General features: G+C 40.5%; 7 protein-coding genes across 10 annotated transcripts; 4 read left to right on the top strand and 3 right to left on the bottom strand.

The window, feature by feature from the left end:
• Positions 1-11,694: 11,694 nt before the first annotated feature.
• Positions 11,695-15,159, top strand: LOC146709964 (secretory carrier-associated membrane protein 3-like). Its single transcript, XM_085457970.1, has 4 exons — positions 11,695-11,803; positions 13,838-14,003; positions 14,140-14,241; positions 14,825-15,159. Exons 1-4 carry the CDS (start codon positions 11,695-11,697, stop codon positions 14,949-14,951), a joined length of 504 nt encoding a protein of 167 aa, XP_085314096.1. The 3' UTR covers positions 14,952-15,159.
• Positions 15,160-17,440: 2,281 nt separating this feature from the next.
• LOC146709963 (E3 ubiquitin-protein ligase TRIM39-like) lies at positions 17,441-19,950 on the bottom strand. Its single transcript, XM_085457213.1, has one exon. It carries the CDS (start codon positions 19,740-19,742, stop codon positions 18,339-18,341), a length of 1,404 nt encoding a protein of 467 aa, XP_085313339.1. The 5' UTR covers positions 19,743-19,950; the 3' UTR covers positions 17,441-18,338.
• Positions 19,951-21,740: 1,790 nt separating this feature from the next.
• LOC146709962 (uncharacterized) lies at positions 21,741-22,907 on the top strand. Its single transcript, XM_085457969.1, has one exon. It carries the CDS (start codon positions 21,741-21,743, stop codon positions 22,905-22,907), a length of 1,167 nt encoding a protein of 388 aa, XP_085314095.1.
• A 909-nt stretch (positions 22,908-23,816) lies between these two features.
• LOC146709961 (nuclear factor 7, ovary-like) lies at positions 23,817-26,312 on the bottom strand. The gene has a single exon (XM_085457206.1). The coding sequence runs from the start codon at positions 26,308-26,310 to the stop codon at positions 24,904-24,906; it is 1,407 nt and encodes a 468-aa protein (XP_085313332.1). The 5' UTR covers positions 26,311-26,312; the 3' UTR covers positions 23,817-24,903.
• A 193-nt stretch (positions 26,313-26,505) lies between these two features.
• On the top strand, positions 26,506-41,144 carry LOC146709960 (deoxyribonuclease-1-like). The gene is made up of 10 exons (XM_085457968.1): positions 26,506-26,632; positions 32,683-32,768; positions 33,674-33,762; positions 34,367-34,447; positions 34,773-34,885; positions 36,562-36,674; positions 37,457-37,614; positions 37,870-37,966; positions 39,177-39,249; positions 39,593-41,144. Exons 2-10 carry the CDS (start codon positions 32,688-32,690, stop codon positions 40,207-40,209), a joined length of 1,422 nt encoding a protein of 473 aa, XP_085314094.1. The 5' UTR covers positions 26,506-26,632; positions 32,683-32,687; the 3' UTR covers positions 40,210-41,144.
• Positions 41,145-41,955: 811 nt separating this feature from the next.
• Positions 41,956-45,351, bottom strand: tma7 (translation machinery associated 7 homolog). Its single transcript, XM_085457212.1, has 4 exons — positions 45,234-45,351; positions 44,324-44,379; positions 43,683-43,770; positions 41,956-42,647 (listed from the first exon to the last, which is right to left on the bottom strand). Exons 1-4 carry the CDS (start codon positions 45,247-45,249, stop codon positions 42,613-42,615), a joined length of 195 nt encoding a protein of 64 aa, XP_085313338.1. The 5' UTR covers positions 45,250-45,351; the 3' UTR covers positions 41,956-42,612.
• A 58-nt stretch (positions 45,352-45,409) lies between these two features.
• Positions 45,410-49,093, top strand: ccdc51 (coiled-coil domain containing 51). 4 transcript variants are annotated; one of them, XM_085457211.1, is made up of 7 exons: positions 45,410-45,473; positions 45,962-46,042; positions 46,122-46,323; positions 46,426-46,563; positions 46,680-46,844; positions 47,592-47,798; positions 48,394-49,093. In XM_085457211.1, exons 2-7 carry the CDS (start codon positions 46,038-46,040, stop codon positions 48,955-48,957), a joined length of 1,281 nt encoding a protein of 426 aa, XP_085313337.1. In that variant the 5' UTR covers positions 45,410-45,473; positions 45,962-46,037; the 3' UTR covers positions 48,958-49,093. The 4 variants fall into 4 exon arrangements, with proteins under 4 accessions (XP_085313337.1, XP_085313334.1, XP_085313335.1 ...); XM_085457208.1 differs by having other exon boundaries at positions 46,116-46,323; XM_085457209.1 differs by having other exon boundaries at positions 45,436-45,596; positions 46,116-46,323.
• Positions 49,094-70,082: the final 20,989 nt, after the last annotated feature.

The raw sequence follows: 70,082 nt of genomic DNA, 5'->3' as shown, positions 1-70,082 counted from the left end.
CTGTCTTCCTTCTCTAACCCCAACCGCTCTCAGCAGATGGCCCCGCCCCTCCCTGAGCCTGGTTCTGCCGGAGGTTTCTTCCTGTTAAAAGGGAGTTTTTCCTTTCCTATGTCGCCAAAGTGCTTGCTCATAGGGGGTCATATGACTGTTGGGTTTTCTCTGTATGTATTATTGTAGCATCTACCTTACAATATAAAGCGCCTTGAGGCAACTGATGTTGTGATTTGGCGCTTTATAAACAAAAATGAATTGAATTGAAAATGTGCTCAAATATGCAAATGAAAGGAAGTCATTAGTCTTCAGTATTTGTTTAAAGTATTTCTTATATTTTGAAAGGAAAAATGAAAATGTTTAAAAAGTAACTGAGTAAAGAAGGAAAATATGAAGAACAAAACACAAAAATTCCCAAACAAGATAAACGCTGATTGGATCTATAAAAAAAGTATTTAAAAAAACCCAGATGTGTGGTGCAAAAATAACCACAGAAAACATCAGAGACACTTTTAATGTTTATTCTTAAGCATTTTGAAAAAACTTTTTTCCACACACACACACCTCGATTGTATAACTAATTGTATAACATTCAAAAAGTGCAAATCAAACACCATATATGTAAACTCCCTGTTCTATATATTTTTCTATGTACTTTTTTTTCTATATAATCGGGACTAGTAAAGCGCTATACAAATACAGGCCATTTACCATTTTTCCATTTCTCAGCCAATCACATAACAGCATGACAGCAAGTCAATGCACGTAAGCGTTTTATCATGTTGACACAGGTCAAGCCCACCTTCTGAAGTTCTAGTCAAGCATAAGAATAGGGGGGGGGGGAATGTGATTTAAGGCAGGCTGATGTCAGAAACTGCATATATGCTGGGAGTTTCCCACACAAACATTCCTGATATTTACAGAGAATGGTCCAAAAAAAGAGAAAATGTTCAGTGAGCAGGAGTAAAACTGCCTTGTTGACGTCAGATGTCAAAGGAGAATCGAGAGCAATTTGCATGATGCTGTCACGTTAATATGGACAAAACAAAGTATCAGTAAGATGTACCTATTTAAGTGTCTGTTGACTGTAATAAAATCTCAGTGACAACCAAGGCTTTAAATGAAAATGAAAAAGTCTACAGCCTCCCCATGTGGTCATTTTATGAAATGGCACCAGACAAGCAGGAAACAATGCACTTACTCTATTTAAATAAGTGTATTTAAGCCAACCCATGCTAGTTTTTCAAGCTGACTTGGTTATATTGAGCTATTTTTCAGAACATGTATGATATGTAAAAACAAGCCAGTTATGTTAAAAGTTTAGTCTTTAATTCAGCAGTGTTGTGATTTCTATTTCAGTGTTACATCTCCACAAAGTGGTCTACGGGTGTGAGTGTAGGGACCAGTAACAAATGGGTCCGGGAATGGAATGAAAAGAAAAACAGACAGAGGTGTTCTATAAAAATATAGTTTTATTACGAACAATGTAGTTTTATTACAAATAACCTTAACTTAAAGAGCCGGCAACACCGTTTTACCAATAATGCCAATGAAACAAAGGAAGCAGTTGCAACAGCAAAAGGAAAAACTACCAAACACACTTCTTACTTAACTCCTCACCATGGGGAAACACTTCCAGGGACCACAAGCCCATCTACTTACTACTCAAAGGAGCCTTTCTAAAACCTAGTAAAAAAAACCATGTAGCACCAGAGGGGTATTAAAAATAAAATAAAAAAACCACCTCCCTTGCAGGTCATCCCCAGCTTATATAGCCTCGGAGAGGTGATTGCTGACTGGGTCCTTGGTAAACAAGGCTAATAAAAAGCAGCTGTGTCCCGGGGAGAGAGAAGAGTGAGAGAGAGACAGAGGGGTGGTGCAAGAGAGGAGGAGAAAGAACACCACACCCACACAAGGACAGTTTCAGGAGGCCCTGCTAGGGCTGTAACATTCAGTTTATTAATTTGATCTCCTATAGCAGGGGTGTCGCACTCCAGGCCTCGAGGGCCGTTGTCCTGCAGGGTTTAGATCTCACCCTGGGTCAACACACCTGAATCAAATGATTAGTTCATTACCAGGCTTCTGGAGAAATTCAAGACATGCTGAGGAGGTCATTTAGCCATTTGAATCAGCTGTGTTGGCTCAAGGACACATCTAAAACCTGCAGGACTCCGGCCCTCGAGGCCTGGAGATCGACTCCTGTGTCCTATAGGCTTATTGGTGCAGCCCTCCACAATGTTCTTGTCATGATCTGGGTGAGTCTGAGTAATTTTCCACAGCATTGGCTCTCCTCCCCTGGGTGGAGCCCTCCTCGCTCCTCACCTGTTGGCAATTACTTCAGCAGTATTTATGACCAGTGCTCACATTGAACCTTCGCCAGATTGTCTGCTTACCATAGTCAGTTCCCTGCCTCATATTTTTGTCTTGTGTTCCTCAGCGTGTTTCCACAGTGTGGAAGTCGAAGTAATCGGTACCCTGTACTCTGCAGGTGAAGATGCCTGTGCGTGTGTCAGGATGACCATTTGTGTTGACCACAGCTTTTTGGTAGGTTATTTTCTGATACACAAACACACACATACACAGAGGGAAACTATATACTTGTAATTCTTTTGACCAGTGGTTCTAAAACTTTTCACAATGAGTACCACCTCATAAAATAAAATATATGGCTCTTGAAGTACCACCCTTGTGAGTGACATTAAAGTACAGTAGTATAGGCCTATTTAACACCACATACAGTTTACACAAGTTTACACAGTTTATTTCTTATATGAATGTTATGTATTTTAACTCTCAAAAACAGGATGTGACAACTAATAATAACAATTTATGCGCAAAATGCTGGATAATGATGTGTTGATGCATGCTCAATCAACCAGGTAAGTAAAGTTTGATTCTGTTCATCTGGTGTTTTCAGTGGGAGAAATGTTTTGTCACTCATCCAAGTGACTTCTTCAGTCTCAGCTGACTGCAGGTTTCCCCAATCTTATAAACAGTACATTTGCATAATGACTGAAACTAGCACCACTGAAGGAACAATGGGCTGGGAGGTCAGTTCCTTGATTATTAATATGCAAAGTCTCATGACCATTGATCAACAACCACTGATCAAAGCTCATTGATCAAAGACTACTGATCAATGGCCATGAGTACCATTTACAGAGAGTTGGGGACTGGCTGCAATCACAGCATTGTAAGATGGCGAAAGGAGCAGATCCGACAGAGACGTACAATGCTTCTAGATGACAATACTCTTAAAAAGGTGTTTGAATTCCTTGAGAAGGCTCATCTAGCACAGCATGAGAAGTCTAAGACCAGGTAACAAAGGAAGTTTGACTTCGTCGGAAACCAGCAAGCAAAATAGGGAGAATGTCATCAGTGGCCATGGAGAGAGGATGCCACACCGACAATGTGGACAAGTGGGTGAAGAATTTGTCTGACAGACAGCTCACCCAAGCAGAGAAAAACATCCTTGCTAAAGGGTTGAATTTTGCTGTGATGCCCAGACATATCCTGCTAGTGGAGCTGATCACAGCCACAGAAACAGCAATTCGAAACAACAATATTGCAGACGTGGAAGCAGAGAAACTACGGACGAAGGTTTCAGCCTGTCTCAGCAATGCGAAGCCCCCAGCATCCAACATCAGCATGGAGGAGAGGAGACAATAACATTATCATCCTTCCAGCAGACAAGGGCAGGTACACAGTATTGCTAAACCAGAAAGACTATCATGAGAAAATTTTTGTCACTCCTCAGTAGGGATGGGTACCGGTATGATATGTGGTAGTAACCAGACCGAAAAGCAGCGCACATTTCGGTGCTTTCTTTCGGTGCTTTTTTTCCCTGAGATGTAATAAACTTTGAATTCTAGCCAATCATTTTACCTTTGCAAGCGTAGTAGGCGGGTAGAATTTGAATGAAAACAACGGAATTTGAAGAAAAAAAAAAAAAAGCAGACTTTGAATGAAAACAGCAGACTTTGAATGAAAACAGCAGACTTTGAATGAAAACAGCAGACTTTGAATGAAAACAGCAGACTTTGAATGAAATTGAATTAGAATGAAAACAACAGACTTTGAATGAAAGACAACGGAAGTTGAAAGAAAACAACAGACTTTGAATGACAACAACAAAATTGGAAAACAAGTAGAATAAGGAACAACAGAATTCTCAGTTTGCCCCATACCCAACTCTTGATTGCCAAGTGCCCAGTCAGACTGCATGCCCCTCCTCAGTGCTTCAAACTCTACTTCTGCACACTATAACTAGAATAGAGTTAGTCATTTAGTCCAGCAGTTCCTGCTAGAGTATGCATTTTGGGCAATTTGAATGCGTCAATCCACAGACAACTGGACCCTGCCACACAGAGGAAAGACCGTCTATGCACCATTTTCTAATTTGGGGTTTGTTCACAATTTTCATTTGGGATGACCTATTAGGTGGCCAAAGTCCCTCTAATGTTGTGGGAGTGTTATAAACTTACAAACACTCCTGCTTCAAGCCTGACACCCTGGGGTTTGAAGGGTTAAGACCTAACCCTATGCCAAGCTCCTCTAAAACTCTTCAAAATGTTATTTCTTAGAAGCCACTGACATCAAGACAAGCTAAAAGATTACACACATTCTGACCAGCACCAAAGAAAGTGTTCCAGATACCAAAGATCCCTTTATTAATTCTTTCTCATGAGATCTGACAATGCTTTTTTTTCTTAGGCAACTGTAGTGATTCGCGGCTGCAGGATGGCCAGCCATGTATTCTGCAGCTTTTACTTCTGTTATTTCTTTTCACAGCCAGTCTTTTTCTTTCAATTTAAACTTTTCATTTTCCTTAAAAGGTCTCAAGTGTAATCACTTTTGCCTTCCTTCCTCTTACTTTCCTGTTACGCTTAATGACATTTATTACAACTTTGTTGTTGTTGTTGTTGTTGTTGTTGTTGTTGTTGTTGTTAACATTACACTCTAAACAGTAATTATTTTATTTAAGCTTTCGTTTACTCACTGAATTATATTTTTCTCAACTTTTCTCTATTGTTGTCTTATTTCCCCTGTTCGTATCTTTATAGTTTGTTAAATTATTTTAAATTTACTTGATAACAAGTTTACTTGCCTTATCATTTTCCTCCCAGATGTTTATCTTCTAATATTTTATTCTTAAATTTAGAGCTACTTTCTTCATGTTTCCCTTTCTAAGAGCCACTGTGCTTTTACATTTTTTATTTATAGTTCTCAGTTTTACCCTTTTCAGGTGAGAGATGTTGGACATGAAGCTAACGTCAGGGTAATGGATGGTGTGTTGTTGCTCATGTGAGTTATTTTAGGGCCTGCCAGATCCTCCTCAGTGTTTGCCCACTGATAAATAAGGATGCTGAATAACTCTGTCTTTGTCCTGTCTGTTGTCCTGTCTGACCCTGCAGTGACTCAACACAACAGACACATAGGATACCACACTGGACCTTTACAACCTGGTTCACAATACAACTGACGTGAGCATTATTTGGTTTAACCAGTTTTTTATTGCTGCTTTTGTTACACAGGTCACAGAGACCCAGAGAGCCTGTTTCTCATGCTTCCTGTGTATTTTCTAAGCATCTGGCTTCTGGTTTGCAACCAGTTGGTTGTTGAGTTGGTTCAAATATTTAAGAAAGCATGCTCACACAGATAATCCTGAGCTCTGAGATATTATCTTTAGTAAAGCACAATTGTTCTTGTGAATAAGTGTTAGTTCCAATTCTTTTTGTAAGTTGCTGCAGAGTCATTTTGGTGTCCTCATGCTTTCTGTTTCACTTTTCACTTCACTCTTTTATAGAATTATGATCTTCAACTAAACTATACATCTATAACGATACACAAAATTCACGGTTCGGTTCGATAATTTGGTGTCACAGTTCGATATTTTTTTGATACAAAAAAATGTTCATGCCTTTTTAATTTGTCATTTATTAAAATTATAAATAACTCAAAAGTACAGTTTTTTTTAATTTAATGTTGCTGAAACAACAAATTGAGAAATCACTCATCTTTGGAAAAATTACAGAGAAATGGCTCTTTCCAAAATAAAAGTTATACTCTACGCTTCTTCTGGGCTATATTCTCAGCAGCATATTAAACAGATCAGGTCCCCATAAGGAGAATCATGTGCTAACGGCTGTCTAAATGACTCGGGTAAAGTTTGTAGCATGCGTGCTTGTTGTTTTTATCTGCTTCCACTTGTCTTTGCACTAAGATGATGTCGGCGTAAATGTGCAGCTGTTCTCCACAGAACCAGCCAAGGTGTACTCTCAGTGGCAGGGGAACAATATGGGAACAGCACCACCAAGGCTGGAGACGGAGCAATACTGGAAGAGCATATGGGAGAAGGACGCAACCCATAACGGCAATGCTCAGTGACTAGTGGATCTGAGGGCAGACCACAGCAACCTCCCTGAACAGGGTCCAGTAACCATCACAGTGGCAGACATCCAAGAAAGGGTCACCAGTATGAAGAGTTGGACAGCACCAGGCCCCGACATGGTTCATGCCTACTGCCAAGAGTGAACGAGAAAATGATTCACTGATCCACACCACCAGGATATACAACAATGATATCAGTATGCCAATCGGACTGGAGAAATGTAGTTGGATGATAATAAAGAGAGGGAAAGTAGTCAGAACTGAGGGGATTGAATTATCAGAAGGCAACATTGCGGACATAGAGGACAGCTACAAGTACCTGGGAATCCCACAGGCAAATGGGATCCATGAAGAGGTCACTAGAAAAGCTGCAACCACCAAGTACCTGCAGAAGGTCAGGCAAGTCCTGAGGAGTCAGCTGAATGGTAAGAACAAGATCCGGGCCATCAACACGTACGCCCTGCCCGTGATCAGGTACCCTGCTGGGATAATAAGCTGGCCAAAGGAGGAGATAAAAGCCACTGACATCAAGACAAGGAAGCTCCTTACCATGCATGGAGGGTTTCACCCCAAGTCCAGCACCCTGAGGTTGTATGCTAAGCAGCAGGAAGGAGGCCGGGGACTGGTGAGTGTCAGCACCACGGTCCAGGATGAGACAACAAACATCCACGAATACATCAGTAAGATACATGGAACCCAACCATACATGGAACGTCATAACCAAGTGGCTGGCATAGTATACAGAAACATCTGTGTCGAATACAGCCTGGAAGTCCCGAGGTCAAAATGGGAGACGCCGTCTAGGGTGGTGGAGAATGACCAAGCTAAGGTCCTGTGGGACTTCCAGATACAGATGGACAAAATGGTGATGGATAACCAACTGGACATAGTGGTGGTAGAGAAACAAAAGAACACGGACGTAGTGATAGATGTAGTGGTTCCCAGTGACAGCAACATCTGAAAGAAAGAACACGAGAAGCTCGAGAAATATCAAGGGCTCAAAGAAGAGCTCGAGAAAATGTGGAAGGTGAAGGTAACAGTGGTCCCAGTGGTAGTCTGAGCACTAGGTGCGGGGACTCCCAAACTAGGCGAGTGGTTCCAGCGGATCCCAGGAACAACAACAGAGATCTCTGTCCAGAAGAGCGCAGTCCTGGGAACAGCTAAGATACTGCGCAGGACCCTCAAGCTCCCAGGCCTCTGGTAGAGGACCCGAGCTTGAAGGATAAACCGCCCGCAGGGGCGAGCGGGGAATTTTTATATATACAGTGGGATGCAAAAGTTTAGACAACCTTGTTAATAGTCATTATTTTCCTGTATAAATCGTTGGTTGTTATAATAAAACATTTCAGTTAAATATATCATATAGGAGACACACACAGTGATATTTCTGAAGTGAAATGAAGTTTATTAGATTTACAGAAAGTGTGCAATAATGAGAAGTTGATAGGTCTCGGCCCTGTCAAGCTAAAAGAAACTGTTGAATCTTCAGGATCACCTTTAAGTGTATTTTACCCTGTATGGATAAGAGAAAATCCAAAATAACTAGCGCACCCAATTCTTGTTTTATAGAGTGATTAAATATGTATGCTGTACAGTCATTCCACCCTGGAAAAAGAACAGTTAAAAAAATTAAAAGCCTTTGAATTTCATGAGATTAATGCGCATGATGACTGTGTACTTCTGACCTTAACTGTATACAGCAGTCATCCCAAGGGATTTTATACTGTAAACTAAGGACCCCAGAATATTAGAGAGAGAATCCAAGTGATCGTATAATTCTCTATGCGCACGCATATGGTAACTGTGGGGGGGAAAGGGCTCCTTTAAGAGGAAGGACCAGGACTGGTTCTGCTGGTTAACGGATCTTTGTTAACCAGCAAAATGTAGCATTTGTAGCAGAGCTCACAAGCTGCATACCTTCTCACAACAATATTTACAGTATATTTGTGAATTGCACCATTCTGTAATCCCGTTTTTCCTAAAATGCAGAACAGAGTCCTTTCTAATAGAGAAGCATGGCACTCAGAGAATCCTGAATTGAAATCTGTGGGGGACTTTTGCAACACCTTCACAAGGTAAAAAGGCTTTTAACCCCCAAGCAACCAAGTTGTTCTAGCAATTAAAATATTAGACTCAAGTCATTTATGAGTCAATTATATAATATAGAGTATAATAGCATAATTGTAACATCAATATAGACATAAACTGGTGATTCTGTAGCACTTAAATCAGTAATATTCATTTTTTAAAACTGTACACTGAAAAATGTCAAAATAAGATTCCTAATTATGGAACATTTACAAATAAATTACATTACAATAAAGCCTATATTGTTAAATGGTGGTAAATAACTTTGCATAAGCTTCCATGACTTTGGTGTTACATTTCTCACACAGATGGGCCACTTCCTGCTTACAGTAATGTCACAAATCCACACATATGAATACACTGCTGGGATCTTTTGAAGTCCATTTAAAAACTATTGTGAAGCAAAGTCAGCAGACATTTTAAGCTCTTTTCATCAGATATGGTTTGATTGATTTGTGTGTGGGGGGGATGCCTAGAACTACAGGGGTCCAACATACTGTCCTATATACTTGTACTGTGTTTATAAATATACTGCTGTCAATATAGCATTTATAGAATTATGATCTGAAGTGGCTTAAACCAGAAATCCCAGGCATAGAAGACAGGTAAAACATCGCCTTCTTCATGATACTCCAGGTGGTTAAAGTTTGAGGAAATATGGGCAAAATGAAGAGAATACATCACTTTTTTTTTTTTTTTTCTTGCCTGTCCTGTTTGGCTCTTTTGCCATCAGAATTGTTGTCTAAAGGCAAACAAATATGCCCAACGGATTTACTTTACCAAATTGACCATCCCAGCCTTGCCGTAATGGTCCATTTGATTCACCTTTTATTGTTTATTTTATTTTCACTTACTGAATACAGGACAGACTTGACTGGGGGAAAGAAGGGGAGAAAGAAAGAGGGAAAGAGAAACAGCTGAGAAGAGGGACGGGGGAGAAGGGCAAAAGACAAAAACCAACAGAACGGGCAGAGGAAAAAAAAAATGCATATATCAATCACCTGGATCACCTGCTGAGAAAGAAAAAAGAAAACAAGCAGAAGAGAACAAGAGTAATAGAATAAACAACATCACAATGATATATGGGAATATGACAGTAAATACTAAATATTAAACATTATTGTGCAGCACATAAGATCAACAGAACACAGTGTGCTTTGAGGTAGGAGCCAAAAAGGGTGTAGTTTGTGTGTGTGAGCACCCGTGTGTACACCTGTGAGCATGGACGCGCTTGTTTTTTTTGTTTTTTTTAAAAGGTTCCTTCATGTAATGATCTGCTAGAGGGTGTGGGGGGGGCCACAGCCCCGTCCTCCAGGGCATGAAGCAGGTATGGAGGAGATCAAAACTCCAGACATCCAGAGGCCCTCAGAACACAAGAGACCAAGGAAGACCAACAGAGGGGCAGCTGCGCCACTGTCCCAGAAAGAGCTGAGGAGAGTCCCAGATGAGGGCTCACTCAGCAGCCGTGGAGCAGAAGCCAGGGGGAGTTGCAGTGACGCGCCCGTGAGCTCCGCCGGCAGCCAGCCGTGCCTGAGTGACCGAGCCCCAGGCCGAGAGGCCGGGGGCACCCCACCTCCGAAGTGGCCCGAGCGAGCCCCAGGCTCCAGGCCCCGATAAGCGGCCGCCAAGGAGTGAGCCGGTGTGTACCTGGACGCCCATCCCCGGACACAAAGAACCACCAACGCACCGATGTCTGAGGGAGTCCGCCACTGGCAGGGGAAGTGGTGGTAGGGGGAGATAGGCCTCCAAACCTTGGAGGGCCTGAGATGTCCCCAGAGAGGTGGCGCCTGACACCCAACCTGACATATAGACACAGACATACAGGCACACACAGATACAAACATCCATTCCCACCCTCATGCTCTCATATGCACTTACTCCACACTCAACCAACGTGGAGACAGACATAAAGAGACGCTGTACACACGATCACACTCCCCAAGCGTACTCTACAAACCGGGTCTAGAAATACATCACTTTAAAATGTTACTCCTTACTTAAACCCAGAGTTATTATATTATCATATTAATATCATCCTTTTTTGTTTATTTAGTTATACACGTCTTGTCTGTTAAAATGAATCACCCAAAGTTCTGTTCTGGTACCTTTTGACCTTTTTTCTCCCTAAAATAACAGGAAAAAAATAAATAATGTGCTGCAAAAAATAAATAAATAAATACATTTAAAAACAAAATAAGGGTTTGACTAACTGACTCTAAATAAAGTAAATTTTGAAAGTAAGGGGAGGATGATGATAATGATAATGGCTTAACCCAGTGGGGCATAAAAGTCAAATGAGTGAAGCCACCATGAGTAGAGAAGGTTATTGCTCCACAGGATATAGCTGTGTGTGAGATATGGGATAAAAGGCTTTTCAGAATGAAGAATAAAGAGGTCTGAATGCTGTTCCCTGCAGCTTTGTACTCAGAAAAGATCTAGAAAGATCAGTTCACAAAAAGTAAGATATTACTTGTGGACATAAATGTGTAATTTTACTTTTTTGTGTTGTTTTAAAATGTGTATGATTTGTATATGTATGCTCTTATACATTAATACTTTTAATTAATTAACAATTAATTCTTTAATTCATAATTCTTTCATTCACTAACTAAATCCAAGTGAATTTCTTTGGAATAATTTTTTGGTGACCACATTTTTTGTCAGACTGAAGTATGATGTCGGGTTTTGTTTTTTAACCATGCTACAGCCTCCTCCACCATTCCTCCATCTGCACCTGTGCAGACCCCAAAGAGCATGACAACGCCTACGGAGTCTCACAAATATGGCTCCTACAACTCCTAGGTAAACACTATACAGTAAAGACCCTCTTTACTGTGGTTTATATCAGCTTACCATCTGAACGTTCAGGGGAAGCTGGATCTAGAAAAGCAGGAGTGTTTTCATGGCTATTAAAAGGAAGCGTTGCACTAAATTCTGCTGTGTATATCTGGGTGCTGAATGCTTAAAAAGAAATCCCAGAAATAATCAGCAGGACAGGATTTCATTTGTATGATTTTTTTTAATGCCACCAGCTTTATGGATCCCACCTCAATTTTAAGCAGACCTGCCTGAATGACTCACTTGAACCAGCAATATACCTAAACACAACCATTGGAGCAACTTTGGGACCTATATATGTAATTATGCATAATAACTTTGACATAGAGTTCTAATGCCTAATTCACTCTGTGCTAGCCTGTAGTGAATGCTGCTAAGGCAGAGCTGATGAGGAAGCAGGAGGAGCTGGCAAAGAAACCCCAGGGGCTGGAGAGTATAGAGCGGAAGCTTGTGACACACAACCTCGTAGCAGGAGCAACGGGAGTTAAGTGTAGAAGTCAGAGAATTTGAAACCTTCAGATTTAAAAGACCGTTGTCCAACATTATTTTTTATTTCTTACTGTGTACGTGATTATTGCAATTTTTGAGCACCCACAGCTTCACAAGTAAAAGAAGCCAGCCACATTCTTTTTTTTTTTAGAATCAGCTTTATTGATCAAGTATATGCACAGATACAAAGAATTGGGCTCCAGTTTTTTTTCATTGCTTTGTGTACTCAACAGAGTTTATAAATAGATAATAACAACATGGATATAACACATTTCCAGACTTATATGTGCAACGGAGCAGAGTGCATGATGCTGGATTCATTATGACATGAAGAAGGGTGGATAACTGGTTACTCTATATAAAGTACCTGGCGATAACACCAGCTAACCTAATCTGCTTCATAAAAGCACCTAAGGAGCACCTAAGGCAGCTGATAGTAGCTGAAGTTCCCTCTGCGCATTGAAAAAAGACGCCCTGAGGGGTGACATTGTGCTGGTGTCATGGTTTAAAAAAGGACATTGCAATGCTGGAGCTTACACTACTCTTCAGAAGAAAGAGTACTTCTTGTCACTGATTGCTTTTTTTTTTGTCAAAGAAATGTTCTAATATCCCCAAAAGTTGATTTTGTTCCTCTGGACATAGGGTTTTCAGTGGGAGAAATATAATCATCCATTGAAATTCTTAAATTTACTTATGGCTGTGTTTTCTTACACGACATGTAACATAATAACTGAAACAGTATCAAAAATATTTCTCTATAGATTGGCTCTAACAGATGTGTTCATACATTGTAACACCTGTTAAACGAATAGGAAATGAACTGATGACATCCCAGTGACACCAAAGTGTTTTTTGACTTTATTCTTCTTCAGCCTGGGAGAATAACTGCCCCCCCCCCCTCCCCCCCCTCCCCCCCCTCCCCCCCCTCCAAGACTTAAGACTTCCTAGTTGGAGACAGTAAACTGATTCGTGCATGCGTAACTTCTCCTACATTGTCTGGCACAAGAGCTTGAATGTTTGTACAAAGACTCGCGCTTCACTGTTAGATCAAAGACTTGGGGACACTGACATGGGGCATCTGCAAAACAACCAATCCAGCTGGTTAAGCTTGCAGAAGTTCTCCTTGAGTCCTTCAAAGAGAAATTGTAGAATTTCTCCACACCTTGTCTCTTAGATTAGGCCAGGTAAAAAAATGTAAGAGGAGCCTTTAATATTTCCTTGATACTGACACTTGACACGGATTTTGAAAGTGAGAGAGAAAGTAAATGTTGCTAAATAGAAGGGAAACAAAACAGAAACAAGTTCTAGTTTTGTTCTTTTACAGTTTTAAATGGATAAAGCAGAGATGTCAAACATAAGGCCTGGAGGCCAGAATTGGCCTTGCAAAAATTCCAATTTGGACCACTGAATGGCTTTGGAAAACATGATGGAGGGCATAAATATTGAACTTCTAACTGCATTTTGTGAAGTTTCAGAGAGGGGATTTTAGAGGGGACTGTTTGCTTTAAGACCTGCAGGATATACTGCCTGGTATCAGATGCCAAAGGACAGCACCAAAAGTACCATATTTGGCATATTCCTGCCATCTGTCCATACAGATGGACAGATGGCATCAAATTGCATCTTTTCTTAAGAGCTGATGCAATTCAGCTGACTGAGCTGTCACAGGGTGTATCCAGTAAAAACAGCCTGTAACTGCTTGTGTCATTAATAATTATAATTTAGATTTTTGCAGAATTATCAGATTTTGAGGACACCTGGAAAACCGTGAAAGTGTTATTAAGATTACATTATGCAGTTTCTGTGTGAAAATGCAAAGAACAAGAGATTTAAAAACAGTGTGGAGCTTTTTTAATAACGGCCTGTCACACTCTGAAATCTTGACCAGGCAGCAGACGACAACAGTACCTGTGAAAAATGGCATCATATTGCATCAGCCAGAGTCAAAAGGGAGAAGGATTGTTTGGTTTTGATCCCTAAAGTCAGGCTGCAGTTCTTTTCCTTTTTATTCATAGTCTCTTTGTTGTTTATCTATGTCAAGTCTGCACAGGCAAGCTGTTCTTCAACCTGACCTCTTCCCTGGCCCTGTTCTGCATCACCTCGTCCAGTGATGCTCGCTCTGGTCTGTGCCTTGCCGCCCTGTGGGTCGTACTTTTCACTCCCTGCTCCTTTATCTGCTGGTATCGACCTGTGTACAAAGCCTTCAGGTGTGTACCTCCTTCTTGGTGAAGAAGTTCAGAGTTGTTTTCCTTTTTGGTTTTTGCTCAGTACACTCACAAAAAATTGTCTGAGTTGTTAGTTACTGTGCAGACAGCTCAGTAATTATATTGTTCCCTCTTCTAGGAATGACAGCTCCTTCAACTTCTTTGCCTTCTTCTTCATTTTCTTTGCCCAAGTGGTTGTCTTTGTCATCATGACCATCGGCATCCCTGGTTGGGGGTTCAGGTAAGGTACCTAAACAAACATCTCTTTGTTATCCCAGCTAAAAACTAGCTGGCGAGTGGTTGCTGGCAGTCAGTAGGTCAAACTGATAGAAAAGCAACTATTGCATTAAAACCCAAAAGTATATGGCTCAGTTAAAGTCTAAACAATACTAGAAATCCTGCTCATTTGGAAGTATTAAGACTTGGATCTTATTTTTAACTATAGAGAAAGGTAGTCCAATCATATTGGCTAATGAACTAATACAAAATTCTTTCTGAATCTTTTGAGCAATGTGATTCCTACATTTGTTGTTCTTGCCCATGCACTTTGTTCATTCTAGGTGCATTGCTTGTTCTCTGTATCATGCATGTATAGTTGTTGTAAGCCATAAAAATGAATCGAATGAGTTGAAAAAAGGCTTATTTTCTTCAAAAGTCTTTAATTTGGTGATGATAATAAGTGCATATTTAATACCTGCTTTACATATTGTTTTATCAATACCTATTCAATTTTAGGGACAAATGAGGATACTATTTTAAACCTCTATTTTCACAGTATGTGTTCTTGTATGTTTGATCTTTGTGTGTTTCTCTCTGTCCTTCAGTGGTTGGATTGTGAGCCTTTCAGCTCTGAGCTTCAGTTGCATTGCCGGTGCGATCATGATGATCAATGCCACTCTTTTTACTGCAGAAACCGTCATGTCGTGTTCAACTCAGGTTGATGTCACTTAGATAACTTAGAAATGTTCATGTTTGGTTTATCTTAGTGTTTGGCTGAGATTAAAGTTAAGCTCTTCATAACTGAACCGTTTTATTTCAGTTTAGAGTCTTACTTGGAGAGCTGTCAGTATATTTTAAACTGAATATTTCACCTGTCATATCCCCTCATGTAATATGTGCTGTTCTTATTTAAACAGCTGACTTTGAATTAAATCTAACATTAAAAATATTTAAATTCAGGAGGAAATTCAGGAGGTAATAAAGATCCTGAAGCCTGCTCCAAAAATAAAAGAGTTCTAACATCTCATCTGTTTGTTTTTATTCAGGCATACATGTATACTACTTTTATTAATAGCGAGAATAAGCGTGTGTTTCAGTCATAATAATTGTGTTTAACTGTATGAAGCTTATTAGACATTATGAAAAAGATGATATGTAAAAGCAAATTTTGCCAACGCGCTTGATACTTTTTAAATTACCTTTGTTTTCTTAAAAAAAATAGACAGGTAGATAAATAGATTCAACAAGAATTAATTTCCAGATGAGTCCTATTCATGATGGTATGGATGACACTGGCTCTCTTATAAAGTGTAGTTTTGAGACTGACTGCATCAGTAAGAGTTAACGATATGCAGTTGAATGAAAGGAAGCGATTAGCATTTAAAGTATTTCTTATATTTTGAAAGGAAAAAGGGAAATGTTTGAAAAGTAAAGAAGGAAAATATGAAGAACAAAACACAAAAATTCACAAACCCGATAAATGCTGATCGGATGTATAAAAAAAAGTATTTAAAAAACAGATATGTGGTGCAAAAATAACTACAGAAAACAACAAAGACACCTTTAATGTTTATTCTTAAGCATTTTGAAAAAAAACTTTTTTTCACACACACCCACCAATTGCGTAACATTCAAAAAGTGCAAATCAAACGCCGCACATGTAAACTCACTTTTCTGTACATTTTCCCATTTCTTGTTAAAGTTAAAATTAGCCAATCACATGACAGCAAGTCAAAACATGTAATCGTTTTATCATGTAGACACAGGTCAAGACTACCTTCTGAAGTTCAAGTCAAGCGTCAGAATACCCTCTAGCAGATCGTTACGTGGAGAAACAAGTGTGCTGATCCACACTGGTGTTCACTGTTCACAGACACAAACTACACCTTTCTTGGCTGCTGTTTCAAAAGCACATTGTGCGCAGTCGGTCCTGCGTGCAGCACAACATTGTTCAATATTTAGTATTTACTGTTATTTGCTGTTAGCTATTAATGCGATGGTGTTGTGTTTATTATGCCGCTCTCTTCTTTTTTGCTTGTTTTCTCTTTTTTCCTTTTTTTTCTCTCAACGGTTAATTGAGGAGATTTATATATTTTTAAGTGTCCTTTCTCACTGTCCCTCTTCCCCTCTGGTTTTCTTTTCCTTCATTCTTCTTTCTCCCTTTCCTATCCCCCAGCCATGTCTGTCCCATCTGTGAGAACTGAAAAAAAAAGCATCAAAATAGGAAACAAAGGTGATTTAAGGCAGGCTAATTTCAGAAACTGCATATATGCTGGGAATTTCCCACACAACCATCCCTGATATTTACAGAGAATGGTCCAAAAAAAGAGAAAATGTCCAGTGAGCAGGAGTAAAACTGCCTCGTCGATGTCAGAGGTCAAAGGAGAACCAAGAGCAATTTGCATGATGCTGTCACATTAATATGAACAAAACAAAGTATCAGTAAGATGTACCTATTTAAGTGTCTGTTGACTGCAATAAAGTCTCAGTGACAACCAAGGCTTTAAATGAAAATGAAAAAGTCTACAGCCTCCCCATGTGGTCATTTTATGAAATGGCACCAGACAAGCAGGAAACACTGCACTTACTCTATAAGTGTATTTACCAAACCCATGCTAGTTTTTCAAGCTGACTTGGTTATATTGAGCTATTTTTCAGAACATGTATGTAAAAAGAAGCCAGTTATGTTAAAATGTTATTCTTTCGGATGTGCAGAATGCATAGACTGTACCAACTAGCAATAAAATAAACAAAGGCATCACATGTAATCCACCGGGCATGGGCTCTTTTTCCAGGAAGCAGCTCAAAGACTGTTCAACATTTTCCAAACACCAGGAAAATGTTCCAAGTTTTGCAAACTCATACGCTGATTTGGATCAGATTAAAACAAACTAAAAGACTCCAAGACTTCTGCAGTGATCAGTGACTACCAGTCAAAGTTCATGTTACATTTTATCATTCAAATGTTAATGAAACCAGTGTTACTGTAAATACAGCAAATTAGGCATAGGATAGAAACAGAGGAGATCTGTCACATAATTGATACACACATTTGTGCTGTGTATGGGGCACACAGATGAGACAACAGTGAGTTCTGGGTGTTTTAACATGTTGTATAGTTTCTACAAGTACAAACAACTTGTGTATGGTGCACATCATTAAAAAGTGTATTCTAATTATCTGAACTAAAGTAATAAAAAGTGCATTTAACTTTAAGTAGTTTTACTTCAGTATGCTACATTATTGCCTCTTTTCAGCTTAATTGTTAACACTGTTGTTGAAACCGTGCTGTAGTAAATGATGTCTTTATATCTATGTGTCTCTATCACCCTAACATGGACCTTATATAGAACTTTTATATTCTAGCTAAGCACCCAAAGTACCGTACACAACATGCCCCATTTACCCATTCTTGGGTAGCATCCATACAGTTTAGAATAACCAGGGATTGAACCACTAACCTTGAAACTAGTCGTTAACCGGCGCTACCTCCTGAGCTACAGCCACCCGACATCACAAGAGAAACTGAGCTGATAATGTTAACTTGAAAATGACAAACCTTAAGCAACCGTTACTTTTTCTGAAATGTGGGTTGTAGAGAGATGATCAGAACCGAGTTATAAAAACAAGAAAAAGTGCATATGTCTACATTAGCATAATGTTAGCCTTGCATTTGAATTCGCATTTTTCTTCTTTTCAATACTGTTATTGGATGTACTAGTTTTCCAATATACCATGGTTTACACTTCATTAATTCAAAACAAACCTGACATAATTGTTCATGGCAATACACCCCATTCATTTATTGCTGTAGGATAAATCAGCTATTATCCTTCTTAAGTAGGTAAATAAGTACTTTGAACATGATTGAAACGCAGGCAGAATTTCCCACTTCTTGATTTCTGGGGGGTCAAGTCTACAGATTTTACAGCATGCAAACATTAGTAACATTAAAACCACTTACGGGGGGTGAGAAAACCATTAATCTTCTCATTTCGTTGCAGTTTTCTGCTGAGAAACCTTAGGTTCTGGGTCATGTGTGTGATACTTTGACACATTACCTTGGTGTCTGTCCACGCACAGAAGGACAATGCATCTGCTTATCAAATACACCAAACTTTAACTGAGATAATCTCTTGTTACAGAAATTTTGTCTGGTAATATCTTCAGTGGCATGTCGTTTAAAGTACCTATGCATGGAAACAGCTTGTCAGTGCAAGAGTGTGTGAAACTCTGTAAGTGTGAGCCAGTATCAGGATCAAAGAATGACAGCTTTCCTCTGTTCCAGTCCAGATGAACTCTGATCCTCTGCAGCTTCTTTTTTACTCGGAGAGCAGACGGTGGGGCTCCCAGTATGCGTGTGCTGTATTTACCATTATAGAACTCGATTTGCCAGAATCCTGATTTTACCCGCTCCCTTTTCTGAATGGATTCGGCTGCCACTCCAACAAACCAGGCTGTGTTGTCTCCCACTTCAACATCCCAGCTGTGGGTCCCTGAGTTAAAGCCCTCCCAGCCATGGACAGAACGATGATAATCAGTCCTCTCTGGGTTTTCGGGAAGCTTCTGTCGCTCTCCGTGACTTACACTTGTCAAATCTTCAGAGAGGATAAATTCTGGGTTGGCAGTGTTTGGATCCAGAATCACAGGAAAGTAGGAGACCATTTTCTTCATTTTGTTCCAGATGTTGAAGGTCAGGTTGCCCAGGTGTTTAGCCACATCTATCAGAGCTCCTGTGGCCAGCTCTGGATCATCCAGTAGGGGCTGCTGTTGGACTAACTTCACTGCATCGTTGTAGTTCTGCAGGAATGAGACGTCTTCGGCTTTCAGCTCCTCCTCCGTGGCTCTAATCGTTTCTGAAAGAGCTGCTATCTCTCTGATCAGACTTTCAATCTTCTCCTGTATTGTCTTAAACTTCTGCTCCTCTTCCTCCCTCAGTGCAGTGATCCTGGCCTCCTCTTCCTCTTGTAGAAACTGGTGCATCCTCTTAAAATGCTCTTTAATCTGTCTCTCTGTGTGGCGAGCCTGGACCTTAATGTGTTCTGCTGTTTTATCACACTTTTCTTTAATTTGTTCAAATACTTTCAGTTTCTCATGTAAAGGCTTCAAGGATTTCTGGAGCCCCTTTTTTTGCTCCTGTGCAAATTCTTGGATGGGTCTAAACCTGTGGTTGGTATGCATTTTTGAGTCTCTGCAGATAAGACACACCAGCAGCTGATGGTCCAGACAAAAGAGTTTGAATTTTTCTGAGTGCAGGCAACAGAGAGCCTCTGACTCCACAGAAACCCTCTGATCTCTCTCCATTTGAAATGCCTTACACGCCTTTGCTAATGCCAGGTTTCGAGGTGGGTCACTCCTCGATGATTTCCTTTTACAAAGAGGGCACTCATGTACTGTTTTATCACCCCACCATGTCTGCAGACAGCTTTTACAGAAGCTGTGGCTACAGGAGAGGACAACAGGATCTTTAAAAATATCCAAGCAGACAGTACAGGAGAGGTCCTCCTCAGACTGGAAAGCCATTATCTCACTGAAGCTGAAAACACGGCAGGCAGAAAGCACAATGCGACAGCAGTCATTCGTGGCTAATCTCACTCCTCCAGAAAGTTCCCGGAAGATCCCAGTCTCTTGTTTTTCCTTCTTAGAATCACAGATGGGATAGCAATTTAAAGTTGCAGTACTCACAGTATTTGCTGCTGTTGCTTTCCCCCCTCAGGAAGTCGTGTGTCTGATCTGAATGAGATAATCGTTCTCTCCCTCTCAGGGCGTGTCTCTTTCTCCCTACTGGATGAGCAACAACCGTTTCCAGGTATTTCTTAGGTGACGTTTTTCCAGGTAATGTGTGTCAGACATTAAGCCACTATGTCAGGGCACAGCACCTTAAATATAGTTTCTGTATTAGACAAGACCAACAAAAGAAGCTCCTCCCCTTTTTGGTAACAACTAAAATAGAAGTAGGTTAGGCACTTATTTCTGCTGCATTCAGGTAAGGTATGAAATGTAGCACCAACTTATAGTTTTATGCAATTCCAGGGACATTTGAAGAGAAAGACAAAGTATTTTTAAATGATAATAGGAGAATTCTGCAAACATGCTGTAGAAGTATAACTGCCAAAAAAAGAAGAGAAAATGAGCTGAGGCCTGTGCTTTGAAGCAGGATTCCTTGTTAGTCTTAACCCTGGCTTTTCTGTACTATGATGGTGGTTCACTTCTTACCATTGTCGAACACCACTGTAACTTGTGCTGTTGCTCTGGACCAGATTAGGTTTCACATTAGAGGTCAGCAGATATGAAATCACTGCGTATTTACCAATCAATTCTCCAGAAAATAGTGTCACCCTTCCTGAAGTTCCTTCAGACTTTTGTGGGGAGGGTAAGAGGGTTTAAAGTTTTTGCATTTCCCTGATAGGTATCAGTAATGAAGATAGATTCTTAAATCAAGGAATAAATTTGCATCTATTTTTTTTTGTTGGCAGCAAACAATTTTACAACAGTTTTATTTTTCTGTAAACATTAGTCTAATAGGCTATATGATCCTAAAACAGGACACATATGCTGTATTTCCTGGCCTCATATCAAATTTGCAAACAGATTAAGCCTATGTTTGAATTCAGTTACATATTTACTGTCAAACCTTAAACTGCAATGAGTCTGCAGCTGAGAGAATAAAACATGCTAGTTTAAGACTAGCTCCTCTTCTAGCGCTCTGCTTCACTGGGTTTATGATTCGTGGAGTACTACCAGACTCCATGCTGTGTATTTTACTTGTACCAGTTATGAAGGATAAAGCTGCAAAAGTGAGCCGTCTGGATAATTATAGGCCGATTGCACTAGCCAGTATTTTATCTAATGTGCTAGAAAGAATCTTGTTTGACAGAGATAGTGTGTTCATCTCTTCCCTGGATAATCAGTTTGTCTCCAAAAGCACTGCACTGGGATGTGCATATATGCACTCAAAGAATAGGGCAAAAAATTAATCTGTCCTCATGTGTTTCATTGATGCCTCCAAAGCTTTTGATCGAGCGAACCACAGAAAACTTCTTGATAAATTGAAGCAACGGGGAGTTCCTCGATACATTGTGAGGATTCTGTCTTGCTGGTACACTCATTAGAAGATGCAGGTTAAATGGGGAATTTGGTGTTAGCAATGGTGTCAGACAGGGTGGGATTTTATCTCCAATTTTATTTAATTTATATGTTGATGATTTGTCCATACAGCTGAGAATGATGAATGATGATGATGACATATACAGACAATGTTGTAAGCTCTATGTGCAGGCAAATATTATTGCACGCAAATTCAGCTTTTGTTCACTTCCAGTTAAAGTGGCTTTGTTTAAAGCATATTGCACACTGCTATATACTTCCCCCTTGTGGTCATCCTACAAACAATGTAGCATGCAGAACCCGCATGCAGCAACTTCACACCTGATCAGATTTGCACACTGTTAGACCTCTGCTTTACCACCACATATTTCAAATACAACGAGGGTTTCTACAGACAAAAAACATGGCTGTGCCATGGGCTCCCCTGTGTCACCTGTTGTAGCCAACCTTTACATGGAAGAAGTGGAAAGAAAGGCTCTTAGCTCTTTTAAAGGGGGTGCACCCAGCCACTGGTACAGATATGTAGACAACACCTGGGTCAAAATCAAAACACAAGAAGTGGAATCCTTCACTGCGCACATTAACGCCGTGGATAAAAACATCAAGTTCACCAGGAAAGACACAAAGGACAACTGTTTGCCTTTCCTGGACTGCGCTGTGCACATTGAAGAGAACGGCAAACTCAACATCGAAGTTTACCGGAAGCCCACACACACGGACCAGTACCTCCGCTTTGACTCCCATCACCCTCTGGAACACAAACTTGGAGTAATTAGGACCCTACACCACCGGGCAGAACATGTTCCCTCTAAGCCTGAAGGTAAAAAGAAGGAACACACACGTGTAAAGGAAGCACTCAAAACGTGCGGCTATCCTAATTGGGCGTTTATAAAGTCAGCAAAGATGCACAGAAAAGAAGATCAGACACCAGCGAGGGAGGATAAGAAAGACAGACGCAACAACATTGTCATCCCTCATGTAGCCGGTGTATCAGGCTACATAAAACTCAGGAGAGTTTTCTCCAAGCACGACATCCCAGTGCATTTCAAATCCAGCAACACACTCAGACAGAAACGGGTTCATCCCAAAGACAAAACTCCTAAACACAAACTTAACAATATAGTGTATGCTGTACAGTGCAGCGAGGAATGCCCAGACCTCTACATTGGAGAGACCAAACAGCCACTTCACAAGCGCATGGCACAACATAGAAGAGCCACCTCCACAGGACAAGACTCGGCTGTCCATCTACATCAAAAAGACAAAGGTCACTCTTTTGAGGATGCCAATGTTCACATTTTGGACAGAGAGGACAGATGGTTTGAAAGAGGAGTGAAAGAAGCCATTTATGTCCATTGTGAGCGACCATCTTTGAACAGAGGCGGGGGTTTACGACACCAACTGTCTGCCATCTCTAATCCAGTTTTGGGATCCCTTCCCAAACGCCTTAACACTCACTCACATCCTGGGCCATCTGACCTCAGGAAATCACATGATAGGGTGGGGATAGGTTTCACAATGAGCTCACCCGAAATTGTGACCCACACCTGTTTTCACACCTTGGCTCATGTGATTAGGTAGAGGATCATCAGGGGGTCCTTTTGTCCCTCTTTTGGGGGTAGCCCCACGGGGTTTAAATCTGGGACTCTCCGCCATTTGACCTTAGAACTGAAGAAGCTTCTCGGATGAGAGGTGAAACGTCTTCAAGCAACTTAAAGAAGTCCAGACGCTTTTCTTTCCAAGCTCCTTAGACTACGATGACCTGGATGACTGAGAACCTTCACAGACACGCAGAACCTGCATGTTGCACATAATGATGCAATGAGAATCCTTCGTAGGATACCTAGAGGCGGTAGTGCCAGTCAGATGTTTGTAGCTGTGGGTGTTTGGATTTTTAAAGCACGTTTAAGAAATCTGATGTTCACTTTTAGGGAACAACTGGATGGCTCTAGTAACAGTATAATTTTAGCACTCACAGATCCGGCGGTGAGTGGTTCCAGTTACTCATCTAGTCTGAGGAAGCACTGGCTGAAGTGTTTGTGTATTTATTGATTTCTTCTAAGTAATTGTGTATTTTATGTATATTATGGTTTTATATTTTTACAAATATTTAATATTTTTTTATTAAGGTTTATATGTTGTGTTTTGTCTTGTTTCTTTTTCTTTCTTTTTTTTGGACTATGGACATAAAGTCTGTCAATAAAAATTGAATTGGAAAAACTAGAAATTGAAACTGTCAGCAGCAGTGGTGTGACAGAAGAGGGTGCTAGAGACAGGATTAGATGATCTGCTGTGAGGATCCCTAAAAAGAGCAGTCCAAAGAAGAAGAAGTAATCTCTTCGCCCGAATTTTACTTCACCTTCTTGGATTTTCTGTTTGGATATTTTATCACTGGAATGCACAGATTCTTCAAAAGTTGAATAAAAGATAAGCGTATGAATGGAAAACTATTGGTTGATAAAAAAAATAAAAAAATAAAACACAATGAAGCTCCTTAAAACAGGTACAGATATTTATTTACAGTTAAACTTGCTACCATTGCTTTAGCGAAGAAGCTTGTGTTGCTTATAATGATATAACATGAGATATAAGAAATGTTCCTGCCACAACCACAAGTCTGGTTTGTCTTCAGACTGCTATTCATGACAATATTTATGTAAGTGTGTAACATCAGCCCCACCACATACACACACTTGTCAAGACATACAGTATGCATGAGAGATTATAAGAAACACACACCATAGAATAAATACATAAATGGAAATTACAGAACACAGAACCGTAGAGGGTGCAAACTCATAAGCTAATGCTACATACTTAGTGCATAGCATTGGCTGAGTGGTGTTGTGGTGGAGCCTGACATACACCCCACCACAACACCACGCTGACCTGGATAAGTGGAAGAAAATGGATGGATGGACAATTGTAAAGCTACTTGAACCATAAAGTGTTTAAAACATCAGCAGACTAATACATGATCAGTATATTCAGTATTAGCCAACACTGATTTTTGTGGTGAAATGAGACGCCATCCCTTTATTGTATCAAATGAATATTGAGCCACTGTAAAACTAACACAAACAAATATTGAAAACATTTTATAATGAAAAATCCTTTGATTTTACAACAAAAACAAAACAAAAGCATTTGCTATAGCCCAACTTTTTGTTTTAAAAATTGCCAATGCTACCAGACATGCACGTTGCAATTTAGCTGCTATCTAAAATGCTAGTGGACCAGAAGGCATGCATACCAAAATCCAAATAAGCTAGTCGCTTACATTAGCCTACATTAGATACAACATTACTGAAAGAAATATATTTACATGATGTGAATTTTATTGTGAAATGTCCATTATAGTAATTGACATCATATTCAACTCAGACTTTTTTTCTTTCCCAGCCTAACATACCATACAAAATGATCTGACCTATTCAAACTCAGTACAAAATCTTAAGCATGTGTCGTTTAAGTAACATTAGCATGCTTTCAATATTAGCTTCATCAGAAGTCAAGAACAAAGAAAAGATCTTTGAACAAATAAAATGACCTATAGTATTTGATAATCCCATCATTTTCATTGATTAAGCAGTTTTACTGTTGTAGAAACCTTCAGCGGAAGTATTTTTAGCTGGTGTTCTTTCTTATTGATGAAGTATGGAAACAGCTTCTCCGTGAAAGTGTGTATGAAGGTGTGTATGTGTGTGTCAGTATCGAGATCAGAGAATGACAGCTTTCCTTCGTCCCAGTTCAGATGAACTCTGATCCGCTGGAACTCCTTCAGTGGGTGAATAAAGGTGTGTTGTGATGGGGAGCATGCTGCATATTTATCTTCAATTAGCCCCATTATCCGCCAAAGTCCAGATTTTATTTCACTTTTTCTTTGTACAGACTCTGCTGCTACACCCAAGACCCAGCCTGTAGAGTCTCTAACCTCAACATCCCAGCTGTGGGTGCCTGAGTCAAAGCCCTCAGAGCCCAGGACAATGCAATAGCAGCCAAACCTCTCCGGATTGTCAGGAAGCTGATGCCCCTCTACAGATCTTACGGCAGTCAGATCTTCTGATAGGATGAGCTCTGGATGAGCTGTGTTTGGATCCAGAATCACAGGAAAGTAGGAGACTATCGCCTTCATCTCATTCCAGATGTTGTAGGTTAGGTTGCCCAGGTGTTTGGCCATATCTATCAGAGCTCCTGTGGCCAGCTCTGGATCATCCAACAGAGGGCACTGCTGGATTAATTCCACTGCAGCTTTGTAGTTCTGCAGGAACGAGACATCTTCAGCTCTCAGCTCCTCTTCCGTGGCTCTGATTATTTCTGAAAGAGCGGCTATCTCTCTGCTCAGACCTTCAATCTTCCCCTTCATCATTTGACTCTTCTGCTCCTCTTCCTCTTTTAAAGCAGTGATTCTGGCCTCCTCTTCATCTTGTAGAAACTGATGCAACTTCTTAAACTCCTCCTTAATTTGTTTCTCTGCCTGCTGGGCCTGGACCCTAATGTGTTCTGCTGCTTCATCAAACTTTTCTTTAACTTCTTCAAACACTTTCAGTTTCTCCTGTAAAGGTTTCAAGGATTCCTTGAGATCCTTTCTGTGATCTTCTGCAGCTTCATTAACGGGTCTGAAGCTGTGGCCGAGATGTATTTTTGAATCTCGACAGACGAGGCACGCTGGCTGCTGATGATTCAAACAGAAGACTCTCAGTTTCTCATGGTGCAGACTGCAAACAGTTTCAGAGAATGCAGAAGCATTTTGATCTTTCTTTTGTAAGAAGGCCTCACACAGGTTCTTTAAGGCTGAACTAACCGGTGGCTCACCCAGCAAAGGTCTTTCCTTACAAACCGGACACTCTTTTATGGGTTTGTCTCTCCACCAGGTCTCCACACAGGTTTTACAGAAGCTGTGGCTGCATGCCAGGACGACAGGAATATCAAAGATGTCGTGGCAGACAGGACAGGACAGGTCCTTCTCTGGATTATAAGCCATTCTCTCGTTCTCAGTTGAAAGTAAAAAGCTACAGCGCAGAGCATGAAAGGAGGAAGTTCAACTTCACTTTCTCTTTGCTTGTTTTTCTTCAGTCAAAGGCAGGTTGAAATGCAGGATTACGATGCTGTGTTACGTTTACTTCTGCTGTGAAGAATTATTTCCCCTTTCCTCTCAGTTGGAGCCTCTCTTCCAGTGAACAATAGCTGAGAGAAATACATTTCCTGTGTTTTTTGGTCCTGCGGTTAGAGGTGGAGCTTCGCCCACCCATCAGTGGGTTTCACTTAAAGGAGCCTGTCACACTGCTTGGAGACTGCCACATAATGTAAGCAAATATGTCATGGTAGAGTAATAGGATGAGCTCTGTCTTGCAAATTCAAACCTGATTCCTTTACCTTGTCATTACCATGTTTTGTCTTGTTTTTCCATGGCAATCCTTTTAAAGGCTACCAAAGTACAATGACTCCTTCTGCTATTATGAATACATAACTGTTTTTGTTCTTTTGTTTTTTGTTTTTTAATGAAAGCTTTTAATGAACAATGTTAAATAGAGGTGGAACAAACTGTGGCTCATGAAAGAGGCCAAGATGTAGGAAATTAAGGTAAAAGTGCAAGAAAAACAAATGTCAAAGTCAAGTAAAGAAAAAAACAAAGGAGTCCAGCAGGAATTATAAATATCTCAGTGTGAACTTACACAGAGCAGTAAAAATATAAATATACAAATCCATTTGATTAAATTTACTTATCAAATTCAGGATTGTGGGAAAAGAGGCAGGGTATGCTCTGGCTTGGTTGTAATCACAGGGCCAACACAAAGAGGCAGATAATCACTCACAGTCACATTCACATGGCTAATTTAGAATGAATTTCTTAGGGAGGAAGGAAGTAAGCCAGAGTACCTAATAAAAATCCATGCAGCCAGAGGGAGAACCACACATGATTGGTGCAAACCACCGACAAGTCTCCAAACGAAATGACCCAAGAACACATTTGAACCTGCCCTCTAACTGACGTATTACAGCAAAAAAAGATTTGGTAAGTGCTCCTTTAGGTTAGTAGGAAAAAACCTGGACAAGTTTAAGGAGAGGAGATTATTTGGGTTGCAGTTAATACTTTGTTGGCGTTAGTGCACCTTCGTCATCATTGAGCAGGTGTCTGAAACAGGAAATGAGTGCTGGTCTTTCTGTCATGGTCCATGGTCCATTTTGATATAGTTTCTTTTTGCGTCTTGTTTTGAGTTTACCACCACTGCTGGGTGGAAAAATGCATTTAACCCATTCACACAGTGAGGCAGTGGGCAGCCACCAATGCAGTGCCTGGGGAGCAGTGTGTAGGGACGGTACGTTGCTCATGGGTGCCTCAGGGTAGGCGTTCAGTGGATTCGAACCCCTGACCTTCTCCCAGTTTTTACCAAAACATCATCAGGATTGAGGTTGCTTGCTTTGTTGCAGCTGTTATCAGCTGCAATCTCTTCTGATCGGGTGTCTAAATAGGAGCACAAAAGCAAACCAGTCCGACAACATTTTTTTGTGCTTGGTTAAACCACAACTTGGAAACAATAAGTGGCGCCAGGGCGGGAACACTGACAGTTAATATCCACCTTGATGTGTGTGGACTCATACCCAGGCCTGTGAACAACTGTTCATTCTTTATTTTGTTTATTAGTTTTCCACCATTAGCTGAGTCTGAGCCTCTCCAGATCTCCTTCTCCCCGCCACACACTCCAGCGTTTCGAAGGATTCCCCAAGTCAGCTGATGTATTCTGCAGAGCGTGTCCTCAGTCTGCTCCACTTGGACATGCCCAAAACATCTAGGAGGCGTGCAGGCTAGTCGAGTACCCAAAACCAACTCTGCTCAGAGGCAGTCCTGAAAGGATGAGCACCTCACCCTATCACAACAAGACACCTGCCTCATTTTTTTCTGTTCTTACATACCTAACTTTTTTTTTTTACTTAGAGGTTTTCTAACTTGTCCTTGTGTACTTAAAGTATTACGTTTATACCAAAAGAAAAACTGAATGCAGCCTTTGTCAGAATAGATTTATAAATGGAACAAACCAAAGTGAAAGAAACACTACAGTAACAAAGTTAAAAATCAAAATAGTTATATAAATTGAATGAGGAAACACATATTAGGCATAGTTTAATAAATGTAGTTAAAAAGACACAACAAGCACAGTAAATGTCAGGTGCAAGTATCAGTCACAGTACAGATGATTCTCTAGACTGTTGTTGAGCTGACGCATCAACTACTTCTTGTATGTGTAGCTTTGCATGATTCAGTTAAAAATAATCCATATTTATTTTGTGCTAAGCCTCGGTGCTGCTCTGTTCATCCCCTGTCTGAATCAACTTATTTCAACTTCTCTTCTGATTGGCTGTACCTTGCAAATGGAAGGTTTGAGCATATTAGGAGTATCATCTCTGATTAATGTCATGTTGATGAAAGGGTAGAAAGTGTTTAGGTCGTAAACATTCTTTGTACATGACCTGAAGTCTTTATTTAAAACCATATATGACGGCTTAGATCCTTTAATTCTAATGATTAAAACTCCCTACAGCTGATGGTTAAACTGAAGAAGCTGCTTCTATAAGGAGCATATCTGGCAGGAAAAGGCATCACTGGAGACTCACAACTGCTGCATGGAGTCAGTGTCACACCCACTGTGTTTTGACTTCTAGTAAACCCTTTAATTTCCTTTTACATTTGTTGGCTGGTACGTGGGTTAGGAAAAAGTGTATATGAGTCACTGATAGAGTATTAAAGGTGCAGTATTGATGTAAAGCTGCAGGTATAGACTCAGCTCAACGGAGACGGGGCTTTGGAAAGCAGTGCTGTAAAGACGGAGACTGAACCTGTTAGAACAGGTTTCCTGTCTTCGTTCCTCACACTAATGTGAGGGATCTCAGTGGGGAGGATTTTGAGAAGAGCTTACTGATTTGTTAAAATACGTCAGCAGCAGCAAAAAAAAAAAAAAACTCCAAAATGTTTAATGTTGTTTAAAAAGGTCCTCAAATAAGAAAAACAAATGCAATAGAAAAATTAAAATCAAAAGATACATTTCGACTAAAAATAAAAATAAACACAGAAAAAAATCATCTGATTTAATCAAACACTAATTTAAAAACAGGTTAAAATGTATTCATGTATTTTGGAGTCTGAACAAGATTTTCTTTTACTTATTTCAGGTTAATCTTTCATACTTGATTTCATTAATTATTTTATGTATTTATGTCCATCCTTTTAGTTTCTCCATAAAGGTGAATACACCTGTTGTACAATTCAAACAACTATCAAACATTTAAATTGTCCCGTGGGGAAAAAACATGGGTTATTTGCAGAAAATATGAACTTTGTAGTGTTTCATGAAGGCCTCAGCCGATTGGGAAAGCTGCCCAGAGTGGGTTTATTCAGCCTCACCTCTGGTGCAGGTGCCCACCTCTCAATTTTAAATACATGTAGACATTGAGGGTTCTCAGGAGGGGCCGTGCTGAGGCCAGCTGCTATCTGACAGAGGGTCATTGGTACCATGGCCCTTGTATGGGGTCTTCATAACCCCATTCTCTGTGCGCCTTTTGGGGCAGGGTGCGGGAGAAGGAGCTGGCCGTCTGGTTGGGGTCTGGGCTGTTGGGCCTTCCTGCTGCTGCAGGACTGGGGGCAGTCTGCTTGTGTCCACCCCAGAGTAAATGGAACCATTTCCTGGGTCTGGGGGTGGATTGCTCTTCTGGGGGTCCCTGGACCTTGGGGTACAGAGTATTTTTGGGGAGTATGGTTCAAGGTTCAAGGTTCAAGGTTCTTTATTTGTCACATGCATAGTTATACAAGTATAACACACAGTGAAATGTAGCCTGACACGCTCCTCGACGTGCAAAAAATTTGGGGGGGGGGGGGGGGGGTGTAGAGGAAAAACATTATATATATATATATATATATATATATATATATATATATATATATAAAAAAAACACCCAGCACGCCCCTGCGGGCGGTTTATCCTTCAAGCTCGGGTCCTCTACCAGAGGCCTGGGAGCTTGAGGGTCCTGCGCAGTATCTTAGCTGTTCCCAGGACTGCGCTCTTCTGGACAGAGATCTCCGATGTTTTTCCCGGGATCTGCTGGAGCCACTCGCCTAGCTTGGGAGTCACCGCACCTAGTGCTCCGATTACCACGGGGACCACCGTTACCTTCACCCTCCACATCCTCTCGAGCTCTTCTCTGAGCCCTTGGTATTTCTCCAGCTTCTCGTGTTCCTTCTTCCTGATATTGCTGTCATTCGGAACCGCTACATCGATCACTACGGCCGTCTTCTTCTGTTTGTCTACCACCACTATGTCCGGTTGGTTAGCCACCACCATTTTGTCCGTCTGTATCTGGAAGTCCCACAGGATCTTAGCTCGGTCATTCTCCACCACCCTTGGGGGCATCATTGGTGAATGTGCAGCAGTAGCAGCAAGCAGGTGAATTCTGCACATTAATGTGAATAGACATCTGACTATTTTACAGGATAGACAATATAAACATATTTAAAATTAAAGGAATTGAAATGTACATTGTGCCTTGGTTTAGTGTCTGGAAGAGTCCTGACTCAGTCAATTATAGATGATGTGAGAGGGCGGGTGTGTGTGTTTAGGGCACGGATGGCTTGGGGATAGAAGCTCCTCTTGAGTCTCTCTGTCCTTGCCCGGAAGATGCGGAACCTTCTACCAGATTGCAGAAGTTGGAACAGTTTGTTGCCAGGATGGGACGGGTCCTTCAGTATCTGCGCTGCTCTAGTCCGGCATCTCCTGGTGTAGGTGTCCTGAAGCGGGGGGAGAGCAATCCTGCAGCAGCGTTCTGCTGTATGGATCACTCTCTGGAGAGCTTTTTGGTCCTTCACACAGCTGTTCCCAAACCACGATGTCATGTTCTGTGTGAGGATGCTCTCCACAGCGCCTGTATAGAAAATCCTGAGGATCTTTGGAGAGACCCTGAACTTCTTCAGTTGTCGTAGGTGATACAGGCGCTGCCTAGCCTTTTTGGTCTGGACCTGAATGTGGGCAGCCCATGTCAGGTCTGAGGAGATGTGGACACCAAGATACTTGAAGGACTGCACCCTCTCCACTGGAGCTCCATTGATGATAATGGGCTTGTAGTCTCTGTGCTGACCCCTTCTGAAGTCCACCACCAGCTCCTTGGTCTTGCCGACGTTCAGCTGGAGGTGGTTGTCCTGGCACCACGATGCCAGATTCTTCACTTCATCCATGTAGGCCGTCTCATCGTTGTTGGAGATGGCACCCAACACCACTGTGTCGTCAGCAAACTTCACAATGGTGTTGGAGCCATGGGTGGCCACACAGTCTGAAGTGTAGAGGGAGTAGAGCAGTGGCGAGAGGACACATCCCTGAGGTGCTCCTGTGTTGATGGTGATGCTGTTGGAGAAGCACCTGCCCACCCTCACCACCTGAGTTCTGCCAGTGAGGAAGTCCAACACCCATGCACACAGACGGCTGTTAAGTCCCAGATCCCTCAGCTTTGTGAACAGTCTGCAGGGCACTATTGTGTTAAACGCTGAACTGTAATCAACAAACAGCATTCGCACATAGTTACCCTGTTTCTTGTCCACATGGCTGAGAGTGGTGTGTAGGACGTGGGCGATGGCATCCTCTGTGGATCTGTTGGATCTGTAGGCGAACTGCAGCAGATCTGTGGTGTCTGGGATGGAGGAGGAGATGATGTTCTTCAGCAGCCTCTCAAACACCTTCATTACTACCGAGGTCAGTGCAACTGGCCGGTAATCGTTCAGGGATGAGGGTTTGCTGTTCTTGGGCACAGGGATGATGGTGGTATGAGTGTGTGTGCAGTGTTTAGTTCTGTGTGCCTCCATGTTGGATGAGTATAACTGAGCCTAACATGGTTCCCAGTTAAATACCTTCTTCAGGAACAAAAGGCAGTACACAGCTGTTTCACACTCCCTTGCTTCCTCCCAGAGTCCTCAAAGAGACAAAGGTTTCTTTCTGTGGAGCTGTCTGCTTCCCCCAACGTCCTTACTAGACCCCACCATTTATCTTACTGTATGAGTGTGAGATATGTTAAAATCCAGTGGCATCAAGGCATTATACGATAAAATAATGTGATTAATACATAAGTAAAAGAAATTCCTATACAATGCCTATCTTCCCCAACTACGCTCGCTGCAAGTGGCTGATGCTCCCACCCGTTGGTGGTTCTCAGTGTCCGGGGCTGGGTGCTCGGGTAGATCGAATAAACTATGACAATCAAGTGGACCAGTATGGCAAAAGCAATAATGGTCCACTTGGAAAAATGGGAATATCTGTTGGGAATTTTTCTTGGCCTTCAGACAATAATTCTGATTGCTATGCTTGTCCTCTTTTTGCAGCCATCATGAAAATAGCATCTTTTAACATTAAGAAGTTTGGAAAGAAGAAAGTGTCAGACCCTGATGTCCTCGAAATCCTGACTAAGGTAATAACCAGTATAAAAGCCCACACATACTTTCACCTTACAAAACTGTAAATGACCTGCAGGTCTGGCTCCTGCTTTCATTAAAATGTCTGATCATGTGACAAAATAGTAAGCTTTGCCTTTTTGTCACGGAAAGAAGACAGAGGGCGATAACAATGTAGAAAAGTAGTCCAGCCCTCCTACCAATTATTAAGTATTTAAGTAATTAAGTATTATATAAAAACTTTCTATTAAATAGCTGAGTTGCAAAGTGGTAAAATAAGTATCAGGACTCACTGTTTAAGTAAAAATGTAATCCTATATATGCATCTGAAAATATACTGAAATACATGGAGTAAGTTGTATTTTGACTTGTGGTTTCTTGCTGTATCATTGAATCACTGGTTTTTACTTTACTTTTATTCTGGTGATGAGGTTACATTTCCAATTCTTTGCTTAAACCCATGTTTTATTATTGTTATTGTATTAGATCTGTTTCATATTTAGTCAACAAGCCACTGTACAGGTCAGCCGCCCTGAGTGTCGGCTGTTTAGGAACCACAATAGCAAACACACAATCAGGGTGTGTTAATTTAAACGTGGATCCACTGGCCTGTTGTCCCTTCAAGTAACCACGCTCAGTGGCAGCTTGCCCTTCATTCACAGAACCACCATTACCTCTATAACCACACAATTTAAGTCACTCAGCATTTCTCTGATTGTTCCCATCTCTGTCTTTTTTTGATACCTCTTCAGCTTTATTGTTGCAACTCAGAATATTTACATAAGTATTTTTTTTTTAAAACATAGAAAAATGTCAGTTTATATTTTACATATCTGGAAGAGCTAAATCTTAACTGAACAATTATCTTTAAGGTAGTAACGCATCTGATCAGTTCAGCTTTTTTTTTCTCTCTGTTTCAAAGATTGTGTCTCGATATGACATCATTCTGATCCTGGAGGTGGTGGACACCAGCGGAGAGTCCATAGAAATCTTCATGAAAGAACTCAACAAGTAAGGAAATGCTTTGTTTCCAGCATCATCGCTGTTATTATCATTTAGGGTGCTCGTGTTTAAGCATGATGATGGTGGCCCAAAGAATAACAATTTTCTCATGGTAACCAAAAATGATTACGATTTTTAAGGATTATTACATTAAAGAATATTTACACAGTTACTTCTGAAGTTATTTGTGTATTATAAACACAATGGTACATTTCCTTTTTTAAATAGCACACTTATTGGCAGCATCTGTATAATAGTATTATGCAATAATATTATTATCAGGAATTCTTTCGGCTTCAATAATCATGTATTAAAGTCTGATAGCGTGACAGCTGTAATGACAACACTAAAAACTGCTGATGTTAACAATTTATGTTGTTGGTCATGTTCATCTTATTGTCAGGCAAACTGTAATTTGGAAATAAAGTTTGAATGAATGTAAAAAATTCAACTTTGACCTGCTTTTTGTGTTAAATGAAAAGGTAATGTTTCACTAAAGCGTTACACATTCATCCTGAACCAATTCTTTTCAGAGAATCAGAGGACATAACATGATTTAATGGACCAAAATTAAAGAATTATACAAAATTTCTCTCAACTTATATCTTCTCAGAGTCCACGAGGGATACACCTATAACATCAGTGATCGTCTGGGCAGTACACGCTACAAGGAGCAGTTCATGTTCATCTACAAGTGAGAGTTTACTGACAACACACATCCTGTTCATTTGCAGCTTCAAATTTTTATTCTTGAACTCACTAGAGCAGCTTTGCATGCTTCACAGTTCTGCCGGGCCTTGGTGCAGTGCTCCTTAAAGCCCTCTTGCTTTAAGCAAACTTTCTTCAGATTGGCTTGTCCATGCAAACGGAAGCAGGTGGACAGTGCTTCATTGCTCAGAGCCAGAGTTGAGATGACTATATTATTAACATCCACACTGTGTGTGTGTGTGTGTGTGTGTGTGTGTGTGTGTGTGTGTGTGTGTGTGTGTGTGTGTGTGTGTGTGTGTGTGTGTGTGTAGAAGTGATGTGGTTACGTTGGTGAACCATGAGCAGTTTAATGAAGAGGCAACAACAGGAAAAGATGTTATTAACAGAGACCCCTACATCCTGAAATTAAGATGCAGCAATACAGGTAGGATATGTTTGTCATGGAAACAAATGCAAGGATCAACAGGGAGTTAAGCTTGTGTGTAATCAGTGTAACAGCTCACTTTAAAGCTGATACTATGTCTTCTGTGGCCTTCCTGTTGGCTGCACCTTTATGTAACCTGGATGTACAGATGAGTCTCTGGTCCAGGTTTTTTTTTTTAAAGCTGTGATAATCTAAATCTGTTTACACATTATGGGGAAGTGTGTATTTGTATGGAGAGAAAATCAGCTGGTTTTAACTTTAGGGTAATTAAGTAATATATAATTATTTCATAAATGTTATTAAAAGGCAATCAATAATTTGAACTAATTTACACTAATGTAAATAATCAGTAAGACTTGAATGTAGTCCTGCCCCCTGTGTACAGTCCCAGATACACTCAAGCACAAATTCACAACCAGGTCCTCAGGTGTCTAGCCGAGAAAGTTGAGTGCAAAAGGAAATCCATCAACGCTCAACCTTTCACGAACCAAGAGGAGCATCAGTTTTCATCAACATTTGTCCGGGAGGGAGACAAGCCGAGGACAAGCCCCTCAGCCCAGGACCTGGGCCTGCTGAAGGCTGCCAGGGATTGGCAGATGCAAGTGGACTTGGATCAGAGGCTAATTTTTACCACAGAGATCGTAACAACTACTCTGCGACCAGACCTCGTCCTTTGGTCTAACTCTCAAAAACATGCGTACATCATTGAGCTGACGGTACCATGGGAGGAAGCAATTGAGGAAGCATTTGAGCGGAAGAAGCTGCGCTATGCCAACTTGGCAGTTGAGGCAGAGGACACAGGCTGGAAGATCAAGGTGCACCAGGTGGAAGTGGGGTGCAGGGGCTGTGTTGCCAGTACAACAGCCAAACTGCTTAGAGAGATTGGGATCAGAGGACACTGCTGAGAGGACCAGTCACTGGCTATGCCTAAAAAGGGCTGACATCACTTGGGCAGTTAAGGCAGTCAGCTAACTGCGAGAGAAAATAAATATTCTCCTCTTCTCCCCTCTGCTCTTCTTCCCTTTTCTGGGAGGCAGTGGGGAGGTAGAGCGTACAGCCCAATCCAGCGGGGAGGTGTGGAAAGCCAGCCCCAGCCCCCCTTCCAGCTCTCTTCTCTGCTCTCTCCTATCTTGTCCCTCTTGTCTTACTTCTCTCTATCACCTTTTCTATCCCTTTGAAGAAGTGAGGCTCCATAAATGCTAAAGAGGTAAGTATTATTTCTCAGTTGCAGTGAATAGACAGAAAATAAACTGTAGAAAACTAAACAGAAGAAAGAAGAGAAATAACATAAACCAGTGACACACTCCAGGGCCTGATCAACCCTGGCAGGGCCTCCTTGGATGAGGGTGTTTAGTGATAATGGCCAAAACACCCGATGAATCCAAGGTCCACAATTGACAATGTGTCCCAAATTTTAATATGATAATCTAGATCAGATCTCTAATTCCTAAACCTAACCAAGGAAGAAAAAATGGCAGATTAGCCTGGGTAAAAGACCGAAAGTTGAGGCACACAACGATGTTTGCTGCTGGTAAAGTTTCTGGGCTGCCTTTCCTCATAACAGAGATCCCTCAAGAGTCTCTCCATTTAAAGCAATGCATTATCAGGGACTGTAACATCTAGCCCTTTTACTGAGTCATGGATGTAAACTGTGTGTATTTGTGTTCTCGCTGTAGTTGTGGAGGACCTGGTTATGATCCCAGTTCACACCAAACCAACGGACTCTGTGGAGGAGCTCGATGAACTATACGATGTCATCAAGATTATTAAGACGAAATGGAAAACTGATGTAAGGAGAAGTTAGAGAGTGTCTAAAGCTTTGTAGCTTGGGTTGGTTGCACAACAGAGAAAGCAGGGATTCATACTTTCGTGAAAATTTGTAGATTTTGACAGAGTTGTGTAGTAATGCGGACGCTGCACCGGTCCGTCGTGGTGAAGAGGGAGCTGAGTGTAAAAGCGAAGCTCTCAATTTACCGGTCGATCTACGTCCCTATCCTCACCTATGGCCACGAGCTGTGGGTAGTGACCGAAAGAACGAGATCGCGGATACAAGCGGCAGAAATGAGCTTCCTCCGAAGGGTGGCTGGCCTCTCCCTTAGAGATAGGGTGAGAAGTTCGGCCATCCGGGAGGGGCTCAGAGTAGAGCAGCTGCTGCTCCACATCGAAAGGAGCCAGCTGAGGTGGTTCGGGCATCTGACAAGGATGCCCCCTGGGCGCCTCCTGGGTGAGGTGTTCCAGGCATGTCCCACCGGGAGGAGGCCCCGGGGCAGACCCAGGACACGCTGGAGAGATTATATCTCTCGGCTGGCCTGGGAACGCCTTGGTATTCCCCCGGATAAGCTGGAGGAGGTGGCTGGGGAGAGGGAGGTCTGGGCCTCTTTGCTTAGGCTGCTGCCCCCGCGACCCGGCCCCGGACAAAGCGGATGAAGATGGATGGATGGATGGATGGATGGATGTGTAGTAAAAGGCGTATGAACCAATCCAACCACTAAACTGGGAAAACAAAACAAATATATATTGAGGAGTTAAAGCAAAACACTCAAATGCAAATATTTCATGTCTGTGCTGCAGAACATTATGATCTTGGGTGACTTCAATGCAGACGGCTCGTACGTTTCCAACCGTGACATGAAGACCATTCGCATTCGTGAAGACAAGAACTTCCACTGGCTGATTGGAGATAACGTCGACACTACAACAAGCACCAAGAACACCAACACCTATGACAGGTAATGCATAGCAGGTGCTGGCTGCAGCTTTATTTTGAATCGACAGACGTGAGACTGGTATCGATCTGTTCGTCAGCAAGAAAATAAACACATCACGCTGTTTCTTCAAATTATCTGAAATAAGGAGGAGTAGATTCTTTTGTTTTGCCACATTAAAATGGAGTGGTGCTAAATGTTCTTGCTTTTTTCTAATTATGTATTTAAATTTGGTATTATGGGTTTTTAAAATAAGCCTTTTTCCCTATCTGTGTTAAGGATCGTGGTCTATGGAGATGACATGCTTAATGCTGTGGAACCAGAATCTGCAAAAGCCTTCAACTTCAAGGAGGAGTTTAATCTCGATGATGAGCAGGTCTGTTTTGATTAATGGTTTTCACCAAATGAATTACTCTTATATTCTCTGCCTCATTTGCAATATCACACGTAGAATATGATTAGTCAGAAGGGTTTTAGACACTAAATTATAAGGCAGATAATTGTGTTTTTGTCACATCACTCAGTCTGTTTAAAGATCACTGAAATAGCTGGACATGAAAAACAGAACTCGGTGTGTAAAAGCTGGCATGGTTGCTTAAAGACGGTACCAAAGTACAGCTGCGGTATGGTGTTATGGCTTTAATTAAAATTCCTAAGAGGCCGTCAATCAATGGCCACAAATATGTTGAAAATCAGCAAGCTTTCAACTTGTCTTTATAGGGGGAGAAAAAAAGAGAGAGTTCAGTGACGTCGGACCTTTATTCTTACAAACAAAACTTTAGGGTAAATTATTAACAGTGTTACAGTCACTCTTTTCAAGTGTCCTTGGTAACTCTATGACCTGGGTTTGACAAAGACTCTACCCTTGGCCTGTCAGCTCATTGTCTTTGAAAATGTAAACCACTGCAGTATGGAAAGTATCCATACTGTCATTATGACAGTATGGATACTTTCCATACTGTCTGTCATGTTTGCGGCTGTGTGCAGGCAGGATGAGGACCCAAACGCAAGCTCACGGAGGCAGGAATGAACTCAAAAACACAGCTTTATTGCTGGAGAGAAAAGAGAGACAGCCTGAGGAGAGCACAGACATAACAGGCTGGGGAAAACATGGAATAAAACACAAGGAGGGGAAACGAGGGCTCACAGATACACAGAGGGGCACACGGGGGGTAATCAAATAAGGAACATCTTAACAGAACAACCTAGAAACCACGGCATACATAAAGAACAAAACCCAAAACACATGAAAACTAAGAATGCTGGGCCAACATGGCCCAGGATCATGTCACTGTCATTAGGTTTTGCCTCTTCAGGCTGAACCTGCACACCAGGTGCACAGCATCAAGCTCTCACCCCAGACCTAACCTTGTCCCAGGAGGGTAAACTGGTCCCTTGAGTGTGTCCTCATAGGGTTTTGTGAAACACTCTCTTGGCCCCTCACCCAACACCATTTTGCTTTTGTAAGACCCTAGCAACCCCAGACAACATACCCCATGCACAAACCGCTGATTCATGGGGACATTCAGCTAGACCTCGATATTTGTTCAAAAACTATTAATCAGTACATTTTGTTTCTTTTGCAGGCTCTGAAAGTGAGTGACCATTATCCAGTGGAGGTTGAGTTGAAGTCCATAGTTGAGACAGATGAAAGAAACGGTAAGCAGGATATTTATGCATATCCAAGGCTTATGTACCATAATACTACAAGACCTGTTAAAATTGTGAAGTCAGTTTTTCATTCTTATTAAGAAATGTTTTTTTTAATCTTTCCCAAAAATGTAAAAAATAAAACTTACACACGTTTTAGACATTTGTTAGAAAGATATGCTTACGTTGAATATATGCAGATCATGTTCAGAGAGTGAGTTCAAAATCAACTAGATGCAGAATTTGTTTTTTCCTGACATGTTCAAAGTGTGATATGAACTTTCTGCTCAAAGAAAATATTTATACATGCAAACATGTTTAAAATTAATTAATTAGAACAAATTAATTGCAGCCAAAAAGCTGAAAAGACCAACCCCCGCCTACGCATTCTTTGTTGTGGACTTCTATAAGGAGCACAAGAAGAAGCACCCAGGAGCCGAAGTAATATTAACAGAGGTTTCCAAACTGTGCTCAGAAAAATGGAAGTCCATGTCACCTGAGGAGAAGGCAAAGTTCAAAGAGATGGCCAAGAATGACAAGCGCCGGTATGACCAGGAGATGAAGTCCTATGTACCACCTGCAGGTGCCAAGAAGGGCAAGAAGAAGAAGAAGGACCCCAGCGCGCCCAAAAAGCCACCTTCTGCTTTCTTGATCTTCACCTCTGAACACCGTGAAAAGATCAAGGCGGATAACCCGGGGATCTCCATCACTGACATCGCCAAGAAGTCTGGTGAGATGTGGAAAAAGATGAGTACCACAGAAAAGACCCCCTATGAGGCCAAGTACGCCAAACTGAAGGAAAAATATGAGATGGAAGTGGCTGCCTACAGAGCCAAAGGCGCCAAGAATGTGGAACCAGCTGACGACGATGATGAGGATGAAGAGGATGAGGATGAAGATGATGATGACGAGGATGAAAATGATATTGACGGGAAGATGGCTAAGTTGTTTCTGTGTTTGAGGATGTGAAGTTTGTGATGCGTTTGTTTGTTTATGTTTGTTTTTGTTTTGGGTTGGACGAGTTCAGCAGTATAACCTGCTGTCCCTGTCGGTTGACCTCATTTGAGCTGTACTCTTTTTCTAATTCAGGGTGTTAGATTTATATTGTTTATTGTCATTTATGCTTAGAAATATTTAACCATATATGCTTAGAGGTGTATAATCGATTGTGTAGTGATAGGATGTGTGATCTTTGGCAGTCTGCATAGGCTTGGTGTGCATTCCACAGTGTTCTGGCATTCACACCCACATTCTGGGAGCATGGGAGAGGTCATACCTTCTCTTATTGTTTTATGGTAGGATAAACTGTCTATATCTGTTCTAGTCTAAGTGCCTTTTGTTTAGATGAACTGCTGGACTTCCAAACCAGCAGGGTTAGGGAAGTTGTTTATGGGGTCATACTCTGACCCCACCCCCCCACACACACACACTTACACAACGCACAGGCAAAGTACTCTTTGTGTGTATGTTAATGCACCTATGCATATTCATGTAACCTCAATAAAAGAGCAGTGTTACGGGGGAGAAGATGAGAGCAACTGGGGTCAAGCGAAGGAGCGGCGTTTGTCCAGTTCTCTCCCGTGCACGAGAAACATGAAAAACTTTGCCTACTCGTGTCTTAATTTGCTGTGTAATTAAATTGTCCTTAACGTTCCAGCGAATAGGTTTATGCTACAAACCTATCACAGGGATTTAGTTTTTGTCACTTAGTCCCCTTTAAGAGTTATATTTTAAAATTTTCTACTGTAATGAAATTGTATATATATCCCATTAAAAAAAACTGACTGTGAAGCTATGCTTTTAACACGACACAATTGAAATAAATATTAAAATCACAATTTTACAATTTATACTATGTATTTATTGGGACAACAAAATCCACAAGATAAGAGTTACTTTAAAGGAGATGGAAATATTGGAAAAGTGATTTCATACAATAGCGTTAACACATCTGTTCTCAGGCTCAGCATTACTTATAATTGTTAGCTAGAGTCTAACTCATGGTTTAATAAACAGGGTTGTAGCTTTCAAAGACTGTATAGATGAAAGACGGAAGGTGTGCCACTGTGACATCATCCACTGATTTGCAAAGTGCTATTGCCTACCACTTTCACCAAAGTCACAAGTACGCAGTAGATCTTAACATGAAATCGAGTGATCTAGCGTAGCTTTTTCACATTAATGGAGAACATAATTTACAAAATAAACATATCGTGTTCAGTGAAACTTGAAACTACCAATTGCGGCCATGAACTCATTAAAGTATTTACTAAGGTCAAAAAGGAAAAGCAGTGAGCGCTTTCCTTTATAATCCTATACAATCACTACTCTTTCTGCCACCCCCTGCTGGCTATTAGACATGTCTCCAGGCATGTCTGCACTGGCTTCACTTTTCAGACTGAAGCAACATCTTTTATATACATACTTTGAGAGCAGTTTCTATTGCTGAATGAGAAATATTGAGTTGAAAAAAAATGCTACAAGCATGTATGTGCCTTTTTGTTTAATCTGTATGTAACTACAACACTTCAGTTGTCTCTTCAGTCCTAAAGTGCTGTTGTTTAATTTAATAAAACCAGAAACAGATTAAACATTTTAATAGCATTTCAAATAAAGCTTCATCACTACTGTTATTTTAAACACAGCTTGATAATTAAGCTTTAAGTGATTTCTTACCAAATTCTTTTAAAAAGAACAAATAATAACAAGCATTAATTAAAAACAAAAAACTTTATTGGCATCTCCCTCTTTACAAGATAACAAAACTCATGGACTTGGGCTGGTTTGTGATGGTTAGAAATTTCATATGGACACAAAATGCAGTGGACATTAGTTTTACAGTCCTTCCACATCTTAAGCTGCAGGCCTTCATTTCATTTCATAACTAGATTTAAAGATATTGGTCAATATACGCTGATCAGCCACAACATTAGAACAGGATGTCATCGCCTACCTAAACATTGGTGCATGGCAGCAGCCTCCTCTAGCAGGACAATGAACTATACACAAAGCAAAAACTGCTTAAGAAACATGAAGGTGTTGGCCTGGCCTCCAAAAATACCCAGACCTCAATCTAATCAGGCTCGATGGGCAGAAAGAGCCCAAAGAGATCCACTGCCAACGCCTCCACACAATAATGATTTGTGGCTGATCTGTGTGTATGAGTGAAATATCACAGTTGGAGGGCCATTGTCCTTGAAAACCTAACATCGTTAAATTTATTCCCTGTACTACTCCACTAAAGGTTGAGCACCCGAGCAGGTTTTGAGTTTGATGCGGTTTATTTTTTAACGAGCAAAACAAACTGTAGTCTTTCAGCAAAAAGACGAAGGAAGCGAGAACAGGATCAAACAAAAATCAGCAGCTCAGGTTTTACTTCTTCCCAGATTTCTTGATGCCACCTCCAGCTGAAAGAGAGAGAAAGCAAACAAAAAGATTGGGTGTTAGAAAGCATCTAATTAAAACTGCAGCCACAACTGTGACCAGTGAGATTTCAAGTTTGAAAATATATTGATGACTGAAAGACTTTAAAATTAGAGGTTTTCTCAAACAATAACATAAATTTACTTTATTTTTTTAAAAGAAGAGATCACTGCATAAACAAAATAGCATAAACAAAGTATAAAATATTTGAATTTTAAAGGAGACACAAACATCAGAGAGACATGAGGTCTACTTTGGACTAAATTTGCTGCAAGTTTGGGGTTTGTTTCAGTTTCCTGACCTGCAGAGAAAGTGCAAGCTGTACAGTGAAACACCAGGGCTAACCTGAGGCTTTCACTGTAGCCATGGTAAGAAATGTTAAGCAAGGTTAAGCTACCAAGTTGACAAACATCTGAAAGCAGTCTATGGACGGAAATAAGAAAATTGCAAAAAGTGAACCCTGAAAACTGAAATGGCTACAGAAACTGGCAGATCACCTGAATCCTGCAGCTCAGCACTTTGCTGAAGTCACTGTATTCCTGAACTCTCACTGTGTGCTGGTAACGTATCAGTTATAGAAACACCACAGCTGGTGTGTATGATCATGATGTGTATGTTTGGAAATATGTAAGGTTTGTCATTATGAAACAAAATTAATAAATTCAACCTGATCTGGATTTTTTCTGTTTCTATATACGTGGGATGGTCTGGTGATTGAATGTTGGGTGGATATAGATACAAAGGTTTTATAGTGTGTGGGTTTTCTTGGTTTGTTTTTTGTGTGTGGGACTGGGGCTGGAGGTTTTCAGGTATTATTGGTATTATTCATGTATTATATTACTCCACTTGTAACTTGTGCTTTGAGTATGTATTTTGCATTTTATCACTCCTGTGTGCACCTGATCACGGAGCAGTGTAGCAGTAGTTGCGGGAGTACATAAATCTGGTGCATTTCTTCACTTCTTGTTTTTGTGCATAGTTCTTTACAAATAAAGTAAAAATATAAACACAGCTCTTACTCAAAGGTCCTTTTCCTGATGCTTTGGCTTTCAACGCATCCAGGGCCTTCTGTTCGTCCTTCTGCTTCTGCTTGAAGGCTACATCATCCTACGGAGACGCATACAATCTAAAATCTTTCTACGCTTCTGTCTTATGCTCAGCTCATTCCAAACCACAGCTGACATTTACCTCTGAATATTTCTTCCCTTCAGTCAAATAACAAAAATTAATATTTCATCTGATTTCCATTTATCAGATTCTCAGCTGACACCTGAAGACATCGCACTGGGTTGTGTAACAATGATTTGACTTGATTTTGTTATCAACAAGTTAAGGAATACATTTTTATCACCAGTTCTAATTTTCAATGGGCATTAATACAGGTTACTAAAGCAGAATTAAATGACAAAGTAGATCACAAAAAACAGAAAGGGTTAGCGAAATGATCCATACATCAAAGTTTACATATCAAATTATCTGTGAAAACAGCTTTACTTTAAAAAATAAACAAAAACGAAATGTATAAAATATTGCAATGATGCAATGTAAATGTGTCTTATCCATGTTATCTTGATTACAAAGGGATGCAAATGATTTAGAGGCTTGATATTAAATGTTTTACACAGTCTATGGTGAGGGGGGGAAAGAGCCAGATACATACGTCATCCATGTCCTTGTTCTGTTTCTTGGGAGCCTTCAGTGGTTTCTTTTTACCTCCTGAGAAATAAAATTTACATAGATACATAAATACCGTGAGAGCAAAATGAAACTCAGAACTATAAAAGTAAATTAATAAATAACACAATAAGTAGATACAAAATATGAAAACCTAAGCTAGGCAAACGTATTTAAAGAACAGATCCACAAAGTAAAAGTATACTAATAAAAACAGTGGGGAAAAAATTGCATTCTATAACAATGGACTACAATGTCTGAACGTTTCTCTTTAAAATAAATTGACTAAGTTTAAACAATCTTCATTACCTTGTTATGAAAATAAAATATAAAATATAACTAAATCTACAATATCTAATAAACAATAGCCAGTGAATAAAAATGAAATATACGAAGGAATATGATCCAAGTTACGTCATTCAAATAACACAGCGTTCTTGACTTTTGTTTGCTTGGAAAAAAAAATTAACCTAAACTCCTTAAAATCTGCTTTAACTTAACAGGCAGCCAGATGACCGCGAAACCTTGAGCCTCGAATACAAATGTTAGTTACCACCACGGGTTATTCGAAGAAAGAAGAAGGAATATATTTAAATTTTTAAAGATTTCGTTTATATTGTCTGTTGCCTGAGATAATATTTATAAGCCGAATGGTCCATTCAGTCCCAATAATTTAAAAAAAATGGCCTAAAATATCTTCTATCTTCCGTATGTATATCCCAAAACAGAAAAAAATCGTAATATGGCACATTTTTAACTGCCGATTGGTCAGAGAAAACGTTATCTTTAGCGGCAGCTAGCATTAGCCAACTATAAACGTGCTAAACTGAAAATCGTCAGTATCTTTTAAGATGTGCAGATTTTACAGACGAATCTCAAATGAAGCAATCTCCCACCTTCTCTTCCAGACATGGTTACAGCTTGTTATAAAATTTAAATGAAAGGAAAGTTTGCTGCGAAGACAACTGGTACTTCTCGCTAATCCGCGCTGTTAGGTCCCCGTTGAACCGGAAATAGAATGACCGCTTGTTGCCTGTCTCAAAGAAAATTCTTGACATCAATATGCTACAATCCTGTTACCCTAAAGAAACGTAATTCGTGTCTTATGCGTCCGCTGACATAATTGAAGAAAACGGGTATGTTTGCTCTGTTATATCGCTGTGTACATAACAGTATCACCAGAGTCCCAAAACAGTTTAAAACTTATGAAAAGTCAGCTAGCCGGTAGCTACATGGAGCAACATCTAGCTAGCTAGGAAGTAGGTAACCTTGGTGGAAAAGTACTCTTGATATATTTAAAATTATATCCAGACATTTTTTTGAACCGAATCTGTGACAAAGTGCAGTGCTCGTGAGGTCCTGCACCCACCGGGAACGAGTTTGACTTATTGTTGGCAGACTAAGCTCTCACTATGCCTGAATTGCCTTTGAAAGCGTGCCTATAACCACTACTACTAAGCAGGATTTCTGGGAGGTTTAAAAGTTATCTGAAGAAGCTCCATATTACTAGATGGTCTGTCTTCTACAACAGCACACCCCCTGCGGACTGCCTTATGCGAGATGCCACAAATCTTATAAAGCTGACAGTTAATCAAATTAAATTGTTTTCCCTTTATTCTCCCAGGTGCCTGTTCCAGTGTTGGCTGCTGTGACGGTCAATCTCTGACTATTCTTAACCTGTACTGCTGCTGCTCTGCTCAATGAGGTACTGGTGTGAGCATTGTATCTGTATTTGTGATTGTAAATATAACTGGTTAATGTTATCTTTACTCTGTCAGGTACAGAGGTGCTCAGATCTATCTCTGGGTTCATGGCTCATGCTGTCTGTCCCGCTACTCACTGCCTGGCAAACTCACTCAGGTACGAACCTACAGTGCTCTCCATCAGCCTGGTTCATCACCATCACCACCTCCAAACAAGCCTTCCCCTTCTGAAGGGAAAAAAGGATCAGAGCTTCTGAAGGAGCGTGCCTTGACTGTCTTACAGGTACAAAAAGGATCTTCTTCTTACGGTAACAACAGAACTTCAAAACACAATGAAACAAATTTGAACACTGTCATCCTTTTTCTCTCTTCTCTTATCTTTAAGCATGCAGGTGAGTTTGGGCGGCAGTGGAGTCAGAGGTCGGCTCAAGCAGCCACTGCCACAGTAAACCACTGGTGGGAGAAGTACGAGGAGTTTGTGGGGCTGAATGAGGTCCGCGAGGCTCAGACAAAGGTCACTGAGGTCAGTAAAAACACGGCGTCCAAGTTTAGTCTGTGCCGACATGACTTAGTGGATAATGAATAAGGAATGTCAGGTGCTTGTTATACAGTTCTCTGACAGATCTTTGTATTTTCCAGGCTGAGGCAGCATTCATGGTGGCCAGAGGGATAGTTCGTGAGGCTCATGCTAGCCTGGAGGCTCAGCAGGGCAGGCTGAAGGAGATCAGAGACCGACTGGACAGAGTCTCAAGGGAGGAGCCACACTACCTGGAACTGGCCACAATGGAGCACAAACTCCTACAAGTGAGCTGAAGCTATTAAAATACACAAAACCCATGTCCTTGAGTCATTAAAAATTAAATGTCTTAAATTTCATGTCGCTTTTGTTGTAATTTGTTTTTCAGATGGTTTATTTAAAACAAACCAAAATCTCACAGACAGTCGAAAAACCACAGAGATTCACTTTACTGCCATGAGTGACAAGAAATAAAATTAAATACCGTACTGCAGGTATCACTGGTTTGTTGGAGACTATTAAGCATGGATTTAAAAACAAATTTTTTATTTATTTTTAATTGAGGTCAAGACTTCCATAACAACACGTGGTCCATCAACTGTTGGTTTAGGTTTTATAGTTGGTTTGAGGTCAGTAGTGGAAGTGGAAGTGCTTTTATTTTGAGTTAACCACAGTTCACATTATACAATCATACATCATTAATCTCCTAAGACCTGAACTTTTCCATGGCATGCATTTTTAATTACTCTTTGATATTTTGGCGTATTGGGACCCAATGAATGTAAGAACAAAGAATTACCAGGTTTTTATTTTTATTTTTTTACCTGATTTTGGTTTCTAACATTCGTTAGACATTCGTTTAAAGTTTCTATAGTTTCCTCGTAAGTGGATATCAGGCCCTTGTAGAGCAAAATTGAGTATTTTGGTCTAAATAACCCAAAGTGTGATGTCCACATATGTGGACGCCAGGTCCTAGGAGGTTAATGATGTCTGATAAGAAGATTGAATTGAACCCCACCTCTCTGTCACTGCAGGAGGAGCGCCGCCTCCGGACAGCGTACGAGAACGCAGAGGGTTCAGAGAGGGAGAAGTTTTCTTTATTCTCTGTGGCCGTTAGAGGAAGCCACGAGAAGGAGAGGACGAGAGCAGAACGCACCAAGAACTGGTCCATCATTGGCTCGGTGCTCGGAGCCCTGATCGGAGTCATGGGGTCAACATATGTGAACCGAGTCCGCCTGCAGGTGAGGAGGGGTGCTACACTAGGGGACCTCATTCAGTGCACCGATTCTTTTTTTTATTTTTTTATTTTTTATTTTTTTACCTGAAGCAACTGCGCTGGCACTGTTCCAACACCCTCCCCTAAACTCTAGGTCTTACTAAACACTAACAACAATGTGAAGCTTTGTACCTGTTTTTGAAAAGTGTCTCATATTTTTTTATTAATGTTTTTAGCTTTACTGTTATAAATGCCAACAAGAAATAAGAAAATGAAAAAGATGAATGAGAACAGTTGACAAGCGTTGTTGAAACTGCGAGTGAAATGGAGTAAGTGGTGGACTTTCTCAGGAACTATACCCATACCCAATAGCACTGTAGTTCCTGTTTCTGGAAGGTTTGCTATGCAAAACCTACTGCCATGTTCCTTTAAGAGAGCCTTCATGAGGCCAATTTTGGACTTAAAAACAGGTTAAGTTAGAAAAATGACTGGACTAGCCTCCTTAATGTAGATTTTTCCTTTAATATGTCACCCATCTGTAATTAACACTTGCCTTTATCTGATCCTCACCAAGACAGCAGTTATTTCAGCTCATATACGTTCTCTTTTCTCCTCTGCAGGAGCTGAAGAATCTGCTGCTGGAGGCCCAGAAAGGTCCAGAGAGCCTGCAGGAAGCCCTGAAAATCCAGGCTGGAAACCATCGCTCCCAGCAGGACGAGCTCCGAACGCTCATTGACAGTCTCAGAGTTGCTCTGAGTGAAACCTTCGCACAGAGGAGAGCTGTTCGCCAGGACAAAGAAGGCACAGCCCCACACTCGCCCTCTGTGTCTGTTTCAGCCTTAAAAGATCTCCACACTGGAAGCAAAAGGACCGAGTCCCTCTTAGAGTCCCTGCCACCAAAACTGGGACAACTGGAACGAGGGCTTGGGAAAGTTGAAAGTGAAGTGTCAACCGTGAGGAAGCTGCTGGAGACCAAACCACAGCTTCAGACACAAGCTGGTCAGCTGCTACATGAGAGACCAGAGAGAGCTGAGTCTGAGGCAGTGGTGAGGAGTCTGGAGGAGACTCAGAGGACTCTGGGAGAACAAATCAGGACCACCAATCTTTATAATGCAGTGTTTGCCTACACCGCCACTGCCATCACCATCTCTGCTGTCTACCTGCTGCTCAGAGGAACTGGTTAGATACGATACCTCCAGTTTGAATATGTAAATGTACGGGAACACTATCGGGCACTGGGACTAATAATCTGAACAAATGAGTGCAAATTACAAACCGCAGTGAACTCGGTTTATCTAATAAACTGGCTGCAGGTGTTGATTTGGGTTTATTATCTACCTCTGCTGCTTACTGCACTAATGAGGCGGAGGACTTATTTTAACTGCTTCTAAATATTTAAAATTCACTGATCTCAAGCTGGCAGATAAACTAAATGTTGGTGAATGTCACGTTTAGCAGCTTAGAAGAGAATCCCACATTACAACAACTAAAAATGATGTTTGTTGTCGAAACTGAACAAACCGCTGAATCAGACTTCTCAACAAATATCCACAAGAAACTTGAGTCTGGGTTATTATAGTTTAGCATTATAGGTTTAAATAAAAGAATAATAAGTAAAAGGTAGACTTCTGAAGGAAAAAAATTAACTGGTGTGATATTCTGTACTTTTACAGATACAAAACTATAGTAAGTCTGACTCGAGTTCTCCAGCACATTGTTTAGGTGAGTTGGGTTGATTGATTAGCTGATACAGACAAATTCATGGGGCCTTATTATTCCTGCTTCTTACCCATGTTCATTCTCTCGTGTCTTTTGCTGCTAAGTTTTCCACTACTTTTAAAAGCTGGTCTCTAAATGTCTCTGTGTGGTCTTTGGTACTAAGGAGGTCAATACACTTGAGAGCTTTCTCCTCTGAAATCAGCTGCCTGCTGTAGCTGAAAATAATGCTACAACGGCAGTAAGAGTGGACCACAAAGACAGAGTTAGATAAAAAATCTTTATCAATTATGATAACTTCAAGGCTGGTATTGACAAACCTTTTGTGGTGCATATATCCTATGTACTTATCTTTCCATTATACTTTAATTATAAATCAGAAAACACTGCCAAAATGCATCTTACCGTGCAAGAGTTCAGATTTTCTGTACTTTGTGAGAAGGCGGCATACAGAGAACAAAGTAGTAGCTCAAAAATAATAAAATCAAGACTTGTAGATGTCAACACCGTCAAACAGAAGTAGAAATGGGACATAATCAGATGTGGGGCCAGGTGGTTGCAGTGCCATGTGAGTTTTCAGCGTCTTGATTCAGCCTTATACTCGTCAGCCTTGGATGTAGTTAGTTGACCAGCTGAACCTCAGAGGGACCACATCACAGGTCATGATTGCACCACTGGCATTCACCTCCAAGCTAAAGCAGGACGGAAAACTGAAGGGAACTGAAATTTTAGTATGTAAGGAAAGACATGTTCATTTTGATTTAGATCTGAAAACCTGTATCTTTGATTTCACGGGACATAATATTGTGTTTAAGATGAGGATAAATATAGAAACGAACAATAATGAGAACTGTGTTTTCATTAACATGAGAAAAGTCACTGAGATGGACTTCAAAATATATTTTGTTCTTTAGATAAAACTAAATATTTACCTGAGAACAACCACACCTATGCACTGCAGTGTAACACCCTCTTAACCCTCTCCAGTACTTGAACCCGTGTGCCGTCATGTTGGTGTCGGGCTGTTATGTAGCTGATTATTTGTGCTGAAATGAGCGATGATCCTTGTTTATTAAACATCCATATGAAGAAACTGCTGTTGCAGAGAGTGATTTGCAGGCTAATACTGAATGTCTGTCTTCCTTTGTTTACCTGAACAACTCGTGAAAGAAAAACTGTCTTTAAATGGCTCTTATGTCTGAATAATAACACTAAATACAAATATATTCAGTTTGTTATCATTCATCACAGCAAACATAGAAATTCTTTATGAAGAAAGATATTTTATACACACAAAAAGCCTAAGTTATACATCTGTCGCAGATCAGCTTTTAGAACTGAAACAAAACTTTCAGGCTTAATGTGTAATGCCCTCTGTCACCAGTAGGGGGCAGCCGCTTAACACTGATGGAGCACGCTGCTCTCAACTTTCTCCGGTCTGCTGAACAAGTCGGAAAGGCCGCTATTACGCTGCTTTTTATCGCTGCACAGCATATTGTGCTCATTCAAGGGAGGGGAGGCTTATCCTGAATGACCTTATAGTCCTTAAAGACAACCTGCTATGCTCATTACCAGCTCTATATTTTTATTATTGGCCTTTGCACGAGTCACAGTTCAAAATAAAACTTTTTTATTGGTCTGAATTTATTCTAACAGTGTTGCTTCTGGTGACTTTAACTGCTGAAGCATTGTTCATGAAATCTTCACGGACAAAAAAAACAAAGTTTGTTTTTTCCCAGTCTTGTTTGGAAGAACTGGTTTGTGCGCATTATCTTTCTCTTTTAAAAATGAAAGCGACTGTGAGTAAATCCTTGTAGCTAAAGCATGTCACGTGTTGTGGAAACAAGGAAAGTTTGCATGTTCACGCGTCCAAATTTGGCGCGTCTCTTTGTAAATCTACTGCAGCAGGTGTTGGTCTTTATTTAGAACAAGGACACACACTCATTTTTATTAACTGATTAATGTTGATGGTGATTTGGAAAATAAACTTGTTCTTTAAGCTCTTTGAAGCTCAATAAATATTTTGGGCTGAAAAGGATTAAAATTTTAATCATGGCAAAGACTTTTGGCTTAGAAACAAAGTATTCTGTCCGATTGGCCTCCCTGCTGCTGCGGAGCCTGGGACGGTCTGCTTGCCTCCACCCCGGGGCGAAGGGTAACATCTCTTGGGTCTGGGTTCTGTTTCCCCCTCTGGGGGCAAGGGTACCTGGACCCGGGGTATAGAGTATGTTTTGGGAGTGTGATTGTGTGTACATGTCCATTTATGTCAGTCCTTACGTTGGGTGAGTGCTGAGTGTTTGTATATGTGTGCATGAGGGTGGGAATGCATGTTTGTGTCTGTGTGTGCCTGTTTGTCTGTGTCTATATGTCAGGTCAGGTCTTAGACTCCACCTCTCTGGGAACTCCCAGGCCCTCCAAGGCCCATCTCCCCTCAGCACACTCCCTGCCGGTGACTGATGCCCTCAGGGGTCGGTGCATTGGTGGTTCTTGGTGTCCGGGGCTGGGCACTCAGGTATGTACCAGCTCACTCCCGGTGGCTACCTGGCGGGGCCTGGTGCCTGTTGCTCGGTCAGGCCTCCTCCGGGGTGCGGGGGGCCCTCGGGCCTCCGGCCTCTGGGCCTGCGGCTCGGTTCATTCTGGCACAGCTGGCTGCCGGCAGAGCCGGCGGGTACGCCGGTGCAGCCCCCTCTAGCTTCTGCTCGGTGGCTACTGGGTGACGCCTCGTCTGGGGATCCTCAGCCCTTCCCATGAGGGTGGCACGGATGCCCCTCCGGTGGTCCTCCTTGGGCTCTCGTACTCTGAGGCCTCTGGATGTCTGGGGCCTGGATCTCCTCCATGCCTGCTTCATGCCCTAGGGGACAGGGCTATGGCTCTCTACATCCTCTTGCAGACCATTACATGTGGAAACCATTTGAATACAAGCGCGCTGATCCACACAGGTGTGCACACGGGTGTTCACTGCTCGTAGATTTAAATTACACCTTTCTTGGCTGCTACTTCAAAGCACATTGTGCGCTGTCTGTCCTGCGTGCTGCACAACAACATTGAATTTTTAGTATTTACTGCTGTTTACACTTAGCTAGATTAATGTGATGGTGTTGTGTTTAGTATATTGCTTTGGGGTTTTTTTTTTTTTGCTTGTTTTCTATTCTTCTTCTCTCAACAGGTGATCCAGGAGATTTTTTTTCTCCCCTCCTTTCTCACTGTCCCTCTCCCCTTCTGTTTTTCTTTTCCTTCCTCTTTCTTTCTCCCTTTCCTATCCCTCACTCATGTCTGTCCCGTCTGTAACATTTGAAAATAAAATATAATAAATAATAAAAACAAAGGTCGATCAAATGGACCAATACGGCAATGCCACGATGATCCATTCGGCAAAATAAATCCATTGGGTATCCTTGTTGGTCTTCAGACAACAATTCTGAGGCTAAAGAACCAAATGGGACAGGCAAAGAAAAAAGAAAAGAAACAAAGTATTCATGGAGTGAGCTCATCAGACCTCTGACTGGGGCTACATTAGCTGCTTCTTGCACAACAAACTGAATCCCAGAGAGAAATGAAGACATTTGAGCATGGTGGGAAACACAGGTGCTGAGGAAGAAGAATGAGTCAAACAAAAACAAAGCATTCCTCCTTAGAGGAAAGAGAGTCAGCGCTTAAAACTCAGTGCATGTTGGGTCATCTGTTAAGACGCAAAGATCTCAGTAAAATTTGAAATTGCAGTGTTGCAGAAGCAAATTGAATCGTATCACAAAAACACCACAAAATAAAGATGAGATGCATAAAGAAGTGTGATGCTCACTTTGTAAGGAGAACGTCTATAGTGTTTGACCTTTTCCCTTCTTGTTCCTGACTTCATGCCGAAAAAGGTCCCAAAGACTCACATCCAAGCATCTCGGTGCTGTTCTCGTGACTGAAAGTCTCTCAACAGCAAACATATTGTATGCTTGACTTTATTCCTTGAAACTATGCCATCACAAGTTTCTCTCAAGGCAGCAGCAGCCTCATGATGAGTTTACATCCTTCTGTCTTCTAGAAATGGCTTCATGGAACATGCTGAAAAGTGGGAACACCGCCGTGTTTGTGCTGTTGTTCTATTTTGGGGAATTTTAAATAGAATTGTCTGAATAATAACATGACTTAATGTGAAGTACTGGCCATCTCAGAAATATGTGCTTCAGTTTGTCCACCTGTTATTTAGCACTAATTAGCAGTTATTTGTGTCTGTACATTTTACCTGTGCAGCTCATCGACCAGCTAACCAAGCTTACAGAGTGTCATCTTGTCATACAACAACAAAAACAACACAAGTCCAGAGACCAGCCTGTAAAACAGCCTATCGATACGTTTCAGATTGACAGTTTGGCAAAAATGGTTGGAGTATTCCTATCTTCAGAATGAGGAATACTCATAATTTTGATGCTGGAATTGAAGCTAAAGCTGGAATTTCAGTGGTGCCTCATTCAGTCATGTAGCATGACAAAAAATGTTAATGATATGGTCTCATAATGCTTCATATATGCAACCCCAGTTCCAAACAAGATAAGATGCTGTGTGAAATTTAGATGAAAGCAGAATGAAATGATTTGCAAAGCAGTGCCCACTCCCACACACAGTGCATCCTTGGCACAGTGTCTTTTCTTAAACTTGATAAGATCAAACATTCTCTCTGAGGCAAATTCCAAAAGTTCTCAGACAAGTGTCGACCCTTCCTGAACTATTTTAGGTCATTATAATCTCATGATAGTGCGACCTCACTCCTCGTCCTCCCACCTTTCTGCTATATCTTTTCATTAATTCAGTTATTTATTTCTCTGTTATTATTTATTTCTTCACCTGATTTTGAAATTAAAACCAAAGCACAGTAAGAGGGGGGAAATGTAAACCTGTCAGTATGTAAATATATCAAACTGAGCATGAAAGAGTGAGAATGCAAGTAAAACAATAAACAGAGAGGAGGACGAAGAGGAACAGAGACAGTGAAGGGCTCCGAATAATGTGAGGGGGAGGGAAAAGTCTAGTAACGTGCCTCCTCACATGACAGCGGTATCCAGGTCACGCACTTCAGCCACTCTGTGTGAGAGAGAGAAAACTCACAATCTGTTCTTTATTGATGAAACGATTTCACTGCACTGTCCTCTGAACTGCAGCGAGTCACACTCAAAGAAGGAGCACAAACCATTTTACTCACAGTTTGTGAGCTCAGGCTTTCAGTGTCGTCGCTTTGAGCCTACATTAAATACATTTAGAAGATTTTTGTCAAGTGCATTAAACGATAATGCTACAATTTGAAGGGTTGCTCTTTGTGACAGCACGCAATGACAGAAACCAGCAGCATTTCAGCAAGACTCTGAACCGCATGGCTCACCTTAAAGAAACTCAAAGCAAAATCAGTTGAAAGTCAAATCTCCCATTTCTCCTAAAAACGACCTAAATGCCACATCAACTGTTTGAATTAGTTTCAGCAAAAACACTCTTCAGGTTCAGACTGCAGGGAAATTTGTATTTAAATTCAACGAGGAAGATCAATTTTCTCTCGTCTCTGTTCCTTTTCATGGCTGAGCTATTTGTGCTGCTCTAATCTCTGTTTTCCTACAGTGTCGAAATAGTCTCATTCAAAATTTTGCATCACTGCATTTATCCAATAATCTGTCTGCCTGAATTCTTCAAATTTTCTTTAAATTCACTATGATCTGTCCCTTTCCCTCTCGGTACAGCAGTCCTACAGCCTCTCTCCTATCATTCTCCACTTTTGTTAGGCTCATTTCCATCCATTCAAAATCAGGTGAAGATAAAAAGAATGATGAAAACCCTCAACCTTGTCAAAAAAGCCAATAAAAAGGTCACCTGTCACTTTGCCTTGTGCATGAGATACAGAGGAAACCCAGACACAGGAAACCAGCAAAGACGTTTCCACTGCAGATTACTGCTATAGATTACTACTAGCCCCACTACTACTACTACTACTACTACTACTAATAGTAATAATAATAACAATAATAATAATAATAATAATAATAATAATGATGATGATGATGATTATGATGATGATAACTTCCCTTACAATATAAGGTGACTGTTGTCATGATTGGGTGCTATGTACATAAAAAAGAATTGAACTGCCTTTAATTCAGCTCCTGGCATCCTTTGACACTGCTTTGATCCTACCCTTGGACGTGGAGAGGTTAGAATAGAAGACACTGATTCTGTGGTCAGGTCAGAATAAGGATCATCAAAGATTCATTAAACACAAAATGATGATGTTTGTAAATCCGTATTAATGGTATTAAGTTGTGCGTGGATACATGTTGCATGTGCAAAAGCAAATTAAAATGAAATCTCAGATAAACTGGGTGACAGTGGTGGGACACCACAGAGACGGTCACAGGAGTGGAGCAGAGCGGGAGCAGGGCCAAAGCCATGGAAGGAGGGATTCAAATAGCCCTGCAGAGCACTGACCCGGTCTTCTGCAATTCCTGTAATCTCAACACTTAACACACACACATACACAAACAGCAACCCTGCAAAAAGACACCACAAATCCAAGCTGCTACTTCCAGACTTACAAAAATGAAATCTTTTAGAAATGATCAGTTTGTATCACAATTTTTTTTTGCTGATTTTACAATTAGCAAAAAATTTAGGCCATCAATTTATAATTTTTTTTTTCATTTCCACTTTGTTGTGTCAACAAACACTGCACAGCCAATGTTAATGCAGCATTAGTGTGGACACTACACAAAAAATTCCCCCAAACCAGCTCTAGCTGTATCAGAGAAAATGCACACTGTGCAACTGCAATAAAAGTCAGTGAGATGATTTAAAACAGCTTGAAAAGCTCTCTTTGCCGTTTTATCACTTAAGGAACATGATGGAAAAGTTTTACTGCTGTTTGAGTGTAAAAACTTTGACCTCAATTGCTTTAGAGATAAAAACAAAACGACTTGTTCATAGCATAGTTCACTGTGGAAAAGTTTGAAAACCTCTGACTATAAACACAAACAGCACGTAGCATCTATTAAAAAATGATTAATTAGCGTATTTATCTTGATTATTGCATTGTCCTCTTTTTTTCTAGTGTGTTTTATTCTAGTGGGGGGGGGGGGGGTCAAGGTTATTATAGTCATAATATGTAATAAAAACAAAACAATTTAAGTCACCTTAAAGAAGAAAAACTAGACTTGAATTCAAATTAACTGAAAAGATATTTTCTAATCGAAAGCTAAAAAACCTACATGAGGTGTAACGCCCTGATTAGCAGGCACATGTGGGCTAAGTTATGAGCAGGCAGATGTTTGGTGAATGCTCTTTAGAGCAACATCTAGTCCACCAGGCTTGACGTGGGCGTCAGCAGGTTGTTTTGTGGTCCTGAAGAGCCCAAAATGGGACACATCAGACATGTCGGTGAACCTCGCTGAGCTGCAGCAGACACACACACACTGACTCAGCAACTTCAATGAAGGACAAATTTGACTCGTAGGGAAATGCAGATGTGGGCTACATTTGGCCCACTGACACATGTGCAAAGTCACATGTTTCTATCAAATGCACCTCTTAAACTTACAGACGCCCTTTTTGTTGACATACTTTAGATACGGTTTATGAACAATAACTGAACCAAGTACATGAAAACCGGTAGAAATACAAAACTGCTGATATTTTGTTACCTTTATGTTTGTAATACTGTTGTTAAACACCTAAAAAGCAGCAGTTTTGCTGGAGGCAAGGAGATCAGATATGTAAACTTTGAACAACAGATTGAAAAAAATACATTTCCAGTCTGTTGAAGTGAGGCACAGCAGTCTTTGTTTGCTGGATCAAAAAGTATTATTTATTCCTCATACAAGACTGACGATCAGTCTGTGGCAGCTACAACCTGGAACAGCTTACCACTACAGCTATGTTTTGTTAACTCTGTGACCTTTTTAGAAAAGCAGGTGAAAGCTTTTCTGCTTAACCAGGCCTTCTGTTCAGATTGTTTTCTGGTTTATTGTGGGTTTTTGCTATTATTTGTATCCATAATGAATGTCTTTTCTAAATGTGTTTTTTGTAAGGTGCTTTGTGACTGTATGCCTGTAAGAGGTGCTCTATAAAAAAATCGTTATTTACTTGACTGTTGATAAGATAAGAGTGCGGAAAGATCAGAACAGGGAACAGATGGGCGAAACGGAGACACATCAAACGCACCTCACTCCAAGCTGATCCAGAGCAACAATCAGGCAGGAGTCAGAAAAATGAAGCTTGCCTTTCATACAACCCCAATTCCAAAAGATATTGGTTGTTGTGTGAAAGTGTGTGTGAAAAAAAAAACTCAATACAATGATTTGCAAATCTCATAAACTCACATTTTCAAAATAGAACACAGAAAAAATGTTGAATGTTTAAACCAATAAAATTTTAAATTTGATGGCAGCACCAAATGTAACAGTAATCATCTAAGATCTGTTCTGCAAAAAATTCATTTGCCCTTCTGCAAACGCTGAAGATCAAAAGCACAACAGGTTTAGGGGTGTAAGCAGAGGTGAGGTGCCCACGAGAAAAACGCTTGTAGTTGCTTTATGTTCATGCCCTTTTGCAGCTGAGTTTTGAGCTTTTTTAAGAACCGTTTGGAGCTCAGAATCCACAAAAAGGAAATATCTGAGTTGAACACATGAATACAGAGGGTTTCACTTCTTTGTTGAAGCGCCGGGGTCAGCAAGTTCAGCAGGCTGAGGGATTAGAGAACTAGTGTGTGTGTTCTGCACGTAGCAAACGTATGTGCGTGTGTGTGTGTGTGACCTGTTGAAGTCAGCTCATTGACAAAGAATCACAAAGTCAAACAACAGAGGGAATATTTGTTTATGTGTCTGTGGGTGTTCCTCTACATTTCTTTTTAATAATCAGTTTAAGTACTGAGGAGTGGTACTGTGGTCTTTGAATGCTCAGGTTGCGTTCACAAGAGCCTTAACTCTCCACATAGCAACGCCATGCCTTTATTTGCTTGAACACTGGGGGCTCTGGAAAAAAACAGGTTGAACCAGGCTTTACATTTTCTGTTATGTAATGTGCTACATTACCCATTCAAGTGCTTGCATGTACACATCCTTAGGTATTATGGTATTTGGCAGGTAAAGATCGGTTAGTGAAATTACCCAACTTGGAAGAAATCCCAGCTGGTTTGTACTCTGCGCTCTGGCAGTAGACACATGTGATCATGTGATCTGTTCTGGTGCTTCTGTAGCTCTGAGGGTCTTTGAGGATTTTGAAATGACCGTACAATGAAATAAGATAATACAAGTAACGTTTATGGGAAAAGTCCTTTGTCATAGTAGATGAAATAACAACATCTGCACCAGCATCAGAATTAGTAGCAATAGCAACAGTAAAAATAATATTTTAACTTGTCACAGCAGGAAAAACACAGGTGAGGGTAACAATGGCAGAGCCGGGTTTATTGGTAAACTCATGGAATAAACCAGGTAGATGTGGATATGTAGGGCTTGTAGAAAGGGCATGAAATTTCTGGTGTAGGAGTTTTTATCTTTCAGTTTTTTGGTCCACTTCTAGTCTGAATGCTCCTGGCTTGGTTTTCTTTTCCAGCCCAGGATATTACTGTTTGTACATACACCATGCTTAGACCTTGCATTAGTGCAAATCCATTTCCTCAGCCAATGCTGATTCCAGCTCTCGTACATACTCGCTTTCCAGCCAGTGCTTCAACAAGATGCTCGAAATATCAGTGTCCTTGAGTTTAAACTAATTTATTGTGTTCATAAATACTGTGCATGGGTGGGGCAGACGGGAAATAGGGTTAATATCTATTCACAGTAATAGGGGTGTTTATCTGTCCCTTAGCAACACTGTTGGCTTATTGACCAGATTTGGAGCAACAAGGAAAATGAGAGGAGATAAAAGAGCCGACTGGGCTGAGCTTCAAAAGAAGCAAAACACAAGAGAAATCCAAGCCCTGAACATTCATTTTGTTAATCTGTGTTGATCCATCCCCTCATTAAGACCTGCAGAGTCACCATTACATGTTCAGTCCTGTTGGACATTTGAACTTACCTCAGACTTTGGCTCAGTCCTCTGCAATCTAATGTTTTAAATTAATTGCTCCAATTTTGATTCTTTTGCCTAAGAAAAATATTCATTGACACTAAAGCTCTTTACCAACATTAAGCAACTGTTACCTGCCAAAGCAAATGCCAGGTTTCTGCTTTGGTTTTGTTTTCGTTTTTATTATTGTAGTTTTCTCCTTCATGTTTCATAGTTTTTGCTCTTTTCAGTGTTTCCGTTTTCGTGTCTTTGATTTAGCAATATTCTGTTTTATTTTATTTTCATTCTCTTTAGATTAATACCTTTTTCCTCCTTTCTGATTGTTTGACCATGCACTCATTGGTTCTACCCGTTCTCAGGTAGTTTCCTGTGTATAGTATACAGTAGTTTTTTCATTTGCTGTCTTCTGTATTGTAACCCTCCTGTTGGCAGTCTTGTTTATGAATTCCAGTTTCAGTTACACTGGCCTTCTGTTTTGTGTTTTTTTTTTGTATGTAAATCTGCTTCTGATCTCTGCGTTTTGGTAGCCAATGCATTTTCTTATCATGTAATGGTTCATTTATTATTAACTCTAATAATAATATTTTGCTGTATTTTATAGACATGCAGTAAATCTGTATTCTGTTGGATTCTGTAATTCTGCAATCCTGCTTATTTTTCTCCAGGCGAGAGTTCGTGAGCCACATGAACTCCAAATACCCTCCAATATGATCTCAACGAGCTACACGAGGAAAAGTAGTTAAAGAAACACGTTAGAGCATAAAGAGGTAGAAGTAGATTATGAAAAATTGTTTTTCCATTGCGTTTTTCCACATTTAGTCAGACCAGTGTCCATAACTGCTGCTGCTGCAGGCTGTAAAACACAATGGTGATTTAGACTTCTTGCTCAGACAAAAGTATTCATTTATACAAACACTTTCTTGACATCAATTCTTCTTGCTTCCTGCTACAAAAGACAGTAAAAAGTCCAAAACTAATGACCTCCCCCTGCTTCTACAGAGCCAAGAAGTGGGCCTGAGTAAAGCACGAACTATTGGACTAGTTTGCTCTGTGAGCCTTAGTTTGACAACCCTTCTGGAAATGACACAAGTAAAATATTCTGCTTGAGCAGAAATTTCCCGTACTAAGTACACTTGCTTAGTTTTTATTCTGGAATCCCTGACATTAATTGTTTGTTTTTTTCTTTTTAACCATTGTGTGAACTTTCAAGATGAATCCTGCAAAAATACTGCGCTTCAAAACCACCACATAATCCAGAGGAGCCCAGAGATGCTCACAAACCTCCCTCCCTATTTTCAGTGTTTGGAAAAAACCTGTTGCACCACTGAAAAAGGTGGGAAAGCTTAGTGTTAGCCTGACAGCTCGACCAGAGAAAATAAAAAAGCAGCTATAAAGACAGCTGTAAAAACTATGATAGTTTTTGTTTTTCTAACTCAGTAGCTACCTAAAAACAAATGAACCAGATTGGAGATAATAGTATTTCAGATTAAGTACAGATAAAAACAGATATGAGTGTTGCAACATTGGTCATTGCCCTCAATGCAGAGAGTAAAAGATCATTTAAAAGTAGAAAGGATGAGGAGGATCTCCAGTATATTAGTGGGGTTATAAGGACCACAAAAACACTCAAGTTGTTGCATAAAGACTTCATCAAATGATGGATTTTGTTTAATTTTTGCCCCTTTTAAAAAAATAATAATTGAAAAAATGCAAACCTCACATCTAAGTTTGCAGTTGTAATCAATAGCTGACACACTGTTGAAACAATCAATCCAAACAAATTCACATGAACACTGAACTGAAGTCTTGGCTTTCACGAAAAAATCTTTAATGAGTAGCAGGCCCTTCAGTGGAAAAATCTAAGAAAATAGCCTTTTAATGATTAACACTATTAGAGTGGGGAAACTAATGCGAGCAAAAGAAACAAGGGTAAAAAAAAAAGTGCACTTTAGACTCTGAAATGTTAATGTGTTAATCAGATAAGCACAGAGTACTGTGAGAAAGGTCAAACCCAAGAATGGACGAAAGATAAAAAGGGAAAGGAGGAAAGGAAAGTTTGGAAAATTTGGTTTAAAATCAGCAAGAAAGTATTAATGAGTTAGGACGTGAGCAGTTTAAAATATCCAAGGAAATCGTTTTTTTACTCACAAAGAAAAACAAAGAGACTCAGAATGACCAAAGACAGGACAGAAGAGACTGCAAAGTGATTCAAAGCAACAATAAACTGCTTGTGCTGATGACAACAAGTCTCACAACTTTTCTAGATTACTTAGATTAAACACAGTAAGATTAGTTTTCACCTTCTCATCTCGTCTCCAAAAAGGCAAACACTTTGTTTAAAAAGCTGTTTGATGGAGTATTGGTTATATTAAGAGATGTGAAATCTCATAAATCTCTCTTATCTTCCACATACGGAGGCACCTGGCCAGCGTCATTAGAGACTCTAGGCTGCTTAAATTCACTGAAACAGAGATAGCTGACAAAAATATGCATCTCCATCCACTGAATCACAGTCTACAGACTGTAACCAGGTGAGGATTACACTGGAGCGCCTCATGTTGACCCTGGTTTTCCTTCATGATGCCCTGCAACTGGAATAGCTACAAAAATATACAGAAATATTACCTGTGATGTCAGATTACTGCGTATGCACTGCATGGGAGGGGTTTTAGTACACAACCATATGAAAATACATTTTTGGATAATTTAGTAAGAACTCCTTTGCATGCATTTATGTACATTAAAGGTATGCAAACTTTAGGCTGCGAGGGAGAGTTGCAGGGGGATGTGTGCAGTAAAAGATGTGCAGTACTGATGTTGCGTCCTGTGACACAGAGGTCACGTGAAAATTATCAGGTTTTTAAGTTATCTTCAGTATCGCAACAATTCGCTAATTGTTAGCCAGCATACCACTGGACGTATAAACCGAAGCTGCTAATAGATAAGCAGGCATGCTTTTCGGGGAAAATACATTTTTAAAAATCAGGTTCATGTTAAACTTCCTGTTAAATATGCAACAGAATTGCAATTCCCAAACTGGAGCTTATCATCAAAATTTATTCACTCATTCTTATAGGAAACTTTTGTAAACGTTAATTCAGCATTGCTGCATATACATGTGCATCAAATGCTCTCTGTGTACAATTACTTTTAAGACAGAGAGCAACTTTAATATACTGAAGTAGGAAACGGGACTCATGGCATGACAGTTTAAGATAATATATTTATTTAAAATGAACAATAGTACTGTCCTTCTACCAACAACATGTACACACAGACCTATGTGTGCATGTCATGGGTAACAGAATCCTTTAGAACTTAATTATAAGTTACAATAGTTTTTTTGTGCCTGAAATAGTTAATCTGTCTAACAGAATTTTTTCAGTTACTTAATTACACATCAGCCATTCTAGTGAAAGTCTGACCAGTTTTCTGAAGTTACAAATATTCAGAGTCTCTTATTTTTCTGGTTTCTTTCTTCCAGTTATAGATCAGTATTTCTGTCATTTATTACCGTTTTTCCACTGAATCAATGATCCCAATTTTGAACCAATCCCAAACATTTCCAATAAAAAATAACCAGTAGTAGTTCCCAAAAAATAAAATAAAAAATCAGGTCCAAAAACTCAGGTTCACTGCCAGTGTTTTGGCACTGCAGCAAACAATGGAGCCTGTGGAGTCTGGCTAGTGATTTTCATTCCACGTAAGTTACCCCAACTGTCCCTAAAAAACACATTAAAATGTTTGGTTCTCAAACCTGCTGAAATGTAGGCCAGCTCTCATGAGTCACCAAGGCCGAACTGGCTCCACACCTTTAAAAGAAAACAGAAAAAGTTAAACCTATGTGTGTTCTTCATAACTTCTTCTAACACTGAAAACACACATTAAGGCTACTGTAACTTTCTGTAATTAGATCTGTTTTCCTCTAATACTAATCTCACATAACACACCAAACAGGCTAGAGCACACTATTTTGTCACTGAAACCATCTCCCATACAAAGGAGAAAAACAAGTTATTTTTTCTACTTATGAAATAGTGATAGCTTAGCTTGATAATCAGACTCACTTCCACGTTGGGTCACTTCATTCAGCTTGTTTAAAAATCACTGAACAAAATCAGATGACTCACAGGTGTCAGGGCTTGAAAAGGCCCATCCTGTTTTTTGATTAAACGGCAATAATCCTTTCTGTCATCGTTGTATTTTTACTCAGTTGTATATAGTATTTGTATTTGTATTCTATTTTTATCTTATTGTATATTTATTTTATTTTATTCTACTGTATATAGTATTTTATTTTATTCTATTCTGTACAGTTGTGTACTGTATTTATTCTTATTGTATTCTAATTTTTGCCTCATAACTTTTGCACTGTCCACTTCCTGCTGTGACAAAACAAATTTCCCACGTGTGGGACTAATAAAGGTTATCTTATCTTATCTTATCTTATCTTATCTTATCTTATTAATCAGACAAGTAACTGATGTTGATTACAACATAAACATGCACAAAGCACCTTCTTAGAAAAAGGGATTCAACCATTTTAAGAAACCTGAAGCATTAAAGCAAATCACGCAACCCTTTCTGCAGACGTCAACCACTGCATTTCAGGAAGTGATTCAGCACAACGCTGAATAATTATTATATAACTCATCTCCACCTGCATAACTGTGGTCAGATCAACTTTTGAATTGACAAGCTGAAAGTTCTGATATGCTTGATGGGCTGGTGGAGCCAATTTAGTTGTTCTGCAAACTTTAAGGTGAATGCTTGCTGCCAGGGCTTCTAAACTTTGAAAGATGTTATCTAAAAGGATCCCTGTCCTCTTTTAATCTTTTAAAACTAAAACATTATATTATATATATTCACTACATCACAGTATTTATATTGTTTAAACTGTGTTAATGTTACTTAAGTAACTTTGCATTTTTGGGTGAATTAGTAATTTTCTGTGAACTGTCCATTACTCTGGAATTAAGCAATTACAGTGTGAGAAAGATTATACCAAGTCAAAAACCCACATATGCACACTTGCCTTAAAATGCAGCCTTTTTAATTTGTTAAGCCTCTCATCTGCTGTCAGAAGCTTCATGACACCTAAAAAGGGTTGAATCCCTCAGTAGATTGACCGAGTATGAAGGACTGAAACTACTGATTTAAAATACATAATTGATTCAAAAAATAATATCCACGTAAACAAAGTATAAAAATAAGTACTTTTTAAAATCCTATGCCTTTATTTTTGATTTTGGCCATTTTGGTCCTCCGTAACTTACGCACACTAAAATGAAAATGTTCAAGAAGCTCAATGCGAGTCTGAGAAATTTAAATGTCACACATTTAAATGTCTCATGCAAATATTTCTAAAGAACCAAGATCGATAGTTCAAACTGTTGCACAAGTTACTGGGAAGTGTAGCTGCTATGTCAACATCAAACATCAGACTTGTTCCCCTCAGCCAAGAGGAAGATGGTCGTTGGAAGATGGACAGTGTTAAGTTTGTGAGAAGGTTTGTTGCCAAGCACGTGGACAAAGAGTGCTGTTTCTGCCCCTACAGCAAAGAACTACATCCACACCAATCAGTCAGCCTCTCTGCACAAAGAAAAAATTAATACATAAGCTAATTTATATAATAGTTTAATCCAATTTTCAACAAACTCCTCTGTCAATAAGAGGGTATGAACCAGACTGAGGCTGGACTGAAGAGAGAGGGAGGGGAAAGGGGTCTTACAGGGTCAGGGGTCAGTTTAGCCTGCAGTCTGAGTAACTCCATTTGATCTACAATTTGATCGCCCATATACCTAAAAACAACTCACCTGGCTGAGCAGTCAGTCTGTGTACTAAAGGCTGCAGTCCTTCTCCAGTGTTCTTTCCATCTCACTCTTTCCCCACTTTCTGAACATGTCCCATGTAATAAAGAAAAAGATGCCCAAAAATATTATATAATTAAAAAAAATATTAATAACATTCCTCACACAGACCAGGCCTCAGACAAGTGAGCTGTCCCAGTTTTACAGCTCAGTCTTTTATTATACAAAGGCCATGTCCAGATGAAACCTGATCAGTTTACAGAAGTAAAAAATAATACATTCTCTTTGTAAAGTATAATATGTTTTTTCACTTTAATTTCATGTTTAATTAAAAATAGCAGAAGGAAACATGATTAGTGATAATACATTTCAACAGATGGTGCGTTTCAGAGAACAAAACTTCTGCAGTGTTTGATTTAACGTTTTTTTCACCAGTCTGAGAAAGACTGCATGAACAAAATTGTTAATAATTAGGTTTATCACAGTAAAATTGCAAAGAATTTGGTCATTTTTGCCGCAGCACATAATATCATTAAAATACTTAGAGAATCCAGCGAAATCTCAAAGTGGTGAAAACAAGCACTGAGTGCTATGACCTCCAGTCTCTGCAGCAACGACTAATGTGATTATGTGGTTGAAATCACTGCATAAGTTCAGGAACTCTTTTGAAAATCATTGCTAGTGAACAAATAAATAATAGGAATAAAAATTAACCATGTAAAGAAAAACGCAGATATATACAGAATCCATAAATGTTGTTGTCTGGGTTAAAAAACGTGACTTTTTAAAAGTACCTTTTAATGCAGGATGGGTGAATCTTAATGCACTGCTGGTCCATACGACAGACATCTTCACAACCTAAAGCTTACCATATTTTATTATCTGTTTTACTCTAAACAAAACCATCATTTACAAGATAAACTTCACAGTGATTAGAGGAAGACTTTAAAAAGAGCATTTAAAATCATAAACCCATCAAGAAAGTGTTTACTGGTTTCATAAATAAACTGAGAAGTTGGGTAATTTTCTCATAGGTGTCTCATAGAAGACACTTACAAATGTGGATTGCACAACACTGGACATTATATTTCTTCATTTCCATTTAATACTTGTACAGCTGCTGTTATTGTTCTATATTTCTTCATGCATTCTTATATATTTCTATACTGTGTATTGTGTATTTTGTTGTACAGTTATTTTATTTTCAACTTTAATTTTTATATTTTATTTTATTCCATCCTGGTTAAATTTACCCTTTTTAATTTTCATATTTATTTCCTATTCTATTCATAGTCTTTTTTTTTTCTTTAGGTCACGAGCAGTTGTCTAAGCATTTCACTGCATATCGTACTATGTATGACTGTATATGTGATAAATAAAATTTGAATTTGAATTTGAGATGTCTGTGTGTTGAGATGTGGTTTTGCATGTAATTTCCAGGAAAAGCCTTGAATAAAAAGCGTTTAATGAAGCAGTCAGTAGAAAATGGTTAATTGCATATATGGAAACTGTTAAAGTGAACCTGAGAATCCTCTGACATCTTACATCGTGGCCATCTCGTGTGTGAGAAACCGTCACATCCGTGTAAAAAGTCTTACGTTGCATTTCTCATGTGTTGCTGTTTTCTTTGGTCTGTGTGAAGCTCATTCGGTGTCTGAGCATCACTGTACCTCGCTGTGTCTCCGTCTGTCCCTGGGAAAACGGCAGAGGAGGAATGCTTTGTGTACTTTTAACCCTTCACAGGCCCCTTTGTCTCGCTCTGAGCTGTTCATCCTCTGCCTGTGATCTCTGCTCTTTAAAGCAGATCCGGGTGACGTCAGCTCTCAAATGCCCGCTGACAGACAATAGAAGGCATCCTGGAGAGGATTACGCAGTGACTCACAGAGGATCGCTCGGTTACCAAAAGGCTTCTTTAAACTCACACCGCATTGCTTTTCACGGCACGGCCAGTGAGAGCTGTTTATTTGAAACCTGAATTATTTTTATGAATGGTAACAAAAATAACAGGTGTGTTGTAGATAAACTGAACAATGAAAAATATTCAAATACTCTCATGAGACATGTCAGTGAATGCAAGTCACCGTAAGTAAATGAGCTGGTCTAACGCTTCTCAGTGACTGTGCAAGTATCGTTCCTGGGAGGGTTTCGAATTCTATTTCACTGGAGACCATGCTTTGTAATGAAAATCCCATCAGGGACCAAATATACTGATTATTAACAGTTCAGTTTAATTAAGCAAAATACTTTTTGATTACAGTTGCACAAGCGGGCTATCCTGCAGCCAAGTCAAGCCTGAAGATAACATGATGACACACTGCACAACCCCACCAAAAATCTCATAAACTTGTATTTTCTCCACAATAGAACACAGAAAGCATATCAAATGTGTAAACTGAGAAAAATGTATCATTTTAAGAAAAATATCATTTTGAATTTGAACACATCTCAAACAGTTGGGGTCAAAAAGTAGCACAGCCATTATAGCACTGTGTAACATCCCACCTTCTTTTACCAACAGTCCCTAACCGTCTGGGAACTGAGGAGACTGTTTACTGGACTTCAGGGAGAAGGATGCTGTCCCCTTCTTGTCTGATACATTATTGCTCAAAAGTCCAGCAGTTGTCATATTTTTCATTTCATTGTGTCCCAAATGTTTTCCGTTAATGAAGAGTCTGGTCTGCAGACAGCTCAGTTCAGCTCCTGGATTCTTCTACTACAAAGCCATGTTGTTGTAATAAATGCTTGACGTTGTCTAGCTGAAATATGCAAAGCCTTTCCTGAGAAAGATGTTATCTGACTGGGAGCATTTTTCAGCATTGATGGTGCCAGTTCTATAAGCACTGGTCTACCCCCATACCATGCAGGCTTTTGACCATGAGCCAGACGGTCCCTCTCCTCTTTAGCCCGGAGGATATGGTGTCCAGGTTTCCCTGTTTCAAATTAACCTAATTAGCTGGAAAATTTTCCTCCAGCTGCTTTTATAAACCAACACCTACTTTTTCAGCCCAACTTGTTGGCCCGACGTGTTGCTGCCATTAGATTCATAATGAGCTATTATTATTTTTTCTTTAAATGGCAAAATGTCTTAATTTAGATATTTCATGTGTTTCCATTTTCTACACTCTGTTTTTATTTAATTTTACATTAGAATTGCAGGTGTAGTTGAAAGCCATGTAGCTTACCTGTAACACACAGCCCAGCCTTTTGCACAAAACTGGCTGCATATAAAAAAAGGAAACTTGGCTTTCGCTTTGAGATTTGGCTCAAATAAACTTATGGCGCAGTTGTAGCATTCCTTCCTTATCTGTGCCTCCATGTTTATGCTGCTATGTGGATACACACATCATAATGACCAAGCAAATTCTGTTCTTTGAAATTATAAATCATCTTTGGATCTTTACACTCTGTTAAGACACAGACTGCTCGGTCTCAGCAGAAAATATTTGCCTTCAGTATTTTTGTTTTGTTTTTGAGCATGGGTGCTGCAGAAGGTGTGGCAGTCTGTGTATTGGGCATGTGCACAAGACACGTGTTGCTGTGCCTGCTATATTTACACCTACACATGCAAATGTTTTTGAGAAAGTAAAGACATTGTAAGTTTGACATGTGAGTTAGTGTAGAGAAAAAGCAAATCATTTATACATTTGTTTCATGTTACACACACCAACACATAAAACTAAAGGTATTTTTTTACCATCCATCCATCCATCTTCATCCGCTTTATCCGAGGCCGGGTCGCGGGGGCAACAGCCTAAGCAAAGAGGCCCAGACCTCCCTCTCCCCAGCCACCTCCTCCAGCTTATCCGGGGGAATACCAAGGCGTTCCCAGGCCAGCCGAGAGATATAATCTCTCCAGCGTGTCCTGGGTCTGCCCCGGGGCCTCCTCCCGGTGGGACATGCCTGGAACACCTCACCCAGGAGGCGCCCAGGGGGCATCCTTGTCAGATGCCCGAACCACCTCAGCTGGCTCCTTTCGATGTGGAGCAGCAGCTGCTCTACTCTGAGCCCCTCCCGGATGGCCGAACTTCTCACCCTATCTCTAAGGGAGAGGCCAGCCACCCTTCGGAGGAAGCTCATTTCTGCCGCTTGTATCCGCGATCTCGTTCTTTCGGTCACTACCCACAGCTCGTGGCCATAGGTGAGGGTAGGGACGTAGATCGACCGGTAAATTGAGAGCTTCGCTTTTACACTCAGCTCCCTCTTCACCACGACGGACCGGTGCAGCGTCCGCATTACTGCAGCTGCAGCCCCAATCCGTCTGTCGATCTCCGGCTCCCTTCTCCCATCACTCGCGAACAAGACCCCGAGATACTTGAACTCCTCCACTTGGGGCAGGAACTCATCCCCGACCCGGAGTGGGCACTCCACCCTTTTCCGGCTGAGAACCATGGCCTCAGATTTGGAGGTGCTGATCCTCATTCCCGCTGCTTCACACTCGGCTGCGAACCGTTCCAGTGCGAGCTGGAGGCCCTCACCCGATGAAGCCAACAGAACCACATCATCTGCAAAAATCAGAGATGAGATTCTGAGGCCACCAAAGCGAAAGCCCTCCGCCACTTGGCTGCGCCTAGAAATCCTGTCCATAAAAATTATGAACAGAACCGGAGACAAAGGGCAGCCCTGGCGGAGCCCATCACCCACCGGGAACGAGTCCGACTTATTGCCGGCAATGCGAACCAAGCTCTTGCAACGGTTGTATAGGGATCGAATGGCCCGTAGCAATGGGCCAGACACCCCATATTCCCGCAACA

The sequence above is a fragment of the Copadichromis virginalis genome, linkage group LG5 (assembly GCF_057382275.1).
Source record: "Copadichromis virginalis isolate Kocher_CV1m ecotype Utaka linkage group LG5, C_Virginalis_male_GT1.1, whole genome shotgun sequence".
NCBI lineage: Eukaryota > Metazoa > Chordata > Actinopteri > Cichliformes > Cichlidae > Copadichromis > Copadichromis virginalis.
Note: the sequence above shows the minus strand (reverse complement) of the source record. Positions and strands in the feature narration are given on the sequence as shown.

What these genes read in the sequence shown, in the direction of transcription:
- tma7 (XM_085457212.1), bottom strand. An exon ending in AGAACAAGGACATGGATGAC is followed by an intron (nt 43,771 to 44,323) that starts GTATGTATCTGG and finishes GCGTCTCCGTAG; the next exon opens with GATGATGTAGCCTTCAAGCA. An exon ending in ATCAGGAAAAGGACCTTTGA is followed by an intron (nt 42,648 to 43,682) that starts GTAAGAGCTGTG and finishes TCTCTCTTTCAG; the next exon opens with CTGGAGGTGGCATCAAGAAA.
- LOC146709960 (XM_085457968.1), top strand. Translation starts at nt 32,688, where the DNA reads ATGAAAATAGCATCTTTTAACATTAAGAAGTTTGGAAAGAAGAAAGTG. An exon ending in TCCTCGAAATCCTGACTAAG is followed by an intron (nt 32,769 to 33,673) that starts GTAATAACCAGT and finishes TCTGTTTCAAAG; the next exon opens with ATTGTGTCTCGATATGACAT. An exon ending in AGACGAAATGGAAAACTGAT is followed by an intron (nt 36,675 to 37,456) that starts GTAAGGAGAAGT and finishes TCTGTGCTGCAG; the next exon opens with AACATTATGATCTTGGGTGA.
- LOC146709964 (XM_085457970.1), top strand. Translation starts at nt 11,695, where the DNA reads ATGAGGAAGCAGGAGGAGCTGGCAAAGAAACCCCAGGGGCTGGAGAGT. An exon ending in AACGGGAGTTAAGTGTAGAA is followed by an intron (nt 11,804 to 13,837) that starts GTCAGAGAATTT and finishes ATCTATGTCAAG; the next exon opens with TCTGCACAGGCAAGCTGTTC. An exon ending in ATCCCTGGTTGGGGGTTCAG is followed by an intron (nt 14,242 to 14,824) that starts GTAAGGTACCTA and finishes TCTGTCCTTCAG; the next exon opens with TGGTTGGATTGTGAGCCTTT.
- LOC146709962 (XM_085457969.1), top strand. Translation starts at nt 21,741, where the DNA reads ATGGGCTCCCCTGTGTCACCTGTTGTAGCCAACCTTTACATGGAAGAA.
- LOC146709961 (XM_085457206.1), bottom strand. Translation starts at nt 26,310, where the DNA reads ATGGCTTATAATCCAGAGAAGGACCTGTCCTGTCCTGTCTGCCACGAC.
- ccdc51 (XM_085457208.1), top strand. An exon ending in GTGCCTTGACTGTCTTACAG is followed by an intron (nt 46,324 to 46,425) that starts GTACAAAAAGGA and finishes CTTATCTTTAAG; the next exon opens with CATGCAGGTGAGTTTGGGCG. An exon ending in TGAACCGAGTCCGCCTGCAG is followed by an intron (nt 47,799 to 48,393) that starts GTGAGGAGGGGT and finishes TCTCCTCTGCAG; the next exon opens with GAGCTGAAGAATCTGCTGCT.
- LOC146709963 (XM_085457213.1), bottom strand. Translation starts at nt 19,742, where the DNA reads ATGGCTTTCCAGTCTGAGGAGGACCTCTCCTGTACTGTCTGCTTGGAT.